Source organism: Vidua chalybeata, chromosome 18 (genome assembly GCF_026979565.1).
Source record: "Vidua chalybeata isolate OUT-0048 chromosome 18, bVidCha1 merged haplotype, whole genome shotgun sequence".
Taxonomy (NCBI): domain Eukaryota; kingdom Metazoa; phylum Chordata; class Aves; order Passeriformes; family Viduidae; genus Vidua; species Vidua chalybeata.
Window position 1 is genome coordinate 14,100,968 of NC_071547.1, and position 61,734 is coordinate 14,162,701.

The following is a 61,734-nucleotide window of genomic DNA, read 5'->3' on the forward strand; positions in this document are numbered from 1 at the left end:
TGACAGTGGATTGGAGGGTGAAATTGTCACCTCTCCAACCACACTGGTCAAACTAACAGTCCATCAATTCTCTCTTCCCACAAAGAAGAATGCAAAACAATTAATATTTACATGAACATGCGTAAGAACTCTAGAAGAAATATGTAACCATCAGAAAGCATAAAGATCTTTTAGAAAAACTTTAAAACTTTTAAAAGAACAAAACAACATTAGAGAATCAAGGCATTGCTTTATTCTGGCCAGAATGTGCAACAGAAATTTCACCCACATATTGCCCAGATATGCAGAGAAAATCATTCTATGACGCATAAATTTTACTAGATTTTTCCCTATATTTTATACAGTCAAACTCATAGAAATTCATTGGTTCAATGTGCATTGGTCCCAAGTTACGCAGTTCTTAGTAGTTGGTTTCCTGTTGTTTACGGATTTCTTCACCTCTGAGGCTAATTTGGTCCTCATTTTTCGGTTCTTATCAGTCTTTTTCGGACCAGGTATCTCCGACCATGCCGGGGGGCAATGTCTGGGGTTGAAGGTTGCCTATCTGCTGGTATCTGTGTCTGCTGGCTATTCCCAGTCTATGTAGGTGTTGAACTCATCAGTTTTCGCCCGGTGATACAGAGTCATTTGAAAAGAAACTTCAATTCCCTTTTTCCCTGGACTAAGACAAACTAACCTGACTAAAGTTACATTAAAAAATGCTAAACCTTGTATAATTTCAAACATTCTGTCTCCTTCATGTACACTGGCTTTTCATAGCATGATTTTCTGTACAAAGGGGGCACACTAATCTATGGCCTATCCAGAAACCAATTGGGGTTGGCCCTTCCAAAAGGAACAGCCTGGGCTTTGCCACTGCTGAACATGTGAACTGGGGGGACACCAGGCACAGGGAGGGGTCTGGGAATGGGGGCCGGGGTGTGATGAGGGTCCTGTGCAAGGTGCTGATGACAGCAGCACCTTGTAGGTGGCCATCTGTGTGTCTGGTGCCTGTGAGTCCTGGGTGTCCTGTGTTTGCATCCCTGTGTGTGTCTCTGGGACCTCTGTGTCTCTTGAAGCCCAAAATTGGGCAACAAAATAAAACTCTATAGTCAGATGGCTACAGAGCAGGTATTTGTTTATTCAGCGCTGCGAGCGAGGGGGATCTCTCTGCCAAAAACTCAGTCTTCTGCAGCCTTCAGTTACATTTTAAAAGTCCTTCCCTGAAATGTCACAATTACAACATTTCATTAGCATACTCACGCGGGGGCGTGAGGGGGCGCGCGCCGGGGGCGGGACGAGGGGGGGAAACCTACGCCTGTCATTGGTGGGATGCGCCCACAGGGGAGGCGGGGCAGCGTTCTGATTGGTGCTCTCGCCGCGGGGCGCTCGCGAGAATCGGGCGCAGCGCGGGAAGTTTCTTCCGCGGCGCCGCTGAGGTGCGGCGCGGGCCGGCCGGGATGGGGCTGAGGGACGGCGCTGAGCCCGAGGCAGCGCGGCGTGGTCGGCGGCCAGGCGGGCCCTGGGAGCAGGCGGACGGCGCCGGGTCCGGCCGTGACGATGCCCCCGCGCTGTCCGCACTCAAGCGCCTGGAGCGGGCACAGCACACGGATCGGCTGGACGCGCTGTTCGGCTTCGAGCGACCCGCAGAGCCCGGTGAGCGGACGGGCTGGCTCATCAACATGCATCCGGTACGGGCCGGCGCGGCGGGAGGCGAGCAGGCAACAGACGGGGCACTGGGCGTCCCGTGGGGAGACCCCCGATAGGGCCTGGGGAAGGGTTTCCCACAGAGGCACACTAGCCGTACCAGAGATGGGAGTCCCACGGAGTTATGGCCGGTAGGGCTGGGGGCAGGAGTCCTATGGGGAGACCCCCGATACAGCCCGGGGTGTGGGGGGAGTGTCCCACGGAGATGTCCCACAAAGGGAGCTAGGGAGGAAGTCCCCTGGGAGAGCCATGGTAGGGCCGAGCGAGGCGGTTCCGACAGATAGGCTCCGGCCCTAGTCGGGGGAGGAGACCCAATGTCCCTGCTGGGTCTCCCATGTTTCCCTGGCACTACCGAGGGGGGGGGGGGGGAAGTCCTACACGGAGACTTCCGGTAAGCCCCGGTGGGAAGGGGTCCCGTGGTGGGGTCCCGGGGTAGTCTCATGAAGGGACCTTGTTGAGTCTTGGTGCCCATGGGCAGACGGAGGTGCTGGATGAGGACCGGCAGTCAGTGAGCGCAGTGGACTACTACTTCATCCAGGAGGATGGGAGCCGCTTCAAGGTGGGTGCTAGGGGGGACCAGGTGGGTGCAGTGTCCCGGGAGAGAACCTGTCACCACTGTCTGTCTGCTCCTTCCTAGGTGGCCCTACCCTACAAGCCCTACTTCTACATTGCCACCCAGAAGGTGAGGAGGGGCAGGGCTGAGCTCCCCAGCTCAGGAGACATCATCTTGGGGAGCTCAAGACCTCCTGGGCAGCCTGCTTTGGGATGATCTCCTCCCAAGAACAGAGATGCACTCTTCAACCCCAGGGTCTCTTGACAGGGCTGCGAGCGGGAAGTGTCCTCCTTCCTCTCCAAGAAGTTCCAAGGGAAGATTGCAAAGCTGGAAACTGTCCCCAAAGAGGACTTGGATCTGGTCTGTATCCTTCTGTGGCTTTTTTTTTTTTTCTGACCTTGCACAGGTCTAGGGATGGGCAGAGAGAGAAAGCAGCATTCTTGACTTAAGTCTCCTGGTGCTGTGGCATCTCAGAAATGTGTTTACTGTGGCTAATTGCTTATCAGCAGTAAATTACGTTCCTCTCCTTGAACATATCAGTTGTTTCAGACAATGTGTTCAGGACATTAATTTCTAAAATTAAAGTGGTTGGAGGAAGAACGATACTGCAGGAGGGGGATGCTGCTTGTGCTCAACCTATTCTTCCTCTTTTTCCCTGAGTAAATCCCACTTGTGGGTGCCTGCACAAGCAGCAGGGCTGGCTGGGCTCTTGCTGCTCTTGACACACCCACCAGAATCTCTCCTCAGTGCTTTACTGTCCCACCCATCATCATCTCTTTTTTAGCCAATCCTTCCACCTGCATCGGTCTTGTTGGCCTTCCACCCCTCTCTCATGGTACCCATCCCTGAACTGCCATTCTCCTGCTGCTTTGCAGCCAAACCACTTGGTAGGCCTGAAGAGGAACTACATCAAGCTGTCCTTCAACACGGTGGAGGACTTGGTGAAGGTGCGGAAGGAGATCTCTCCTGCTGTGAGGAAAAACAGGGAGCAGGACCAGGCGAGTGAAGTCTACACAACCATGCTATCAAGGTGGGAGCTCACCACAAGGGACTCAGTCAGTTTCTCGTGTTAATAATTCATAGAACCATGGAGTAGTTTGGGTTGGAAGGGACCTCTAAAGGCCGTCTAGTCCAACCCACCTGCGATGAGCAGGGACATTTTCCTCTAGACCAGGTTACCAGTGCTGGGACAGCACTTCTACAGAATCACAGACTGGTTTGGGTTGGAAGGGATCTTAAAGATAATCTCTTCCACCCTCCTGTCAAGGGCAGGGACACCTTCCACTAGACCAGATTTCTCTAAGCCCTCTCCAACGTGGCCTTGAACACTTCCAGGGATGGGACAGCCACAGCTTCTCTGGGCAATCTGTGCTAGTGTCTCACCACCCACTTAATAATTAGACCCTCTTGATTATTTCCCAGCTCTCCCCAGAGTTATCTTGCCTGGGTCTGACTCCTGCTATGCCTTTCTGCCACGCATCTTCAGGGTGGTTCTTCCAGCTCTGTGCAGCACATTAAGAGGCCCCAGAGCTGATGGGACGGGATGTGGTGGTATCTGGTTGCCTGTCAAATAGTTTGCCCATTCCCTGTGAAAGGGTCCAGAGAGGCAATGGGCAACCTTCCTTCTAGTTGTGATCAAGACAGAAATAATCCAACATTTTCTATTTCCCTCCTGTCCCTGACTCCTGCTGTCAGTGTTACCAGTGCCAGTGGGTGTCCCTGGTAGACTGACACCAGGGAAAGAACTATGCTAGATCTGTTGTTCACAAGAAGAGATGGGCTGGTGGGAGATGTGGTGGTTGGGAGGCTGTTTGGGGCATAGTGATCGTGAAATTATAGTTCTCAATATTTGGTGAAATAAGGAGGAGCATCAGTAAAAATTTCACAATGGACTTCCAGAGGCCAGACTTTGGCCTATTTAGGAGACTTATTCGGGGAGTTCCTTGGGAAGCAGGAGGAGTCCAAGAGGGGTGGGTGTGCTTCAAAACAGAGATCTTGAGGGCACAGCACAGACTGTCCCTGTGCGCTGAAAGATGAGTTAACGAGGCAAACATTCAGCCTGGATGGGCAAGGAGGTTTTGAAGGAACTTAGGAATGAAAGGAGCATGTATCATCTTTGGAATGAGGATCTGGTATCTCAGGAAATATATAAGGGGATTGCTACGGCATGTAGGAAAAAAATTAGAGAGGCCATAGCTCAATTAGAACTTAATTTGGCAACTTTTGTGAAGGATAAAAAATGTTTTTACAAATATGTTATTGGCAAAAGGAAGGGAAGAGCATCCTTGGTTCTCTACTAGATGCAGGAGGGAATTTAGTGACTGCAGATGGGGAGAAGGCGAAGGTCTTTAACACCTTCTTTGCCTCCGTCTTTAGTGAGAAGATGGCTCGTCCTCAGGACAACTGTCCTCCTGGGCTGGTAGATGGTGTCAGGGAGCAGAAAGGGCTCCTGTTGTCCAGGAGGAGGCAGTCAGAGAACTGCTGAGCCACTTGGATGTTCATAAGTCTATGGAACCAGATGGGATCCACCCCAGGGTGATGAGAAGCTGGCAGATGAGCTGGTGAAGCTGCTCTCCATCATTTACCAACAGCCCTGGCTCACTGGTGAGGTTCCAGATGACTGGAAGCTGGCCAATATGATGCCCATTTTCCCAAGGGTGGGAAGGGGGATCCTGGTAATTACAGGCCAGTTAGTCTAACCTTAGTACCTGGTAAGGTAAAGGAGCAGTTTATACTGAGTGTCATCATACAGCTCTTACAGGATGGCCAGGGTATCAGACCCAGCCAGCAGGGATTTAGGAGGGGTAGGTCATGTTTGACCAACCTGATCTCCTTTTATGACCAGGTGACCCTCCTGGTGGATGTGGGACAGGCTGTGGATGTGTCTATTTGGACTCCAGCAAGGCCTTTGGCACTGTCTCCCACAGCACACTCCTGGAAAAGCTGCAGCCCACGGCTGGGCCAGGAGCACTCTGTGCTGGGCTCAGAACTGGCTGGGTGGCCAGCCCAGAGAGTGGTGGTGAGTGGTGCTGCATCCAGCTGGGGACAGTCACCAGTGGTGTCCCACAGGGCTCTGTGCTGGGACCAGGTCTGTTCAATGTTTTTATTGACGACACGGATGAGGGGATTGAGTCTTTTGTTAGTATATATGCAGATGACACTAAGCTGGGGGTGTGTGTCCATCTGTTGGAAGGTAGGATGGCTCTGCAGGGAGACCTGGAACGGTTGAAGGGATGGGCAGAGTCCAATAAGATGAAGTTTAATAAATCCAAGTTCCGAGTCCTGAATTTTGGTCACAATAACCCCCTGCAACATTATAGGCTGGACAGTGCCCAGGCAGAAAGGGACCTGGGGGTACTGGTTGACAGCCAGCTGAACATGAGCCAGCAGTATGCCCTGGTGGCCAAGAAGGCCAATGGCTCCTGGCCTGGATCAGCAATAGTGTGGCCAGCAGAACTAGGGAGGTCATTCTTCCCCTGTACTCGGCACTGGTGAGGCCACACCTCGAGTGCTGTGCCCAGCTCTGGCCCCTCATTTTGGGAAGGATGTTGAGACGCTTGAGCGCATCCAGAGGAGGCAACGAGGCTGGAGAGGGGCTTGGAACACAAGCCCTATGGGGAACAACTGAGGGAGCTGGGATTGTTTAGCCTGGAGAAAGGAGACTCAGATGTGACCATATCACTCTCTACAACTTCCTGAAAGGTGGCTGTGCTCAGGTGGGGGTTGGTCTCTTTCTCTAGGCAACAACTGACAGAATGAGAGGACACAGTCTTAAGCTGTGCTAAGGGAAATTTAGGTTGGATGTTCGGAAAAAGTTTTTTACTGAAAGAGTGATAAAGTACTGTAATCATCTGCCCAGGGAGGTGGTGGAGTCGTCATCCCTGGATGTGTTTAATAAAAGATTGGATGTGGCACTCGGTGCCATGGTTTAGTTGAGGTGTTAGGGCTGGGTTGGACTCGATGATCTTAAAGGTCTCTTCCAGCCTAGTGATTCTGTGTGACACATGGCTAAGGCAGCTGCTTCCCTCTGCTCTTGCAGTGCTCTGAGTGGAGGCACTCTAAGCACAGATGAGGAAGGAGCCTCAAAGAAAATTGCCAACCAGATGGACAACATCGTGGATATGCGGGAGTATGATGTGCCTTACCACGTTCGCCTTTCCATCGACCTGAAGATCCACGTGGTGAGCTTTGCTTTCCCAGTCACACTCCTGAAGTGCAGAAAAGTTTTTTCTCTCCAACATCTTTACAAAAGTATTGGTGACAATGAGGTCATGTCTAGAGCTCAATTCTGTTCTGCTGGTCTTCTTATTTAATGGCACACAGAAAAGCTACCTGATTAATGCATGGCCATAGTTTGAATTTTTCTTCTGGGCTGCCTGTTATTGCCACAGTTTCTCTCCAGCAGCTGGACAGAGTGACATGGGGATGTGGCCCTGCCATAAGGCACTGCCCACCCTCATCTCTCCACAGGCTCACTGGTACAATGTGCGATACCGGGGTAACACCTACCCCCCTGAAATCACCCGCCGAGATGACCTTGTGGAGAGGCCGGTGAGCATTGGGCGGGCGTCATTTGTGCAGATGTTCCGCCCCAACAGACTGGCGTCTGATGTGCTGCCAGTGTAAAACCGTGGTGGCAGGGGAAACACTGGGCTTGGGTAGTGATTTTTTGGGTTGATAAAGCTCTAAAACAATTAATGGGGATGTTCTGGTTCACTTACTGGACCAACACTGGGTTTTATGGGAACCACCCTTTCAGTCAGCTCTGGAATCTTTTCTAATGGATTTGGTCCTGCCCAGGATCCTGTTGTTCTTGCCTTTGATATTGAAACAACCAAACTCCCTTTGAAGTTTCCTGATGCCGACACAGACCAGATCATGATGATCTCCTACATGATTGATGGGCAGGTAAGGATACCAGGATGGTTTCCTTCAGGCTTGGGCAGCAAAGCCAGGAAGCAGCGCAGCATTCCCCTCTAATCCTGCTGTCTCCAGGCTTGCCATGCTGCCAGCTGCATGATGTGTGCTTGTGGGAATGGCATTGACGTCTGGGTGGTATTTCATGGAACCCAGGGCAGGTTGTTGGTGCTTCTGCAGGAGACAACACTGGTGTCCTATATTGTCTCTCCGTGGCCTCCTTTTCCGATGGTCAATGATGCTTCAATGGATGATTCCCAAAATGTTCTTCCCCCTTGACAGAAGCTCTGACTTTCAAGAGAAAAGCATCCAATTGTTTGGGCAGCATTTTTGAGTTGTCTGCAACTTCAGTCCTTCTCACTGCCTCCTTGTCTCCTCCTCAGGGCTACCTGATCACAAACAGGGAGATTGTCTCAGAGAACATTGAAGACTTTGAGTTTACTCCCAAGCCAGAGTATGAGGGTCCATTTTGTGTCTTTAATGAACCAGATGAGGTAAGTCAGTTCTGCTCTGCAGAGTTTCACCTGCCTGGATCTTTTCCTGGCCAGAGAGCTCATTCCCTGGCAGATTGCCTCCCTGGGGATCCCAGTAAGTCCAGCAGGGTTGCTTGTGCTTTTGTTTCTTGGGAACAAGGGTGAGAGAGATCAGGTTTGGGGTAGGTGCAGAGGAAAGATGAAAGGTAGAACAAACTGTGTGGTATCCACCACCTGCCTGTTGAGGAGGTGAAGTTCCTTAAATTACACATCTTTTCTGTTTCATCCCAGGCTCATTTAATCCAGAGATGGTTTGAACATGTCCGGGAGACCAAACCCACCATCATTGTCACATACAATGGAGACTTCTTTGACTGGTAAGATCAGGGATGATGACTAAACTGGCAAGGTGTCACCTTAGCTAGAGGGCAAGGTCAGGTTCCATCCTCAACATCCTTCCATAGCTCAGACAGTGTGGGGAGGCCATGTGGCCACATGTGGAGCAGCTGTGTCCTGCACCTCACCAAATCCTGTGGTCGTTGGCTTGGCAGTAGGACTTTCTGAAGAGTCCCATCCACTTGCCTGAGCTGCTTTTAAACCCTTGGCAATGTGAAAATGTCAGCATATGGATGAGCTCAATCATGGGAGAGCAGGGAGAGAGTCAAAAGAGACCTGGAGGATATTGGAAGAAGTGTGCAGATGAGCCTGGGGAAACAGGAGGAGAGGGACTACACACCTCTGCCTTCAGATGCAGGATACAAGCAAGCAGGTTTGTCTCTTGAACCACAGAATGGTTTGGGTTGGAACAGACTTTTAAAACCAGCTTGTTCCAACCCCGCTGCCATGACCAGACACACCTTCCACTAGACCAAGTTGTTTCAAGTCCTACCTGGAAGTCTATACACAGATAAATCACAAGAAAAAAATCATTAGGTATCTTTTAACAAAGCGATCATGGAACCATTGTTAGAGATGCAGGAAAATGGCTGTTTTGCTCCTTCTCTTCATGCTTCCTCTTTCCTCAGGCCCTTTGTGGAAGCAAGAGCAGCAGCTCATGGAATTAATATGTATCAGGAAATTGGGTTTCAGAAGGACAGCCAGGGAGAATACAAAGCATCCCAGTGCATCCACATGGACTGTCTGAGGTACCGAATGCTGCCCCTCTACCACATAGCTGTATCTTTATCTCTTCTGATAAAATACCTACAGTTGTATTTGAATACTGTTCTCTTGTTCTGTCGGAAGCTTTGTGTGTCACCTTCTTCAGCTGTGTGATAATCCATTCCTGTGTTGTCTTCTTCCCCTTGGTGTGCTGCATTCCACAGGAGCTGCCAAGCCTTCCCCTGAAGGGTTCCCAGACTGCTCTTGCGTTGCAGCCTTGGGTGTTTGCTGATTTGGGAGGACAGAGAAAGGGAGAGGGAGCGGGTTAAGATTTGGCCATTGGAGCAGGGAAAGGGACTATAGTCTCACCTACCAGCCTCCTAACATAGAGGGAAGATGAAAGGACACATGAGAGAGACAGAACTTTAGGGTTTTATGTTGGTTTTCCTCCCTGGAGCAGTCTGGGCTCTGGAGCACAGCTGGATGTCCTTGCAGTTCTTGCAGGTGGGGTCTTCTTCAGCAGTGAAATATTTACCTTAAAGCCACTGAGGGAGCTGGAAGGTAGAAATTATGAGCAGTGGCGGGGAGATGGACAGTGGGGGTTCTTCTGGTTGGGTTAGCTAAAGTTGGACAACCTTGTCCAACTGCATCCACTCTTTTTGGATGCTGGCCTGTCCTTGGTGAGAGATCCCCATGGTAGTCGAGGTCCCCTTCACAATCTTGACCCTATTTCGAAAGTCAGGCCTGGTTTGTCTGCACAAACTGATATTTTTCTGATTCTATCCAGGTGGGTGAAGAGAGACAGTTACCTTCCAGTGGGAAGTCACAACCTGAAAGCAGCAGCTAAAGCAAAACTGGGTTACGATCCAGTGGAGCTGGACCCCGAGGAGATGTGCAGGATGGCCACGGAGGAGCCTCAGGTATTCTCTCCCTGTGCTCTATGGGAAAACCAGCCTTGAGCAGCTGCACTATGACTGAGTCTCTAAGTTAGAGTGGATTTTGAGAAATTAACTGAATCTGTCTCCCCAGACTTCCCATGCCTTGGAGCTCACAGGGAGAAGAAACAGGATTCCCCTGAATTGGTTCTGGCCCTGGCATTGCACTGTGCATTCTCTGTATTTATTTCCATCAGTGTGGGGTGAAAAGCACCACTGAAATCAGAAATACCATGAGAACTGAGACCTGCTGGGGGAATAGAAGAGGGTTAGTGCTCCAGGTGTCATAGGCAGGAGGTTCTGCTGAGCCCTGTAGCAGCTTTCTGAGACCCAGACTGAATGGATTCTGCGCCTTTAGTTCATCTTCCCTGTTCCTTCTCTGTTAGAGCTGACATGTTGCTGTTTGACTAGAGCTAAAGCAGAATGGCCTCAGAAGCAAACCCATTATTCTTTACAACCTAGACTATGGAGAAATATGCCTTTTCCTTCTTCTTGTTTATAGGAGAATGTTCAGCAGGAAGCAATGAAATATTGTCATTGAACCACTCTCACATGGGATTTGGATTCATATACTTCTCTCGTTCCTTGACAGACCCTGGCCACCTACTCGGTGTCTGATGCCGTTGCTACTTACTACATGTATATGAAGTATGTGCATCCCTTCATTTTCGCCTTGTGTACCATCATTCCCATGGAGCCTGATGAGGTGAGTGCTTTTCCAAAATGATGATCTCTTTTCTGGGTGAAGTACCATGATTCCCACACTGCAGGGATGCTCTGGCCACAGATCTGATTCCCATTGCCTAGATACTCTGCATGTGTGGCAGGGAGGAAGGGAGGGTGGATTTAGAGGCTACTCCTTTCTCCTACAGCCGTGGAGTGTTTGGAGACAGGTTTCTATAAGAAGGAGACACCTGACATTTGGCAATGTGGGGCTGGGGCTAGAAAGCTAGAAAGTATGGCTGATGCTTCATGCTCAGCCAAGTTCACTTGTCAGTGAACTTGTTCAACTTGGCTGTTGTCAGCTGTAGGGAGGATGATGAGGAAGCTGTTAAGCATGTAGATGTCAGTCTGTTCCCACTTGGTTGAGCTGACAAAGGCAGTTGATGGAGTGGTGTTGCAGATGTGTCACCAGCTGAAGCTGTCCAGCTCATTGTGTGACAGTCCAGTCTTGCCAGTGCTGGGACAGCACTTCTACAGAATCACAGACTGGTTTGGGTTGGAAGGGATCTTGAAGATAATCTCATCCACCCTCCTGTCAAGGGCAGGGACACCTTCCACTAGACTAGGTTGCTCCAAGCTCTGTCCAGCCTGGCCTTGGACACTTCCAGGCATGGGGCAGCCACAGCTTCTCTGGGACACCTGTGCCAGTCCAGTGCCTTACCACCCTCATAGGGAACAAGTTCCTCCTGATATTTGAGTCTACTATTTTTGAATTTGAATCCAGATTTGGTTTCTCATGTGCAGGTGTTAAGAAAAGGCTCTGGGACACTGTGTGAGGCACTGCTGATGGTTCAGGCCTACCATGCCAACATCATCTTCCCCAACAAGCAGGAGCAGGAATTCAACAAACTCACAGAAGATGGACATGTGCTGGACTCGGAGACCTATGTGGGAGGCCATGTGGAAGCACTGGAATCTGGGGTCTTCCGCAGTGACATTCCCTGCCGCTTCAAAATGGTAATGGGCCAGCAGCCAACCCCAGTCCTCATGGAGCAGCGTGATGGGGAGAGGATAGCATTTCCACTGTTGTTCGCATCTCCAGTGTATCCCTGCTGGGCTTCTAGAATGCTGCCAAGTCCAACGGTTAACCCAACATTGCCAAGGCCACCACTGTCCCAAGTGCCACATCTGTATGTTTTCTGATCACTTTTAGGGTGATCAGATTAGTGATTTCACCACTGACCTCAACAGCCTGTTCCAATGCTTTGCAACCTCCAGGCGACCCTTGCTACCTGAAGCTGGGCTGGGACGGGATGGGGGGAGATCTCTAAGTGGCCATCTGTGCTTCAGTGGGAGAGCAAGCAATCCAGAGCTTGTTGACAGCAGGGGATGGTGGTGAAGCAGGGTTTTGGGTTTGTTTTTCAGCCAGTGTTTCTTGGAAGTTATGCCTCTGTCACCTGGGGTCTTGTCTTCTCTCAAACTGAGCTGCTTTTGAACCCTTCCTGAGGTTTTTTTACCTGTTTCTGCTACCTCCATCACCTCCCCCAGTGCCTCAACATGCCCCTTACAGCTTAGAGGTCCCCAGGCGAAGCAGGGACAGGGGTGTGGGGCAGAAGCTGCTGGCCTGCAGCCAGGGACAGCTGCCTATGGCCTCACTGCTATCTCCATGTTCCTGTAGAATCCTGCTGCCTTCGACTTCCTGGTGCAGCATGTGGAGAAGACCCTGCAGCACGCCATCGAGGAAGAGGAGAGTCTTCCCTTGGATCAGGTCACCAACTTCCAGGAGGTACAGCACCCACAGCATAGCTGAGCTGGGCAAGAAACTGGGACTGCAGCTCTAAAATGCTTGTTTGGGTTTGGTTTATGCTCTACAAAGAGAAACTAAGAAGCCCATCTACAGGCTGAGTCCTGCAGCTCAGCCTGGGGATCAGGGTCTCTGCCCCATCTGAGGAATGCAGCTCCTGCTTTTCTCTTAGTGAGTTCAACCAGGAGCAAAGCTCTGAGAAAGCCAGGAAGGAATTTAGGGAGAAGGCAGACCCCTCAGATATCCCGAATGCTCTTGTTCTTTGTGTTTCCCACTTCTTATCAGCTACAAAAGTGCAGGTTGCCCCTCTCCAAATCCAAGACTGGAGTTTCTTGGAGGGCAGCACTAGACTGGCGACCTCTGGTCTTTGCTGTTGTCTCCATTAACCCATTTATGTGGATGCCAGCCTGGTCAGGGAGAGAGAAACGGCTTGTGAGAATTTTTAGTGAGTTGTAGGGATGTGATAACTTGTTAGTCTAAACAATCTGCAGGTGGTGTTTTTCTGTTTTTCCACCTTACTTTTCTGTTCCTCTCAAGGATGGTGTGTGAAAAAGATGTCTTTATTAATTAACCAATCAAATAGAATGTGTCGTGTCGGTCTATTTAAGACAAAGTTTCCTTTCCATAAAAGCCTTATTTTCTTCCTTTTCACACTGTCTCCTCATCTGTTCTTGTCATTCTTGGTGCAAGGGTGACACATTTGCACTGAAAAAGTCCTCAATCAAGTCATATTTAGGAAGCAGCTGCTTTTACTTCCCAGGTATCCATACAGAAAAGCTTATCCTGGATGTTGAAATCAAAACCTAAAGCACCAGTGGTCAAGGAGACCCTGATCTGGTCTTTTAGATTCATCCTCAGAGCCTGTGGCATGTCCCTCTGAAGAAGAACCAAATTCAAAAAGTATTTGATTAATTAACTCCTTCCTGCCCTAGTTTCACTTCTCTTTATCTCACCACAGGTTTGTGATGAAATCAAGGCCAAACTGAATTCTTTGAAGGATGTTCCCAACAGAATTGAGTGTCCTCTTATCTATCATCTGGATGTGGGGGCCATGTACCCCAACATCATTCTGACGAACAGATTGCAGGTGGGTAACATCAGTCTTGTCTCTCCTTATCTGATTTCCAGATGACCTTGATGGTCCCTCTGGATCCCCTTAAAAGCAAGAGCTGAACTTTCTGCATGGGGTAGGGGAAGCAGATGCGGCTGAGTGTGAAATTTGGTCAAGCTGCCATGGAATTGTAGAATTACGGAATTATTTTGGTTGGAAAAGCCCTCTAAGACCATTGGGTCCAACCACTCTGCCAGCATTGCCAAAGCCACCACTAACCCATGTCCCCAAGTGGCACATCCACATGGCTTTTAAATACTTTCAGGAGAATGCCACTCTGGGCAGCCTGTGCCACTGTCTGATCACCCTTTCAGTGAAGGATTTTTCCCTAATATCCAACCTAAACATCTTCTGGCACAACTTGAGGCTGTTTCCTCACTTGTTCCCTGAGAGCAGAGCATGACCCCCACCTGGGTCCACCCTCCTGTCGGGGAGTTGTAGGAGTAAGAATGTCTTCCCTGTGCCTACTTTTCTCCAGGCTGAGCCCCCAGCTTCCTCAGCTGCTCCTCATCAGACTTGTGCTCCAGCCCCTTCCCTAGCTCTGTTGTCCTTCTCTGGATTGCTAGGTCTTCAGAGACTCAGCTGCAGCTTTAGCTAGAACTCTTCCCAAAAACCCAGCTGTTGTTTTGAGGAGCTTGTGAAAGGAGGAGCCTCTGAAAGGCTCTGGAAAGGGGAACTCACTGAGTACCATCTCTGATGTTCACACTTGTGCTCTTCTGCCACTCAACACCTGTTCTAGCATGAGTTGTCATTTGGGGACTTGTCCCCTCTAACACCTGTGTGTCTGTTACCTCATCCAGCCCTCTGCCATGGTGGATGAGGCCACGTGTGCTGCCTGCGACTTTAACAAGCCAGGTGCCAACTGTCAGCGCCGGATGACGTGGCAGTGGAGAGGAGAGTTCAGTAAGTACAGCCCACAGAGATGGAGCCAAATTCCTGCTTCTCCTCTGAGACTGATCACTGCCCTCCTCTGCAGTGCCTGCCAGCCGCAGTGAGTACCACCGCATCCAGCAGCAGCTGGAGTCAGAGAAGTTCCCTCCCTTGTTCCCTGATGGACCACCTCGTGCCTTCCATGAGCTCTCCCAGGAAGAACAAGCCAAGTATGAGAAAAAGCGCCTAGCAGGTAAAAAAATGAATCAAGGTCATGATCCTGGCAATGTTTTGCAACCTGGACCATGAGCGGTATTCAGCAGTAGTCACCCCTCCTAGGGCTGTGGGGTGAAGTCAGGCTGGTCTCAAAACTTCTCCAAGATCCCAACAGACTCATGCATGCCTCCTACGAGAAGCCAGGCACTGGTACCTCTGTCAGTGTTTCCCTTTGTCATGGAGAGCCATGGATTTGAGCTGAAATATGAATGGCTCCATTTTTTTGTCAGGCTGCTAAATAAAGCCAGTTAATGTAAGAGAAACATCACATTATCCTATCACCTGGACGGAAGCTGTCCAGCAGAACCACCCAACTGGCTGGGGGTAGACCCTGGGTTTGTAGGTGGGCCATATGATTAGTTTTTTTTCTCCCTTGCCCTCCACCTCCATAAAGATGTCTTGCATCTTTCCATACTGGGATCTTCCGCTCCCTTTGCAGTAGGGCTGTCCGCCACTCACCCATGACTTATGCTTAGCTGCCTCCCTATCCCTACTCACCCCTCTGTAGCAGGGCAGCCATCCCTGAGAACCTCTGCCTCCTCCCTTGACCAGATTACTGCCGCAAGGCGTACAAGAAGATCCACGTCACCAAGGTGGAGGAGCGAGTCACCACCATCTGCCAACGAGAAAACTCTTTCTATGTGGACACCGTGCGAGCATTCCGGGACCGCCGATATGAGTTCAAGGGGCTGCACAAGGTACCAAGCCTGGGTGCTGATCAAACTATCTTACCAAGCCTGGGGATCTCTTGTGCCTTGCTGAAAACATCAGAGGATTACTCTTTTGGCTTCCCACTGATAGAGGGCAGGGTTGTATTAGTTATTGGGAAGAAATTCTTCCTTGTGAGGGAGGTAAGGCACTGGCAGAGGTTGACCAGAGAAGCTGTGGCTGCCCCATCCCTCCAAGTGTCCAAAGCCAGTTGGGTTAGATGAGACTTAAAGCAACCTGGTCTATTAAAAAGGTGTTCCTTCCCAAGGCAGAGGGTGGGATGAGATGAGCTTTAAGGTCCCTTCCAACCCAAACTATTCTAGGAGGCCCAGGGGCTCTATGTCTGGCAGAGTTAATTAAAGAGTCCATTGCTTTGCAGTTCCTCCCAGCTGCCTCTTTTGCCATTATTCCTAGGACTGACAGGCTTTTCCTACACTGGTGGTTCTGCTGTTAGCTAGGCATGATGGATTGCATCAGGCAGTATATTGAGTTCTTCCATGCACGCGTATGGTGCAGCACAGCTGGTGCTGCTTGAATTCCAATCAACGATGGGAGCTGCAAGTCTCATCTGACAACTGACAAAGTGCTTCTGACCAACCCCTCCTGTGCTGGGAAAGAAAATGGGATGTTTGACTCATGGTGCTGATCTTTGGCAAAGATATTTCTGTAGAGCTGCAATGCTATACTGGGACTGAGTGGAAACCAGTTGGGTGCCTGCCACTAGCAGTGATATGTGGAATTGTCCTGATTCTGCCCTTGGCATGCAGGTGTGGAAGAAGAAGCTGTCTGCAGCAGTGGAGACAGGAGATGCCTCTGAAGTGAAACGCTGCAAGAACATGGAGATCCTCTATGACTCCCTTCAGCTGGCCCACAAGTGCATCCTCAACTCCTTCTATGGCTATGTCATGCGGAAAGGGTAAGTCTCCCCTGAGCCATCCAGGATCCTCTAGAGAAGACCCTTGGAAACCAGGATTATCCTGGTGAGGTAGTTGCTTCCTGAAGCACCAAGATGAGAGTAGGTCCTGCCTGTAACACTCTTCTCTTGCTTCTACCCACTACTCCTCATCCTGGAGACTCTTACCAGACATTAAATCATGTAAATCTTGTCAATTAGTGGGTTTTCAGCTTTTCTGGAGCATCATAAGTAGAGAATTTCATAGGAGAACAATGCCCAGTATTGTGTTTCTTGCCCTTCTTCCCCAAGCGATCCTCCTACCCTTCCACATCTAGGTTTGGGATGGAGCATGTCATGGTTTTAACTGTGACTCTTCTGCTCACAGAGCTCGCTGGTACTCCATGGAAATGGCTGGCATTGTCTGCTTCACGGGGGCAAATATCATCACCCAGGCCAGAGAGCTGATCGAGCAGATTGGGTGAGTGTGTGCTGAGCTGAAGAAGGTCCATCTGTATCTAGGACAGATGTGGGAGCATGTTAAACACCTGAGTTTTCAGAGAAACAGAACACATTTCCTATGAGGAAGAAGGGCTGAGAAAGCTGGGGGTTTTCATCCTGGAGAAGAGAAGGCTCCAGGGAGACCTTAGAGTCCCTTTAGGTGCTTAAAGAGACTCCAAGAAAGGTGCAGACAGATTTTGGGCAACGACTAGGAGTGGTGGGACAAGAGGGAATGGCTTCCCACTGCCAGAGGGCAGGGTTAGCTGGAATATTGGGAAGAAATCCTTCTCTGCACAAGTTGCCCAGAGAAGCTGTGGCTGCCCCTGGATCCCTGGAAGTGTTTCAAGGCCAGATTGGACAGGGCTTGGAGTAACATGGTCTAGGGAAGTTGTCATTGCCCATGACAAGGAGTTGTTGGAATGTGATGAGCTTTAAGGTCCCTTCCAACCTCAAGAGATCTGTGATTCTCTGATTCTATGAGCATTCAGATTCCTGACACTGCTGTTGTATTTGAGGGTTTGCTTTGCAGAAGGGAACAGAGTGGATGGAACAGGCTGCTGCTTTCTTAATGGGGGGCACAGAACTGATCCTCACCTCTCATCCACTCTGCTCCTGAAGTGGCCTTCCTTTCTTCCTTAGGAGACCTCTAGAACTGGATACCGATGGGATTTGGTGTGTCCTTCCCAACAGCTTTCCAGAGAACTTTGTCATCAAGTCAACCAATATCAAGAAGCCAAAAGTAACCATCTCTTACCCAGGTGCCATGCTGAACATCCTGGTGAAGGTGAGTCTGGCACCTGTCCAGGCCAGCTCTGCAGCCTGGGAAAATGGAGATGGAGAGCTGATGAGTCAGCCTCTTCCATCTCCACTCCCTACGTAGTGGGTGAGATGTTGGGGGTGATGGCCCTGGAGAGCATCTGAGTGGAAAAAGAGGCTCAATATCCTCCATTAGAGAAGGGGGTCTGTAAGAGGCCAGTTTGGGTGCATGCTTACTTGTGCTCGTAGGGAGTCCAGCACAAGGTCTAAACCTATCCTCTGCTCACTCCAGGCTCTTATAAGAGAAGAAAATATCATTTTAAGGTCCAAAGCCTTTTTCTTTTCAACAGGCAGGAGAGGTGCTTTGACTTTTGAGTCCTAAATTGTGCTGTAGCTCCAGAGGAGTGCTCAGGTGTCCCTTTGGGCAGGGTGTGTCCCAGGGGCATCCCCTGGTGTGACCCAACAGCTGTAGATTGAAACTGTTCTCCTGGGACTGTGCCACAGGAAGGCTTCACAAATGACCAGTACCAGGAACTGCAGGATCCAGCCTCACTCACCTATGTCACGCGCTCAGAGAACAGCATCTTTTTTGAAGTGGATGGTCCATACCTGGCCATGATCCTTCCAGCCTCCAAAGAGGAGGGCAAGAAGCTGAAGAAAAGGTGAGATTTCAAAGCTTGAAATATTGTCTCTTTCCCCAAGTTGAAAGACTAAGGATCTCATTGCCTTTGTGCATGTGGGGCATGTTGGTCCTTGCCTCCAGAGCCAGCACTATTTGACTCACTGGCTTTAAATGACAAGTTCCTTACATCAGATCATTAAGTCCAGCTACTATGGCAGTAAATTTTAGCAGATAACAGCATAATTACATTTCTCCAGCCTAGTGGTCAGCCATCTGCCTGTTTGGCCCTGAGGGGTGCAGGAGAACATTGACTTTCCTTCTGAGGATTTCTAATACTGCTTGTATTCAGTCTAATCTGTTTAAACTCAGCAGTTCCTGCCTTCCTATCTTTCAAGAGTTCACAGACTTCCAGTAACACTTCTCCTATGTGTTTCCCCTTCCCTCTCCATATGTAAGTAGGACTGGTTCTGCCATTACTGTCACATTATAGGATAGTTGTACCCAAACTTCACTGATTTCTCAACGACCACCTCCTAACCAAGAATGTGAGCTAGACCAGTAGCATCCATTATTTTGGGTGGCAGCCCATAGACCTGGGTCTGACTCCAAATAATGCTGTTGCTGTCCCCAGCACCCTCTGTCCTCACAATTCTGAACATTTATGTGATTAATCCCTGACAGGACAAGGTTCAGCACACACCATTCCCTGCCAGTGTCCCTCTCCAGGTGTTCAGACCCTTCTGCAGGAGTCAAAGTGTTGTTCAGCTCTGAGTGGGCTGTGCCTGTACGACTCCCCTCAGGGCCTCTGGATTCCTATAGTTTAGGGATCTAAGAAAGGGCATTTATTTCCTGCTCACTCTCCAAGCATAACAGCCTGGAGGTGGCTGCAAGCACCCATGGTTGTGGAGGAAGAAAAGGCTGTGCTTGGTGGGAATGGGGGTATGTGGGAGAAGAGCTAGCCAAGCAGGTTTGAGTATCCCCTCTCCTCACTGATCATTCCCACAATGGTGGTTTGGGGTTTTTTTGAGACATACAGATAATTTTCAGGTCTGTAAAAGGCAAAGCAAGAGAAAAGGCAAGAGGGGGTAATAATGTTCCCTTAGGTGTGTCATGGCTGCATCCAGTTTCCTCTCAACCACTCTGCTAGCATTGGAGTTGTCAGTTTCCTTCTTTCTAAATCTCTTCCTAATATCTTCATTTCCCCACTTGGGCTCTCATCTCCCACCCTTACTTACACACAGTTAAGGTCATCCTCCACCAATTAAGGTCATTCCTCACTCTCAGGGCTGCATCAAGGTTTGGCGTGCTCAGCACAAGAAAACATGGAACTGCTGGGTTGAGTCCAGAGGAGGCCATGGAGATGCTCCAAGGGTTGGAGCCCCCTCTGCTCTGGAGCCTGGCTGGGAGAGCTGGGGGTGTTTACATGGAGAGAGAAGGCTCCAGGGAGACCTTAGAACCCCTTCCAGGGCCTAAAGGGGCTCCAAAAGAGCTGCAGGGGGACTCTGGACAAGGGCTGGGAAGGACAGAGGGCAGGGTTAGATGAGATATTGGGAAGGAAATCTTGTCTGTGAAGGTGGTGCAACCCTGGCATAGGGTGCCCAGAAAAGCTTTGGCAGTTCCACAGTGTTCCAGGCCACGCTGGACAGGGCTTGGAATAACCTGGCCTAGGGGAAGGTGTCCCTGACCATTGCAGGGACATGGGATTGGATAATCTTAAAGGTCCCTTCCCCTGTGGTTCGATGAGTCAGTGTGGATGAGCTGGGGCAAGAGCTGATGTCCTTTTCCACATGAAGGTAAAATGGTTGCTAGAGAAGCTGTAAATACTTGATATTTTCCAGGTGCTGCTGTGGCTCCTTTGAACATGCTGGATGGTGGCACAAGGGCATGGGGAGCAGCACCCTGGCAGGAGGGGCACCAATGGCACCCTGGGGGATGCGTCCCTTGGTGTAGGCTAGGTTTATTCACAGTCTTTCCTAGGTACGCCGTGTTCAACGAGGATGGGTCCCTGGCTGAGTTGAAGGGGTTTGAAGTGAAACGCCGGGGAGAACTGCAGCTGGTGAAGATATTCCAGTCATCTGTGTTCGAGGCCTTTCTGAAAGGCAGCACCCTAGAGGAGGTCTACGCTTCCGTGGCCAAGGTGGCCGATTACTGGCTGGATGTGCTCTACAGCAAGGTAGGCACAGCTCAGCAAATCTGCCTCCAAGGTGGAGCCTGGGGAGGAGCATCTGAGCTGGTCAGGCACTGTGGGAGGGTGGGCTTTGCTTGCACAGAGTCAGTGGTCTCCTGTACCACTTTAACCCTCAGTCACTTCACAGATGACACTGAGCTGGGTGGGAGTGTTGATCTACTGGAAGGCTGGAAGCCCTGCAGAGGGATCTGGACAGGCTGGATCCATGTGCCAAGCCCAGTGGTGTGAGGTTCAACAAGGCCAAGTGCCAGGTCACAACAACCCCATGGAATGCTCCATGCGGGGGGCAGAGGGTCTGGAAAGGCATCTGAAGGGAAAGGATTTGAAAGGGGGTGGTGATCAACAGTTACTAAACACATGCCCAGGTAGACAAGAAGGGCAGTGGCACCTGGCCTGTACCAGCCATAGTGTGGCAAACAGGACCAGGGCAGTGACCATCCCCCTGTGCTGGACACTGGTGAGGCACCTTGAACCCTGGGGTCAGTTTGTGTCCCTTAATGACAAGAAAGACATTGAGGGGCTGGAGCATGTCCAGAGAAGGGAGAAATGCTGGGGAAGTGGCTGGAGTGCAAGTCTAATGAGGAGCAGTTGTGGGGGCTCAGCCTGGAGAAGAGGAGGTTCAGGGGGGACATTCTTACTCTATAACTCTCTGACAAATAGGGCAGAACCAGGTGGGAGTTGGGCAGTTCTGCCAGGGAACAAGTGACAGGATCAGAGGAAACAGCCTCAAATTGCAGCAGGGGAGGTTTAGGTTGAGTAATAGAGAAAATTTCATCTCCAAAAGGATTGTCCAGCTCTGCCACAGGCTGCCCACGGCAGTGGTGGAGTCCCTGTCCCTGGAGGAATGTATAAGCTGTGTGGATGTGACGCTTGGGTACATGGGTTAGTGGTGGCTTTGATACTGCTGGGGGAATGGTGTGACTTGGTGATATTAAAGGGCTTTTCAACCCGAATGATTCTGTGATTCTATGAGTCAAGGGGGTGGGAGGAAGCAAGAGTCTAACTGGGTCCTTGTCATGACCTGCTGGTCCAGGGGCATGATGTTCATCATAAATTCTCATCAGGTTGAGCAAAGACACTGGTCACATGTCAGGAACTCTTATGTTCTATTGTACAGTTGCTGTAACTCCAGGAATCAGCCCACTGCATAAACTCAAAAGGTGTTAGTCAACAAGCCAATTCTTACAATAGACTTCCACAAGACTGTAAGCAAACAAGCCCTTAATTTTGTACAGAACACTTCAATAAGTTCTCAACTCCCACCACAAGCTCCTCAAAAGGCACTGGCTCACAAGCTGCAGTAGACCACCAATACTCAAGGGTGCTGGCTAGCAAGCTGCAACACACCATCACACAAAGGTGCTGGCACATGAGCCACACCACCACTACTCAAAGGTCCTGACAGACAAGCCACAACACACCTTTACACAAGCTCCCCACTCCCACAAGAGGGTTCAATACCAAGTATGAAGTAGAGTATGATGGCCCTGCTTTGCTCAGCAAAGGGAAGAAAACAAAGAATATCACCAGTCCTTAGATCTGTGTTGGTCTTGCTTTGGTCATGCCACATGGATGATCCAGAGCTGGGGCAAACAATGAGACAAAGAAAGTGGACAAGAAAGAGAGGAGAAAAATAAGAGAGGGGACCTATTTGCTCCCTTTCATGCACAGCAAGCACTTCTCCTGGATGTGTGTTGGAGAGGGGACTAAGCCTGAGTCTTAAGGCGTAGCAGGGAATTGGCTCAAAACAGCACTGCCACGCCTCTGTGGGACCCTCTCTTCCAATCACACCTTTCCTGTAGCATTCTGAGCAATACTCAGAATGTTTGAGACAAAACATGTTTAGTTCTGGTCCTCTACAGTCCTTCGTTTTGTGATGCTGTTTTACAAATTCTTGGTGAGCCTAACTTTGCGTGCACAACACAAAGCTGTGCTGCCACAGCTCAGCTGTGGCACAAACTGATGCCAGCCTGAAACCCACACACCCTCTTTTCTATAGATCCCCACTGGCAGCTGTACCAGGAAGCAATTCCCAGGCTCCCTGTAAAGAGACACATCAGCTGTGTGTGGTGTTCCCTCTTCCTAACAGCAGCAAAGGTTGATCATTAGTTCTTGCTAACTTTGGGCTTTTCCCTGGCCTTCAGGCTGCCAACATGCCTGATTCAGAGCTGTTTGAGCTCATCTCAGAGAACCGGTCTATGTCACGCAAACTGGAGGACTACGGGGAGCAGAAGTCCACCTCCATCAGCACTGCCAAGCGCCTGGCAGAGTTTTTGGGGGACCAGATGGTGAAGGATGCAGGGCTGAGCTGCCGCTTCATCATTTCCAAGAAACCAGAAGGGTCTCCCATCACTGAGAGGTAACCCCACCTGGAGGGGCCAGGGCTTCTGACAGTGTGGGAGAAACCAAGAGGGGATGGGCAGGTAGCAGGAAGGGAGGGAGATGGAATACATGGCCAGGTGATCACCTGAATCTGGCATAGGCCATGAGCAGGGCAGTGGGTAACACTGTACAGCCCAGTGGCCTTGCAGGAGTTAAGGAGAAGCACAGGCTGGGAGAGTAGATTGTGGGGTGCTGGGACATTGATTCCATACCTTCCCTAGGGCCATCCCCCTTGCCATCTTCCAAGCCGAGCCCAGTGTGTGCAAACACTACCTCCGAAAATGGCTGAAGAGCCCCTCGCTGCAGGACTTCAACATCCGTGCGGTGAGTGAGGCATCCCTGCAGATGACACCGCATCTGGGACAGGGCATCATGCTTTTGGAGACACAACCTGGGTAGTGGCTTCCTGTGCTCACAAAGCAGGGGGGCTGGGGTGAGGGTGCTACTGGGATGTTTGATCCTGTGTCTGGGGTCCCTTCTGCTTGGATTTCTTTGCTGCCCAAACTCTGCCCTCTTCCCAGATCCTGGACTGGGACTACTACATCGAGAGACTGGGCAGCACCATCCAGAAAATCATCACCATTCCTGCAGCCCTGCAGCAGGTACGGGCCGGGGGTGGGGGTGTGGACAGGAGGAAGGATTTGTGTGGGGGACTCGGTGTGATTTGGAGCTACTCTGCAGGTAAAGAACCCAGTGCCACGGGTCCGACACCCAGACTGGCTTCACAAGAAACTCCTAGAGAAGAATGATGTGTACAAACAGAAAAAAATCAATGAGCTTTTTGTTTCAGAAGGCAAAAAACAGGTAAAGAGGGGGAGGGGAAGGTGCTGCCAGTGCCTGTGAGGCTTTTCTCTTGCAGCCCCCATCCTCCTGCTCTCCTTGCTCTTTCAGATTCTTGCCAGCCGGCCTGTGGAGGGGACACCCAGCTCACAGGTCAGTGACATAGAGGACTTTGGGGCTGTCAAGACCCCTCTGCCACTGGTTCCCATTGCAAATAAGCGGAAGCGCATCCCTGCAGTAGAGGAAAGCCAAGAGCTGTCACAAGACCTGGAGCTATCCCAGTCCTGGCGGGAGATCCTGGGCCCACCTCCACCCCTTGGCACCACCAAGGTAGGTGAAGTAGATTGTGCAGGGGATGCCCCAGGTCTGTCTGTACTCATCTCTCCAAGCAGCTTGAGTGCTTCCAGGAGCAAGCTGTGGGTTTCACAGTTGCACTCTGGAACCCACACTCTGCACACACATGGCTCTGGGATACAAGGAGAAATATAACCAGGAGACAGAAAAGCAATCAGAAAAGATAAAAGGGGATGGTGGCTTCACAGCTGGGGCAGGAGCATGATGTGGGATTGGGGGCTGGAAGGCTAGGCTCTATGGTGTGATGTTTTGGGGCTGGGGTGCTTTTGCTGATTTCATCCTTACTGTCACCCCATTCAGGAAGAGCGTCTGGTCTGGCTGCGCTTCCACCAGAAGAAGTGGGAGCTGCAGGCTCGGCAGCGGCAGGAGCGGAGGAAGAGGCGGCGGCTGGAGGATGGTGGTGTGGTGGCAGGTGGAGGAGTGGTCCGCGATGCCCTCTCCAAAGGGCTGAGCAGTTACCTGCGCCGGACAGCGCGCAGCATCCTGGACTTGCCCTGGCAGGTCGTGCAGGTACCGGGGAGACGACCTGCCACAGAGCAGTCTGGGGTACAAGCCTCACATTTACACTCTGTGGTCAAACGGTGAAGTTCAGGAACCCTGACCCTACCCCATGTAAATGTTAGCCCTGGGGAGCCCAGAAGGGGCTGCAGAGCCTCAGACTCACACACATCTGGATGTAAACAGGTGCCTACAGAGTCATTTTTGGTGACTCTCAGATGTGTGGGTAGATCTGCTGGTGAAGCAGATCTAGTTCAGCCTACAGGCAGCACTGCACAGTCACAGAATGGCAAAAACATCAGCTGAGGCTAGGGCAGCTTTCGTGTCCCTCTGGTCTCATATCCTGCTCAGTCAGGGCCACCCAGAGCTGGGGTCCCAGAACCACATCCTGGAATATCTCCAAGGATGGAGAGCACCACTTCCATCCATAGGCAACCTGGGCCAGGTTCACCTTTGTAGGGAAGAAGCTTCTGACATGCAGAGGAACCCTCCTGCATTCTGCTTTGTGCCCATGATGTCTGGTCCTGCCACTGGGCACCACTGGGAAGAGGGGAAGAGTCAGGTTCTGTCCTCTCTGCACTTCCCTTTGGGTATATATATGTGGATGAGATCCCTCTGAGCTTTTTCTGCTCTGAGATGGACAGTCCCAGTTCTGCCAGTCTTCCCTGATATGAAAGATGCTCCAATCCCTTCTTCCTCCTTGTGGCCCTTCACTCTATTCCATATGTCCATGTCCTCTGTTGAGGAGCCCAGCATTGGAAATGGGATTCCAGTGGTGCCTAGAAGCAGACAATGTAGAAATGAAGAGGTGGAGTGGTGTCATGCAGGTGTTTTTACAAACCTTTGTTATGTGTGGCCACCTAAGCCCAGCCCCTGTCACCCACATCATCCTCCAGAAAGGTGTCAGAGCTGCAGGTCCAGGACTTCAGAGTGACTTGGATGACCTTCCCTGAAGCTGGTTGGCCAGCCTGAGGCAGAGTTTTCTTCATGGTTCCCTGGGACAATAGCAGGACACAGGGACTCCAGAGCTGAAAGTGATGACTCTCTAAGCCCCCTGCTTTGTTTTTAGCCACCAACTGACCATATAGATCCCCAGAGCACTCTGCAGTGTAGTTGTAAGCACTGATGGCACATTGGATCTCCTGCTAATACTGACCTCATGCCCCACGTCCTGCAGATCGCTGAGACCAGCCAGCCTGGGCTGTTCCGGCTGTGGGCAGTGATAGGGAGCGACCTGCACTGCATAAAGCTGAGCATCCCCCGTGTCTTCTATGTCAACCAGCGTGTCCCGAAGCCTGAGGAGGGAACAGCCTACAGGAAGGTGAGGACCTGCCCCTTCTGCAAGGGGAAACAGCTGCTTGCACTGAGGTAAGGCACTTCAACTCCCCTGTAAGCAGGAGTTACAAGCATCTGCCACACAACACCTCACTCTCCTATCCATATCCTATGGATATCCCTCATCCAGGCCCTAGTCCCTCTGCTAATCCCAGCCTGCCTGCAAATCAAGTTCTCTGTTACAGGAATTTGTAACATGCATGAGCATAACCCACTGATTTCCTTAGAAGAGGGCACCAGGAGCTGGCCTGGCTCAGAGTCTGGCTCCTGGCAATGGTGCCATGTGATGGGATGTGTCCCAATTATCCTGTCCCTTACCTTGGCAGGTAAACAGGATCCTGCCCCGCTCAAACTTAGTTTACAACTTGTACGAATACTCTGTTCCTGAAGACATGTACCAAGAGCACATCAACGAAATCAATGCAGACCTCTCTGCTCCAGACATCGAGGGAGTGTATGAGACACAGGTAACTCCTTCAAGTGCTTGTCTTTAAGGGTTGCTGAGCAGTAGCTTGTTAGTCTGAGTTCCAGTGATGAGACACCAAAAATCCAAGACCTTGGACATTGTCCAAGAAACTGGGAGTTACGCTCATATGGACAGAAGTGCTGAGTATCAGCACATGGGTTACAATATGTTGAGAAAGGGACTTGAGTTTATTTGGAGTTAGGAAACTTTGGGGAAAGAAATTGAGAGCTTCCTCTAAACTAATCCTGGACCAGCCTGCTGGTATTGGAACCAGGAAAAAGAAGGGGCTTTTGGAGTAAAGCTGGGGAAAACCCCAGCGTATGTGGAATGATACATAGGTGTGGTAAGCCAACATCTACAACACATAGGTCTGAGTGCCATGTCCTCTAAAACAAGGTTGTAAAAGCTTTAGATAGAAGAACAGCATATAACTTGAAAGTTTGGAAAGAGCAAGAACAACCTAAATGAAATTCTTTAGAAAGCAATGAGGTTAAAATTCAATTTGCCAGTGCTGGTAATGAAGGTGGGAACCTGGGATGCTTGCTTCCAGTGAGGATACTGTTTGCCCAGCAGATCAAAAGCTGGTGACAGGAATTTAACGAAGAAGATACTGTAGTGAAAAGACCTGGCCTGTATGGAAGTGGCAGAATAGACCACACCACTCTAAGAGTGGAGTTAAAAAAAGCATAAAGGCAGGTGAATTTGATACTGAAATGCACTGTAGGATTATTATGAATGAAAAGTCCTGAGTGGGATAAGCTTTGCTGTGAGCAAAGGTGCCACTGCCTATGTAATGCTTTCTGAGGTGCAGGAGGCTGCAAGGGCAAAAAGATCATCACAGAGTTGGGAGACTTGCTACTCAAGTTACTGGTATAACCTGTGAAGCATTCTAGTGGGACATAGTTAAAGAAAAATTTTTTATTCTCAAGTTTCTGCTTTTGAAAAATTTGAAGAAAGGTCTCTCAAGGCAAGGCACAACTCTTAAGGATTACGTGGAGGCTGTGAAATCCTGTGGTGATGTAAAAGATTGAACTATATATGCCATCAGCAATTGAAAATACCCAAATTATTTATATCTGTAGACCTTCCTCTAGAAAAACCTGAGTCTCCTCCATTCTAGTAGTGTTTAATAAGTGGGAAGAGGAAATACCAAGAAATTAAGGGGAAATTAAAATGAGCAGCTGAAGTAAAACAAAGGGCATGGAGAAATTTTAAAGATATGAAGGTATTTAGATAGTCATGGGGTAGCAGCATCTGTCATCTGAGGGGAGGTTGAGTGAGTTGGACTGTGCAGCCCGCAAGAGGCTCAGGGGACCTGCTCAATTGGAAGAGTGAAGAGGAGGCAGGCTCTGCTCTGGTGCCCAGGAAAGAATGGGCAATAGTGGGACACAACCTAAAACATGAAAATGATGTGTAAATTTCAGAAAAAACTTCTGAAAATATTGTTGAGCAGGTTGCCCAAGGGGGTTGTGGAGTTTCCATCCTCAGAGACATAGTTAACCCAGCTGGACACTGACCTTGGCAAGGAAAGATCTGTCTTGGGCTTTAAACATCTGCAGTGCATTTCTGATCATTATCCCAAAAAATGCAGCAGGAGTAACAGAGGGATGCAGGAAAGGGAACAGTTTGCCTTCGGGAATGGAACTTAGATGGGAACGCTTCATCTTCCTGCAGTGATGTGAGGGGCCTCTACAACTAAAACTAGCACAAGGGAAGAGCAATCAGGCAAGAAATGTTATTGCTTCTCATTAGTTGGGGACTAGGTTCCTCAGCAAGCCATTCAAGAGTCTCCTGCAGCAGTGGATTTGACAGCTACAGGGTTACTAAAACAGGATGGATCTGTGGTGAATCTCCCACCATGCAGTTTATCTGGAGGTTCAAATAGAGCCCCTACCTCAGAGTGACAAACCACAAGTTACAGAGCAGCAAGACTGCCCAAATATTGCCCCACATGTCCTCCAAAGTACCTTGATGGTAGGATCTGGGCCTAGATAGGAAGATGTGGATTTTGAGATACCTGTTCTATACCTTTAGCAAGGCTGATAATACCGAACTCATGCCAAGGCACCTCAGATATGTGCTACCTGTGGGTTTTAATATGGGTTATTCTAGGTCTGCAACCCCCAAGAAGAGCTTAGTAGCAGTTATTCCATCACATCTCTCCCCATCATTCCAGGTGCCGCTGCTCTTCCGTGCCCTGATCCACCTGGGCTGTGTGTGCATGGTCAGCAGGCAGCTCGTCCGGCACCTGTCAGGGCGAGAGGCTGAAACCTTCAACATTGAGCACCTGGAGATGTGCTCGCTGGCTCAGTTCACTTACCTGGAGCCAGGTGAGGCATCCTGGGAGAGGAGCTCCTGGGGCACCTGGTGCCCATGGGCACCACTGATGCTCTGTGCTCTGTGTCCCCAGGAAGCATTCGCCACATCTACCTGTACCACAGCTCTCAGGGCAGCAAGGCACTCCTGGGCCTCTTCATCCCCTCACAGCGCAAGGCGGCCGTCTTTGTGCTGGACAAGGTAAGGAGGGCTATGGAGAGTGGAAAATTGGGGCTGCTGATGGCTGGACATGCCCTGGCCGTGTGCCCTGACAGCCCAGAAATCCCCCATGTCCTGGACTGATCCCCACAGCGTGGGCAGCAGGGAAGGGAGAGATTCTGCCCCTCTGCCTTGCTCAGGTGAGACCCCACATGCAAAGCTGCCTCCAGCCTGGTGTTTGCAACGTAGGAAGGACACGGAGCTGCTGAAGCAAGTTCAGAGGAGGCCACAGAGATGCTCTGATGAAGGCTGGAGTGCTTCTGCTTTGTAGATAGGCTGGGAGAGCTGGAGGTGTTCAACTAGGAGAAGAGAAGGCTCCAGGGGGACCTTAGAGCCCCTTCCAGTGCCTAAAGAGAGCTGGAAAGGGACTTTGGACAAGGGATGGAGTGACAGAACAACGGGGAATGGCTTCCCACTACCAGAGGGCAAGGTTAGGTGGGATATTGGGAGGAAATTGTTCCCTGTGAGGGTGGTGAGGCCCTGGCACAGGTTTGCCGGTAAAGCTGTGGGTGCCCTGTCCCCAGAAGTGTTCTAGGCCAGGTTGGATGGGGCCTGGAGCAACCTGGTCTAGTTGACCTCAGGTTGCACCAGGGGAGGCTTGGGAGGCTTAGGATGAATATTAGGAAAAACTTCACCAAAAGGGTTGTCAGGCCCTGGCACAGCTGCCCAGGACAGTGGTGGAGTCACCATCCCAGGAGGGATTTAAAAGATGTGAGGATGTGGCACTTGAAGACATGGTTTAGTGGTGGCCTTGTGTTGGGTAAACAGCTGGACTTGATCATAAAGGTATTTTCCAACCTAAACCATTCTGAAATTATGTATTGTCCCTGTCCATGGCAGGGGGTTGGACTAGACAACCTTTAAAGGTCCCTTCCCCCCCAGACCTGGTAAGGCCAGGCAGCAGGAGGTTTCTCCGTACATCTCACATCCCTGCCATATGTCGGCAGGGCCCCTTGCACTGCATATCCCAGGGTCGCTCTTCCCCTGCTCTGACCTGGTCCCTCTTGCACCCAGGTACGCAGCAACCAGATGCCAAACCTCACCACCTTGTTCTCGGTGGAGCGTGCAGCTCTGCTGGAGAAGGTGGGCAAGGAGCTGTTGCCCCCAGACAAACACACCTTTGAGGTGCGTGCTGAGACTGACCCCAAGGCCATCTACAGAGGTGTCCAGCGGCTGCTCTTGGGCTACAAGGTGAGATGAAGGCGTGGGGAAGGTTTTAGTGGGACCGTTTGGACTAAGGGAAGGATGCTGTGGAAGGCACTGGCACACCAGTTCCAAGAACACCTTCATGTAACTCCTGGACCCAAGGTCATGAAGTGGGTGCTTGTTTTGCTTGCGGGGGGCTTATCCGGGGCAGTGCCAGCAGCAAGGCCACCTCAGGATCTCGCTTCATCCCTGCGCTGAGCTGGTGGTGTTGGAGGTGGGTGCATGCTTCAGGAATGCTGGGGTGTGCTGTCCCAGGACCGTGGGGACCTGCTGTGGGGATGGGGCACCTGACACCACCAGCTTCCTGTTGAGCATGTGAGAGGTGCACCAGGACATGTCTCTTTCTTCTTGGTGCAGGACGAGCGCCGCGGCCCCACATTGGTGGCTGTGCAGTCCAACTGGGACTTGAAACAGCTGGCGAGTGGGATCCCCATCATTGAGGAGTTCCCCTTGGTCCCCATCCGGCTGGTAGATGACATCAGCTACTCAGTCCTGGACTGGCAGCGCCATGCTGCCCGCCGCATGATTCGCCACTACCTCAACCTGGACACCTGCCTTTCCCAGGCTTTTGAGATGAGCAGGTACCTGGGTGGCCATGTTCCCCTGAGGCTGCCATGCCCTCAGTGGAACCACAGAAGCTGCCTCATCCCTTGAGGGGATGGTCAGGGTCCCTGTTTTCCCTGCAGCCATGCTCATGCCAATGACCACTGATGTTTCTGTGCCTCAGGTACTACCACATCCCCATTGGAAACCTCCCTGATGACATCTCCACCTTCGGCTCTGACCTGTTCTTCTCACGCCACCTTCGTCGTCACAACCACCTGTTGTGGCTGTCCCCCACGGCCCGCCCCGACCTGGGGGGGAAGGAGGCTGATGACAACCGCCTGGTCATGGAGTTTGATGAGAGAGCCTCAGTTGAGATCAACAACCCTGGCTGCTACTCCACAGGTGAAGAGGGAGGAAGGTGGTAGCACTGAATGGGGCAGAGCTGGATCCTGCTCTGTGAGTCCTGCAGAGGTGTGGATGCAATCCCCAGAGTCTCTATGGTGACAGTTGTAACCAGCATCTGTATGGGTAAGGAGGAGGGAAGGCTCATCTGACACCTCTGTAGGCATCAAAATGGGGATTCTTTACCAATGACCAACGTCAGCAGCGCTTGGCAGTCCACCTGCAATGTTGTCAGCCCAAGGACAGCTCACTTGGTCATCACTGGTCACACTGGGACAGGTCTCTCTTAGGCAGTTTGAGTGTAATGAGTTCTTCTGAGGTCCACTGTTGCAGCCTCCAGGAAAACTGTTGGTCCCCAGAGGGTCAGTAGGTCCAAGTCTTGTTGAAAGACAAGGCTCAATCAACACCTATGAAGGTTCAGTCATGCCTATGAAAGCATCTGCCCTCTAGGTGCAGTAGCATCTATAGATCACCTGTACCTGTGCAAAGCACTGCTGGCAGCAGCAGGGAGGGTGTTCCTAGTCCTTTCCCTGCCTCCCTGCTTACAATTTTGTCTGCTCTTAGTGTGTCTGGAGCTGGACATCCAGAGCCTGGCTGTGAACACCGTGTTGCAGTCCCACCACGTGAATGACATGGAAGGAGGCTCCAGCATGAGCATTAGCTTCGATGTGATTCAGCAGGCATCCCTGGAGGACATGGTGACAGGGAACCAAGCTGCCAACATCCCAGCCAGCTATGATGAGACTGCCCTCTGTTCCAACACTTTCAGGTGTGGCTTGAGAAACAGCAGGAGGTAGAGCAGGTGGTCTCCATTCTGGCAGGTCCCCTCAGGGTTTAGCCTTTCCCCAGCAGTAGGGCTTGTAGGGTGCTCTAAGTATAAATCCAGGCCTCAAGTGCATGGGAGGCATCTTCTCCAGCACATTGGAAGATCCTCAGAGCTGCCTGGTGCCTCAGCTAGCAGACATGTGGGGATGTTGCTTTCTCCCTTGTTCATGCTCCACTAGGATATAGAGGCACATATTATGTGCTGAGGGCTGAAGAAGAGAGTTCCTATTCTAAATCCTCTAGTGTGTCCGTAAACACGTCCTTGTCAGGAAGGGGGAAGGCGTTGCTGGTGGCTGGTAGGGTGATGCCGGTCTCTGCTCACTGGCAGGATTTTGAAGAGCATGGTGGTGAGCTGGGTGAAGGAGATTACCCAATACCACAACGTCTATGCAGACAACCAGGTCATTCACTTCTACCGCTGGCTCCGCTCTCCTTCCTCCCTGCTGTATGACCCAGCACTGCACCGCACCCTCCACAACATGATGAAGAAGCTTTTCCTGCAGTAAGTGAGGTCTGAAGTGTGCTAGTCTGGTGGATGGGGAATGGAGAGGTGTGATGTTAGTGACCAGGATGCTGGCACCCACAGTGATCCTCCAGAAAGGTGGGCAGTAGGATGGACCTCTCATCCTCTTTGGGTGACTTTCCTTGCCCGGTGTTGCTACATGTTGACTCTAGGCGGAGGGATTAACCTTTGGGTCACATCTGCCCCTCGGGCATTGCTTTCCTGCCCACTGACCCCACCCTGTGCCCTGCTGCAGGCTGGTGGCTGAGTTCAAGCGCCTGGGCTCCTCTGTGGTCTACGCCAACTTCAACCGCATCATCCTGTGCACCAAGAAGCGGCACATTGAGGATGCCATCAGCTACATGGAGTACATCATCAACAGGTGAGGTGCACCCAGAGATGAGGCTCCTGGGTGATGGGGCTGGGGCAGGGCTCAAGGCCAGGGAGGAGCATGCTGACTTTTTGCCTTCTAATGCACCTCAAAACTGAATTTATTACTTTTTTTGGCAAAGCTACTGAAGGGACAAAGCTTCCCAGTTCTCTTGCTGTCATGCCTGGAGTAGTGATCTGTCCGTAGCTGCCCTCTATAGGCAGTATTCCAAGTATACTCATAGGATTCAGTCCTGAAGAGACCTCCAAGACAGCCTGAGATGCCCAGCAACTTGTCCCCTGGCTGGCTGTCTGCATCTCAGCTGTGGTATAGGTACCTTGACACAAGAACAGAGAGCCATTACTTCCCCTAGGATCCCTAGCAGGGGTCCAGTGGGGAAGGGGACACCCCTCTCTCCTGGCCAGCACCACCTCCCCACAGTGTCCCATGGAGAAGAGATGATGCTGGCACAGGAACTGACTGCAGTTTCCTCCCTCCAGCATCCACTCCAAGGAGATCTTCCACTCTCTGACCATCTCATTCTCCCGCTGCTGGGAGTTCCTGCTCTGGATGGACCCAGCAAATTATGGAGGTATCAAGGGAAAAGTGGATTCTCGCATCCACTATGGGGAGGTAAGAGATGGGAAGCACCCTGTCCATTGGGAGCAGAGTGGGGAGGTGTTGGCTGGGCATGAGGGACTGCTATGCCTGGGACCCCCAGAAGGACACCAGCAAGACATTGGAGGAGGAGGAGGAGAGTGAAGAGGAGGAGGACGAGGTGGTGAGGGAAGAAGAAGAGGAGAAAGGGGAGCCAGATGTGGAGGAGCTGCTGGAGAACAACTGGAACATTGCACAGTTCCTGCCCCAGGCTGGCTCCTGCCAGAGCTACTTCTTGATGATCATATCAGGTGAGCAGTATGGGGAGGTGCTGAAGTCATTGTGCCCCTCCAGTGCCAACTCTGGGTAGGAGCTGGAGCCTCGCCTATGTCTTCCCAGCCTACATCGTGGCTGTGTACCACAGCATGAAGGAGGAACTGCGACGTAACACCCCTGGAAGCACCCCCATCAAGAGGAGAAGCACCAGCCAGCTGTCCCAGGAGGCTCTGGGGGAGCTGAGGGCCATGCCTGGTGAGTGCCAAGCCCCTCTGCTGCAGGCAGAGGGCCACCCACCTTGCTTGCTGATGTGCCACCAATCAGTTCAAACAGTCTGCTTTACCCCTCTAGGCATGATCACCTTCTCACAAGATTATGTGGCCAATGAGCTCACCCAAAGCTTCTTCACCGTTACCCAGAAGATCCAGAAGAAGATGGCTGGTTCCCAGAATGCCACAGAGCCCTCCGACATGTTCCCAGTCCTGCCTGGCTCCTACCTGCCACTCAACAACCCAGCTCTGGAGTTCATCAAATATGTCTGCAAGGTCAGTCGGGGTGGGCCAGGCCCCTTAGCTGAAGGATTGGGGTCCGAACTGAAATTCTGGTCCTTGTCCATTGCTGCAGCTTTTCCCAGGATGGATCTTCAGTTTACTGGGCCCTGAATCCATATGAGGGTCACAAGGATTTGAGCTGTCCTGAGAACAGTTTCTGCTGTTAGGGTCACCTGGCTTTAATCCTTGCAGGTCCTCTCCCTGGATACCAACATAACCAACCAGGTGAACAAACTACGCCGGGACCTGCTGCGCCTCATCGAGGTGGGCGAGTTCTCAGAAGCAGCCCAGTTTCGGGACCCTTGCCGCTCCTATGTGCTTCCTGAAGTCATCTGCAGGAACTGCAACTTCTGCAGGGACTTGGACCTGTGCAAGGACCCTGCCCTTTCCCAGGTGCATCCTCTCTCCTAGGGACAACGGAGGCCCCAGTACAGCAATGCTGGAGGCCAGCCAATCATCTTACCCACTTGATCTCCCCTTTGTTTTGCAGCTCTGCCTGCTGCCCATAATCATCCTCACCTAAAGCCAATTTTCTGTTCATCTTTTCTAGCTGCATGTGATGGATCTGAGTATGCTTGGGCTTTGGCTTATGTTCTGTCCTCTCCAGAAACAAGTTCTATCATCCCAGTGCATGGGACTTGGGGTGCTTACGTCCCTCTCTTTGCCCCTAGGACAGGTTGGTGCCGCCCGGCTGGCTCTGCCCCAGCTGCCATGTGCAGTATGATACTGATGCCATCGAGATGGCGCTGGTGGAAGCCCTGCAGAAGAAGCTGATGGCCTTTGTGCTGCAGGACCTGGTAAGCAAAGGGATCTCCCACTCTGCCCATTCCCGTGGTTATCTGTGCCTGGACACATTCACTTTGCCACTGGCAGAGGGGCTTGGCCTCACCTCTTGACCCACCTGAACCTCCTTGGCCTCCAGGTGTGCAAAAAGTGTCATGGCGTGAAGGAGACACACATGCCTGTGTATTGCAGCTGTGCTGGAGACTTCACCCTCACTATCTCCTCCCAGGTACTTCAACACTTAACCAGCCCAGCCCCAGCCCAGCAGCTCAGTGGGGGGCCCTAAGGTGTGCTGTGCCTCTGCCTCTGCTCTAACTGAACATTCCCTGGCACCTGCTGAGCTGCTCTCTGGCCAGCCCTGCCCAGCCATTCCATCAGAGCCCCCAGCTGCCCAGGATACTGTTCTTCTCTCTGTTCGTCTCTCCCCAGGTCTTCATGAACCATGTCAGCGTCTTCCAGAACATTGCCCGGCACTATGGCATGGCCTACCTGCTGGAAACCATTGAGTGGCTGCTGCACACCAACCTCCAGCTCCAGCAGTGAGGGCTGGGCTCCTCTTCCTGCCTACTCCATGCTCTCACATCCATGGAGAGTGGTACTGGACCCCCTTGGCCATGGGCCAGACCACAGAGACACTGCACACCCCTCCTGCAGTGAGGGAAGGGGGGCAAGAGCCATGCTTGGGTCTGGGTTGTCTTTGCCCCCAGCTGCCTGGTGGGGGACTAGGGAGTTTCCAGTGGCTGGAACTGGGTTCCACAGGTCTGTGCTGGCCCCAGGTGTGGTTTTAATTTTCAGTTTCTGTAAATAAATGTGTGGTAGAAGGCAGGTGTAGTTTATAGGGAGGGAGGAATCAGGGGCTGTGGGTGCCAGGGGCTGTGGCACCACCCATAGCCTGAGGCATACTGGTGGCTGTGGTGCCACTGGTTTCACCCCATCCTCAGCCCAGCCCTTGCTGGCATGAGGCAAGCAGTGCCTACAGGTGCTGCCCACACCTGCCAGCAGGTCCTGCCTGTGAGCAGCTGGCTGTGGTGGGGTGACTCCCCTGTGCTAAGGTGCTTCGACATGCTTGGCCTGAGCACTTGTCAGCTCTCATTAAAGTATTAGTGGGTCTGTCTGGTGAGATGGGGGGCCTGAGACCCTATACACATCCCTGCAGCAGGACCAGCAGCCATGGCTGGAGGATGGGGATACAGCTCTGACGCCCATGTCCCTCCATTTCACTGCAGTGAGTAGCCCTAGGCAAGGTTTATTGACAGCCAGGGGCTGGCAGTGGTGGCAGGTGGGTTGTAGGACATAGCCCACTCTTCCATGTGTGCTGCTCTTCATGGAGGCAGCAGGTCCCTCAGAAATGGGGGTACTGATAGTTTCGGGTAGAGCATGCATTATCCACCCTGTCACCGTGACCTTTCCTGACCTGGTGGTACCTGCAGTGGCATGGCATAAGGCTGGAGCAACCCCAGAGTCATGTCCCCCCACTGAGTAACCATCTAAGGAGGAGACCAGTAGGCATGGTGATGGTGGGACAGGGCCATCACCTGTAGTTGTAGTCAGGGAAGCCAAAGTCCTTTCAGGGTGGAGACAATGAGAGGAAGAGCATGGGCTGCATTGGGTGGTCAGACAGTCCAGTTTGCACTTAGGGCTGATGATCACACTGACCCCACACAGCAGCAGGGACCATTAACCCTCATTAGCTCATACCCTTTGGGATGCTGTGCATCCCAAAAGGTATGAGCTCACCACAGCTATGGCATCTCAATGGTCACAGGACCACTGCAACCATGGGATCCTTGTGGGCATGGCACCAGGAACTTTTGGGCACCTCAGTACAAAAATATTATAAATCTCTTAGAGAGCATCCAGTGAGGGCTGTGAGGATAGTGGAGGCTCTAGATGTTATGGGGCAGCTGAGGGCACTTGATTTATTCAGACCTCACCAGGGGGCTCCAGCTCCTTTTGAGGGGCAGGCACTAATCTCTGCTCTGTGAGCAGGGATAGAGTTCCAGAAGTGTCTGAACAACAAACACTGCCCTGACGTCCTGGGCACTCCAAGGAAGCAACTGGAGATGTTTTATCTCTTCTGGAGGGAATTATCCTGGATTACTCAGGGATGCACCGAGTGGGATTGTTGGGCTGTCTGGGCAGGGCCAGAAGTAGGACTTGATGAATCTTGTGAGTTCTTCCAACTCAGGATATTCCATGATTCTATGAAAAGTGCTGACTGGGTGCCAAGGAATAGCTCTGGAGTCCTTGAAGGATCCCAAAAAGAGGAAAGAACTCTGGGATGGGTAGACATGGAGCAGCACTGTGGTTGTACTGGGATGGGTTCTCTCACTCCTGGTGCGAGCTAGGCAGGGGATGCTCTGCAGGAGGCTCTGCTCCTCTGTCCCCTCCTGTCATCTGGCTCACATTGGAGGCCGTCCAGGGGTGACACCAACGTGCTCCTGCTGCACCTGATGCCTGTTTCCCCCACAGTCACTCCTCTCTGGTTCCCAGGGAGCTCGGCGGGGGCAGGAGGGGCCTGAGCGTAGGGCCGGGGCCTCAGCACCAGCGGCTGCAGGAACCGCCCCGTTCGCAGGGGAGGCTGCACAACCAGCTCGAGCAGAGTGGCTCAGCCGGATTTGGCTGTGTTCAGCTGGTTTTAGCTGGACTGATTTTGGGTGCATTCAGCTAGGCTGGGCTGGCCAGAGTTTGAATAGATTTTTACTTCTACTTATTAAAGTCCTGATGTCCTGGGCACTCCAAGGAAGCAACTGGAGATGTTTTATCTCTTCTGGAGGGAATTATCCTGGATGAGCCCAAGACTCCTCCCAGTCACCTCCTGGGGCTTTTGGATCTGTGATTTCAAGACCTTATACCCCAGGTAGCAGACCCAGACTACTCCAGGGATGTTGCCTGTGATGTTTTTGCTCTTTGGTAGAAGCTCTCTGTTCGAGGATCCAGCTGAGACTCCTCCCAAGCATCTCAGAATCTGTTTACTAATACAGATAAATCCTGACATCCTGAGTAGTAGTCCAAGACTCCTACAAGTAAGCTACCTGAGATTTTTCTCTTTTTGAACAAAAGTGTATCTGTTGGAATCTCCCTGCAACTTCTCCTAAATATCTCCCAGTCTTTTCATCTCTAATTTAGGTATTTGATATCCCAGGCAGCAGCCCCAGACTCCTCCAGGGAAGCTGCCTTGTCACCCTTGCACCAAGAATGACACCAGAACAGATGAGAGATGCAGCATAAAAAGGAAGAAAACAAGGCCTTAATGGAAAGGAAACTTCAGCTTAAATAGACTGACATGACACATTCTATTTGACTGATTAGTTAATAAAAACATCTTTCTCACACACCATCCTTGAGAGGAACAGAAAAGCAAGGTGGAAAAACACCACCTGCAAATTGTTTAGACTAACAAGTTATCATATCCCTACAACTCGCTAAAAATTCTCACAAGCCACTGTGAGAAAAGATTGCCGTTTCTCTCTCCCTGACCAGGCTGGCATCTACAGCTGCCCAAGATGATTTTTCTCTCGTGGAAATTGCATCTTCTAGGTTCCACATTAGGCACCTGCTATGCATCTTCTGGAGTCTTTCTGTCTTTTATTTCAGCACCTGAAATCCCAAATAGCAGCCCCATATTTCTCCAGGGAAGGTATCCAAGATTATTCTTTTCTGTTCATGGGACGTACATCCTCAAGGACCCACCCCAGTCTCCTCCCAGGCATCCCTTGAAGGCTTTACACAGCTGCTTTAGTCTCCTGAGAACCCAGTAGCAAGGGTTCTCAAGGCTCAAGGCTCCTCCAAGAAAAGCAGCCTGGGGTGACCGTTTCTCATTTGGCATTAACTCTATCTTCTGGGATCCACCTGAGATTCCTCCCACTTCTTACAGTGCTCTGTGGTCATGGATAGCAGCCCCAGACTCCTCCCAGGAAGACCTCCAAGATGATCTTTCTCTTTTGGAGGACTCTGCATCAGACAGATGCAAGATATAACACTGTGGATCATGCACCGTCCTCTGGTTGAACGCCCCAGAAATTAGTCTGGGAGCGCTTCAAGGGTCTTGGATAGTTTATGGCACCTTCTAAGACATAAATGCCTCCTCCTCACATCAGTGTGGTTGAGCCAGTTATGCCCCATCAAAAGGGAGGAAAACACTCAGGCTATGGTGTGAATGTCCTGCTATTTTTCCAGGGCTGGGGGAGTTATACTGGCCTGAGCCACTTGTGTAAGGGGTTTTTATCATTGGCATGATAAAAAGCAGTATCCCACTTCCCTTTCCTGGTTCAAATCCCAGCCTGCACCTCTCTCCCCCTGGACTGTTCCCTTGTCAGCAGAGCGCTCAGGAGGATCTATCTGCTCCGCTGCTGCAGTGTCCACCAGGAGTCTTCTTGGCACTTCCCCACTAGCTCTGACACCGCGGCTGCAGGAGCCACCCTTCCGTGCTCAGGAGTGCAGAAGGGCAGATAAGGGTTATGAGCCCTTTCCTCGCGAGGCACTGTCAGCAATGGTGAGGGAAGCGGGGAGAGACAATCCAGGTTGTATAAATCCAGGGTTTATTGGTGGCTCTGGGGAGCTCCTCAGGGGTACAACGCTGGAAAGCCCCTGAGGAGACCGGAGCAGCCCCTTTTCTTAGGGGGTGGAAACAGGGGAGGGGTTTGGCTATCCACCAACGTGAAGACAGAGGGGAGTGGGACATGAAGTAATTGACAAGCAAGACGACATATCAGGGCGCTGAGGAGGGGGGGACCCCTGGCCCTTGGCCAATCACTTGACGCCCTCCGTGGAAGCTTCTAGAGAGAGGGGCTGGAGAGTCGAGTGACAGACAAGGTGCCAGGGAGGGGATATGGGGATTGACAAGGAAATTTCTAGGGATTTGGGAGGAGCAGGGATGGGATTGATATTTAGGGAAGGGGAGACAATTTGGGATGAAACCATAAATGAAGGAAAAACAGGGACAAACCAAATAACACAATACAACACTCCACGGCCTTTCCAGACACCAAGGGAAGGAGTTCACTAGATCCTCCATCCTTTTTGTAGAAATGAAAAAAAAAAACTTTAAGGGATTTAGAGATTTTAGAGAAGCTAAGATGTTAGTTAGAGATAAGCCTTACTAGAGTTAATTAAAATAAATGAGTAGGCCTTGCTGAGGTTAAGAGTTAGTAGTTAACTAAGAATTGATTGCTTGTCAATATAATGTTTAGTTAGCTGGGTTTATTATGAAGAATATAGAAACTGACAAATAGCTTTTAGGAACATAAGACAATTGTGGGCCTCCTCTGTTCTGAAACCAATTTAAGACAGGGAATGGGAGTTCTACCAAGGTTCATTTGTCATATTTGCATTGAAAAGGTAGAAAGGTCAGAATGAGGAAGACTTCATTTACTTTCTCATTTTGGGACCCCTCCCCATGAAAGGGACCACCAACCCATTTCAAGGAACAAATTATGCATGCTTAATAGCTTTTGAAATGATTAGCATACGAAGCGAGGAATGGGATGTACCAAAATTATGAATATGTATTTGTATTTTGGGTATTCAATACTTGTATAGATAAAAGGAGTCTGTAATCATTGGAAAGGTGCAGTGTGTATTTGGGAGTTATCCTGCACGCTGCCCGGCGTCACAATAAACATACACTTTCTAACTTTAAACTGTTAGAGAGTTTTTGTCCGTCACAGTTGGATATCGGTACTAGATCAATATCCATATTTCTTTAATAAATCAGAAGGATGAAAATGTGGTTCAGACATCACATTTGCCAACCCCCTGGTGAGTCAGGACTGCTGATAGATGATAAAAAAGACCACTTACTTAAAGGACAAGATACTTTCTTAAAAGGATGCCTGTGCCAGTTAAAATAAAAAATATTTTCCTTTTGATTTAATTAAATTATTTACTTTATCGCCTAAAATTATTTTCCACAATGGATGCACAACTTGCAAGTGTTGCCCATATTCTATAAAGGCATTTTCCAGACAGAAATCCAAGTATCTGATGTGCATGCTGTAACTTCAGCCAGCAGAGTCCTCCTCCTCTGCTGCCCTCACAATGACACCATCACACAGCCACTACCTGGGGGTCTCTCTTAATGATTCATCAGTCCCTTTTCTTCTTTTCCTACCTGTCTAATTCCTGGCCAGATTTCCTCTACTGATTCTTATCTGCAATTCAACTCATCTGCCTGTCTATTCTCCCATGTTCACATATCCCTGTTTTGTTTGTGTCTCTTGATTGCATGTCCACCTGTGTCAGGCTGATTTACAGGTACTTTAGGGTTGGATGAAAACACTGAATTTTGGTGGCTTTTATAAATATGGCATGGCTTTTGGTACATTGTGATTTCTGCTGATGCTGTGTAATGGTTTAGAAATGGTGTTCTCCAAAGCAGTACTCCCACTAAAACTATGTGCCCCTTCCCTCTCCAACTGGAGGTGAAAAAGGTAAAGATACCATGTTGAGATAAGAACAATCCACTGGAAACTGCAAGGAGATAAGAAAATGAACAGTAGCAGCAACAATACTAATAACAAAAGGTATAAGAAATTAAATTATTCATGTGGGAAAACTCCCCATTAATAGATACAACAGATGTTTTCTCAACTGGAAGCAAGCCCTTCTTAGAAGACAGTTGCCCTTTCCCCTGCACCCAGCAACAAAGTGAGGTGGTATAGTGTGGTATTCACATTCTCTGAACAGAGACAGACATGATTCTCTCTCCCAGTATTTTTCCTGGGAAGCTGTGAAACACAGTGAGAAAGCTCACAGAAAGAAGAAAACAATTCTTATCTCTATTTGCTGCTCCTGTTGTTTGGCATATGTGGAATGTGTTATGGAGATAGTTTGCCGAAGAGTGATTTGTTAATTGGACATGGGTGATGGTTGTTTGGATTGGCCAGCTGGGTCAAAGCTGTGTCGTGACTGTCTGGAGACAGTCACAGGTTTTTCTTTAGTATCTTTTTAGTACGATATAGTATAGTGTAGTATTAATGTAATATAATTTGGCTTAATAAAAGCAATTTATTCAGCCTTCTGCAACATGGAGTCAAAGCATGTTATTCCCCCTTCAAGGGTCACTGCTTTGATAGTATAAAATAGCATCAGGGTCCTGGACATGCCTGCTCCTGGCTACTGCAAAAATGGCCCCTGCAAAAATGGCCAGAACCAGGACACCCTGCATGCATGCAGGTGAGCTTACAGGAAAGGCACTGGACAGACCTAAAGCCCTCACGGGACCTTCCCAGGCTATATTCTGTTGTGCTCTGGCAGTGGCTGGTGACAGAGGAGATCTCACCAGATACAGCTTAGTCCTTCTTGCCTGAGCAGGAAAACAACCATCTCCAGGCTGCCCAGAAACTACTATGCCTCAGGGACTGTTGTGCTACCTCACGTGGGACAGTGTCAGATTCCCTGCAGATGCAGAGATGGATCACACTAATTTGACACAGAACAATTTAACTTCTCCGGCTTAAACTGACAAAGAAATTAAACAGTTTCCTTTTGGGCTCACTAAAGCCATGATTCCTGGAGCCCTTCCCAGAGAACAGCCTCACCTACCAGCTGGGCTCTGGCTTTGTGGAGAATTTCAGGCAAGAATGAGCTCACCACAGTTCCTGCACTCTGGAACTCTTGGAGGTGAATCACACCCCATGTAGAGGGTGAGGTGTTTTAGGAATGTTTTAACAAGGTCTGCTGAGAGCTGATGGTGATAAAGCTGTTCCAGAATACCAAGGTGTCTCTGCAGGCAGATTGGAATAGAAAATCAGAGACACAAACTTCTCGATGATAGAATGGAGGCAGACAGGGACAGGTACCAGTCCCAGCCCAAAGGGTGACCCTTTCTGCCACCCCTCAGCCGGAGGGTCCCTCTGGTTTGCAGAAGGTGCTGAGCACATGGAGGGCACTGACCCAGCACTGAAGGAGAGCAGTAATAAGGCTGTGACACATGGAAGCGGCCCTCGCTCTGGAGGTGCCAGCAGCAGAAGCTCTTAGGGTTGTGAACAGGTCAGACCTCCTCATGTGTTGCAGCACTCCCAGGAACTGCTGCTCTACCTATGCTACATGCAGAGTTTTAGGGATGCAGTAGGACCCATAGACCATGACAACTCTCAGAGGGTCCCTTCACATGACTCGCAGGATAAAACAGTATCTCTCAGTCCTAGGAGTATCACCTTGCAGGTCAGAAGTCTGGCCCAAAGAGAAGGTTCCTGCCTACTTTGTGTGAAAGCTCGTCCATACCCAGAGCAATTCCCCACTCAGCAGACCCCACAACTGGAGTGGTGCTGCTTAGCTGAAAATCCCTGACACTGGACACTCTGATCCCTGAACCTTTCCTCACCAAAGGCTTTCCTGGGCAGCAAACACCTTTTCTCCAGCTTCTGATAGGGGAGCTTCTGTCTCCCCTATAAGGTTTCCAGAAATTGAACAGTGTTTTCAAGCCATGGAAACCACCATGTTGCTGTAAGATCAGTCAGCATCAGGTTAAATCTTCAGCCTGTCTCATGCCTGAGGTCTGTTTGTTTAACAGCCTTTCACCAAGCTGTTTCCACAGTGAAATCTACCCAAAATCATGAAAAAAATTAACACTGAAAATCAACCCTGAAAATGGATTGTTTCAAGCTTCGGTGACTGCCTAGAAACAAACAGTTGAACAAGTGAGCCAAAATCTCTTTTCTTGACCACTAGGATGGTGCTTCTTTATTTGCATTGCTTGCTTCTCACACGGTTGAAGGAATGGTCATGTACAGCTGTGGAAACATCAGGAGAAACAAAAAGCAGAATACTGCCAAAAGCAGCACATGCTGATAGTAGCCAGATTAGCAGCCTAGCAAAAATTCCCTGCATGTCAAGTGCAGCTTCTCAGCATACCCAGGTAACAGAACAGGGAAGGATGGGGGTGGGGAGTGGAGGGGAGGGGGGAATAAACAGTCTGGTCTCAGACTGGAAGAAATCCTTAAGCAATTAAGTGTTGAGGTTGGGAAGGTAAAGGACTTGGCAGGAATTGTAACACACCCAGACAAGAAGGCAAAGAACAGCAAAGCCAGTCTGTCTCAGAGATGGGAAGCAAGAACCTCTGTGAGAAGTGCCTCTACTTGAGAGGTACCAGAACGGAGACTCAAAACCTGAACATGACTGCCAGCCTAGGAAGTGTGGGAGTGATGGAAAGCCTGGCACTCCTCACCTTGGGTATCATCACAGGGGATATGGAAGCCTCACAGACGGGGTGAATGCTGGCATCATGGGGTCTGGCTGTTGGATAATTTCTTGGAGAAGCCTTCCCGGAGACTAGGGAGCAAGACAGAAAGAATCTGCATGAGGGAATCTCTCTCCTTCAGTTCAGTTTTAGAGCAAATCTACCTTCTCTTCTAAAAGGCCTTCCATTAAACTCTGCAATCTTGTTGCAATTTTGCAACCTTATTCTCTACAATTTTGTCAAATCTAAGAGATTTGTAATGATTTCTGTTCCAAGTCCCTGGCAGAAATGGGAACTCCTGAAAGTGAACACAACCCCTTTCACCATTCTGGAGACCCCTTGGACAAACACAGATGGTATTCAAACAAAAAAAAAAAAAAAAAAAACAAAAAAAAAAAAAAAACCAAAAAACAAACAAAAAAAAAAAAAAAAACAAAAAAAAAAAACAAAAAAAAACAACACCAAAAAAAAAAAAAAACAAACAAAAAAAAAAAATTGAGGGAGTGAGGTGAAAAATTTCTTGATCCCCAAAAACACACCCCCTGATTTCAGAACACTGTAATTGCAGAAGAGCGTAATTCTCAGCAGACAGTGACTCCAGGGGTTTAGGCAAAGAAATTAAATAACACTGCCTCATCCACTTGTGCACTTGGCCTGGGTGAAGTTTACAGCACTGTCCTTCCAGTCAATAGATTAAAAATAGGCCAACAGATTACAGTTCAAAAAGAGGGGAGGGGAGGGGAGGGGAGGGGAGGGGAGGAGAGGAGAGGAGAGGAGAGGAGAGGAGAGGAGAGGAGACGAGACGAGACGAGACGAGACGAGACGAGACGAGACGAGACGAGACGAGACGAGACGAGACGAGACGAGACGTTCTATGTGCAGACATAAAGAATGGGCAAACTGATGGTTGATGGGAGAAATTTTGCAGCCATTAAAAGAACTGTCTTTTTTGGGGAAAGCTTTTACAACCTGCACTGAAAATTGAACTGATTAAATATATTAATTTTTTTCTGATTTCTGGGGTTTTTTTCCTGTCTTCTCCCTTGGAGCTTATCTTCAAAACCTTAAGTGAAATCCCTTTCAACTTTAGGCTATCTTAAGGAAAGGCTGTGGGAGAACAGTCATTGTTAAATACAGAGAATTTTTTCTCTCTTAATTTCTTTATCCTGGTATGTTAGAGAACAGATGATGAATTTGCTCAGGTTCTGCCCAGCTTATTACAGGCATCAAGAGCTGATTTATCTCCATCGCAAGTTCCTCCATCTGGGACAGTCCATGATGTCTCTTCACAGTTGGTGAGCAGAGATCCAGGCTGAGACATGGTTCATTAGCTAGCAGCAGGAAAGGGTTTGTTGGGAAACCAGATACAGCCTGGTAGTGCCCATTTCTCCCTTGACTATGACCAACTCCGATGAAGAGGGCATTACTGTCCCATCTCATATGAAAGTGCCAAAGCCATGATAGGCTGGAGCAGGTATCAGCCTCTGTGACATTTATGCTCTGCGTGTAAGCTGGCCTTGTTCCCCTCGACACCAAGGGAGAGTGAGTCAGGTTTCTCCACAGTTGCCTCTGCTTTCTGCATGCCCAGCCCCTGCAGTTTGCTGTTTCAGGCTGGATGTGCAACAGAAGTCAACACAAGTGAAGGAGTTTATCCTGGTTCGATTCCCTGGTTCTCAACACCTACAAGTATTCCTGTTTATCTTCTTCCTCTCTGTGTATGTCCTGAGTCATGGGCAATCTCTGCATTATTGTGCTCATGAGTACTTACCATCAACTCCACCACCCTATGCAGTATTGTCTTGGTTTGAAAAGACAGGTGTCTGCTTAAGGCAGGTAGGAACCTCCCCTGAAATGGAAAATGTAAACCCCCCTCCCTCTGAATTATTATAATTTTGAAATTAAAAGGCTCTCAGGCAAAGATATGGGAATAGGAACAACAGTTCTTTACAAGGAAAACTAAAAATACAAATGCAATAGTACAAACAAACAAAGACAAAACCTTTGACAGAGTCAGAAAAGGACCTGACAGCCTGTAGGTCAGGGTGGTGGCAACAGTCCCATTCCATGATGGCTGCAGCCCTCCTGCAATGCCAACTGTGGTTCTGTTGGAGCAGTTGTTGGATCCTGTAGAAGGGTATAGTCTTCCTCTGAAGATCCAGTGGTGGTGTAGATGGGCCTGGTCTTCCTCTGGGAATCCAGTGGAGAAGACAGTTGCTTCTTTGGGAATCCAGGGGGAAAAGGCTGCTATGGTGCTCCAAATCTCAGATTCTATCCAGGTAGGAATGCTTGGTTCCTCCCCCTGGGTGAAGTCTCTCACAATGGGATGATGGAATTTTATCAGGCATGCAGGGACACTCAATGGCCCATGAACAGAAGATATTTCCCAGAGGGAGGATGGGTCATGGAAGAGATAAAGAAAACTGCCCCACCTGGTTTTAACAGGTGGCCCAATTAACAGAAGAAAACTGCCCCATGTCTAACAAATGGCAATAGAACACACCCCTAGCCACATCTTGTATTTGCAACCTAAGACATTGTCATCCTCAGTTCCTGTGTTGTTACCCTGAACTCCTTTATTTCTATCATCTCCACTGTACATCATCCCCTCTGCTCAAGGCCAATGAAGATCCTCCTCCACTTGTTCTTCCCATCTCATTATTGTTATTATTTGGTACTGCTCCACCATCTTCCTCCATGTCAAGCCATCCATCAAAGTTTCATTGGAGCTGATCAAAACAGTCACCATCTCAAACACAACTGTAACACCACTGCTAACCCCCTTCATCTACATGTTCAGAAATGCAGAGGTGAAGAACATCTTGACTAAAGCTTTACCTAGGTAGACAAACAACTGTGTCCCAAGATCTTGTCCAGAACTGTCTTCCCCAGTCTAGCAGAAAAGAAAAGCTTCAGAGACATCTCAGATTCCAAAGAAAGACTTCTCTTAGAAAGAGATGGAACTATTCTCAGCTCTTAGCTAAGGTAATTAGTATTAATATAAATATTCATGACACAATCTTCACAAACTTCACTTGCATCAACAAAAAGAATTTCACAGATCAAAGTGGAAATAACCACTACAACTGTCTAGAGGTGGAAAATTTACACACCCCTGGCCTCTCTGCTGTTATAAATTGAGGCGAATAATTTGTTCAGCCTTTCGAGAGTTAATCAGAAATTTATTGGTTACAGCAAGCAATGGCAAGCAAACAGCGCTGGGTGCAGCCGGGGAGTCAGCGCTCCGCCTACGGCTCACACCGTTTCCCCCTTCCCACAGTCTTTTTATACTCTTTTTCTTCTGTGTCCGCGGTATCTCTGGGTGTACTCTGCGCTTGCGCCTTCTGTTGCTAGGGGGTCTTCTTCTACTCTCTGGTGGTCGTTTGAGGAAGGCTCCTCTCTTCTTCCTCGGTGAAAGTCCACGGCCCTGTAATGATCTTTTCCATATTAGGTTGTATGTTATATGCGCCTAAGTTCTAGTTACACAATCAGCTTAAGTAATTAGCTAGTTTCTGTCTTGTGGGTTTTGTGTTATCTACACAAGGCTTCTCCTTTCTGTGTTGATGAACAAAGAGTCCTTTCTAACTTATCACAATCCCTCCTTTTCTTTTTCTTTATTTTGTTCATCAAACCTTTTTAGTTCTTGTAAGCCAAGGGCTAAGGTTTCATTAGTCTCAGGATCCTCCAGTATGGGTTCATATTTGGCCCTTATCAACATGAGGTGTGCGGCCTCCAATCTCCCCCTTAGTATGTCTGTGATCTTATTAAAAATACACAGGCCAAAGGTTAGTCCCAAAATCAGCAAAATTAGGGGCCGTGCAATTGTGGACAATAGGGTAGTCAGCCATGGGGAACTGTTGAACCAGGTTTCATACCAACTTTGTTGGGTTTCTCTTTCCCTTTTTCGTTTTTCTAATCCTTCCCTTAGTTTTGTCATTGTATCCCTGACTACCCCCGTGTGATCTGCATAGATACAACACTCCTCTCTGAGCACTGCACATAGCCCTCCTTGCTGTAGGAACAGGAGGTCCAATCCTCTCCTATTTTGCAAAACTACTTCAGATAGGGATCTTACTGATTTCTCTAAGGCTGATATTGATTGCTCTATTCGCTCTAAGTCCTCGTCCACTGCTATCCTTAGAGAGTGAAATTCTTTCGTTTGTTTTACTAAGGAGGCCACTCCCTTGCTTACACCCGCTCTCCCCATGAGCATTAAAGCAGCCACTGTAAGTGTAGTAAAAGGTTCTCGTTCTTGTAGATGGTGTGCTGGGGTAGATGCAGGTTATATACATAGTCTTGAGGGTGATACATAATTTTTGGGATTATGACTACATGTATGTAGTAATCTGAGGTTTCATTGAAAATTTCTAGGGAGATGCAGGGTGTGAGTCCTCCTTTTGCACAGATCCACTTTATGTTTTTAGCAGGGAGTAACCACTTGGCTGGCTTATCCTCTCGTTTTGCTGTAGTCATTGTTTCACACAGGAACTCCATGTGCTGGGGCACTCGGCTAATGCATCTCCCCTTCCCTGTTACTGAGGCTAATGTGATTCTTGCTCCCGCGAATCTTTTTAATTACATGAAGGGGGGTTACTGCCATTTGCACGTCTTGCCTTTTCTGATATTCTAACACCTTCATAAAATGGGGGTTTAACATCAAAGCAGAGCCAACAATGCTCTGTAAGCGGGGGTTAGTTACATTCAAGACCCGGTACGCTCCCTCTACCAGCTTTCAAAGGGTGTTAAATCGAGAATCCTCGCTAGGGGTTACTATTGTCTGGTTATCAACAGTTGAATTTTCTATTCCTGAGTTACTTTGATTACTGATTATTTCAACATAACTTGGCTCTCCATCTTTGCCTATTACTGGGTTAGGGCCTACTGGTCGGGTATCTGGTGGGATAGGCTCCTTCTTTATGGTAAACATGTTACCTCTGTCCTTACCGGGTTCCACATACCGAAAACCCCATGTTCGTCCCACTGTCCATCCTGGATCTGATGGTTTAGTTACATTCAGATACACAAATTGACAATTCCCTTGATTGCCATCAGACCAGTCCTTCTGCGGAGCTTTACAGCCGTGGGGTCCCCAAGAAACAGTAAGCCATTGATCTCCTTCTACTGACCAATCTGATGCTATTGTTTCACAGCCCCAATACCCACAGAAGTATTCCCCGGGGTAATTGCAATATCCCTTTCCGGGATTTGATGCTGGACACATATAGAAACCGATTTTATTTAGACATGGTTCGATGGGGGCCAATGTACATAATGACGATGTAAAACTAGGAGATCCAGACGATATCCGAGTTTGAATTTCCTTCCCATCTACTCGGGTTAATATCCATTTAAAGGGTTGATGTGAAAATTGAGAATATCCTTCTGGCAACAATATAATCAGAATTACAATAACGATAACTTGCCAAGGAGGATGGAGTCGTGGTTTTGCACTTAACTCATAATTCCCTACCATTCCCTTTTTAGCTTGTTGCCCTTTTTGTCTACCCGGGGTGGTTGAGTCGGTACCTTTGGGGAGATTATCAATACCCATTTGGTAATAGTTGGAGTATTCCGGCATTATTCCACTTGGGATTGGGAAGAGCCTGGTTCTTTCCCCTCTGCTTCGCCCGCCGACTCGGGTGCTTCGAGCCGCGGGGATTACCATCTTCTCGGCAGCAGCGGTACTCTCCAGCGCATCCATTCCCTTTTCCCCTTCTAGCCTCATACTGCTCCCAGTTCTTATCTTTGACCGGGGATGAGTCACACAGGATTTCTTTCAGTTCTTTCCGACAACACCGGTTTACAATATGGGCAACAAAGGGGGCAGGTTCATTCAGGTGGAAACAAAAATTCTCAGGGTTAACCCCTTTCCTGTAAACCTCCCACCACTCTTCTGATTTGAACCTTACCCACTTATTCTCAAATTCCCCTAACTCTAGTATGATTCTTGTTAATCCTCACTCTAGCTTGTAGCAGCTGGAGCAAATCCCAGTAGGTGGCTTTCCTTTGCGGCAATGGACCCACCACCGTTCTTGGCAAGTTTTACAAACAAAGCACACAAAAGGATAACAATCACAACGTATTTCTTTACACACTACTCTATAATCATCAGCCAAGGGGTAAGTGTATCCTTTCTGTTCCCCTTCTTGGTCTATCTAGATTACCCACACTGAGTCCATTAGTCCTTCTTCAAGGTGACCTTCACGTTTCCGGGTTGGCTCGTTACTCTCCAATGGTCAGCTGTAGTAATCGGCCTTTAACTCGACTCGCGTGGGTCTATCCCTTCTCGGTGGTCCGAATTGCTGTCTCTGTGGTGAGTAAAACAACAAAGGGGCCTTCCCAACGAGGTGTTAAAGAATTTTCTTTCCACGATTTAATGAGTACTTTATCTCCAGGCTTAATCTTATGTATTGTTAAGTCTAATGGAGGTCTTTGAGTCAACAGCCCCTTTTTCCTCAATTCTCTCCTTCTGTTCATAATTTGCACTATGTAGGTATTGATCTGAGAATCTTTCAAACAAGGGTGATCTACAGGGGCCTCCATGTCATAGGGCATTCTGAATAGCATCTCAAAAAGGGATATCCCCACATCAGTTCGGGGTTGAGTGCGGATATTTAATAGAGCCAAGGGCAAACACTTGACCCAAGACATCTTTGTTTCTAGCATTAATTTAGTTAACTGTTTCTTGATTTCCCCATTCATCTGCTCCACTCTCCCAGAACTTTGCAGGTGCCATGGAGTATGATACTTCCACTGGGTCCCCAGGGCGGTGAGAACATCTTTTGCTATTTTTGAAGTAAAGTGAGAGCCCCTATCAGAATCTAGGATCTCTATCATCCCGTATCTAGGTATGATTTGTTCTTAACCACTGCATGAGATCTTGTTCTGGCGGTGGGGAATGCTTCTACATAGTGTGTCAAGTGATTTATTAATACCAACAAGTACTTGTATCTCTCTATTTTGGGTAGTTCAGTAAAGTCCACTTGTATATGAGAGAAAGGTCTTTGTGCTAACTTTCTCCCACCCATTGGTCTCTCTCTTTGTTGTTGCTTGTTTACCTTTTGACAGGTCAGGCAGTATTGGGTTACCTGTTTAGCCAGATTATAGATCCCTATACACATGTATTTGATGGCAAACTGATCGACTAAGGCCTGGGTGCCCCAATGGATTTTATCATGTATAGCCCCCAGGATTCTCATGGCTACTCCTTTCGGGAGTACTTCATCAATGGAAGCAATATTTGATTGAACTTTTTCAGTTCTGAGTGTTCCAATATAAGCCACAGATAAAAGGAAAAACTTTTTTTTTTTTTCCCCTTAGGGGTTAATTACTGAGGTTTTTAGGGAATCCCTTTTCTTTGTTTTATTGTCTCCTTTTGTCCATCAGATTGTAATCTGCGTCTGTCGGTCTCACCAGGGGAGCACAGTGAGGCTGCCTAACAGGGCAGGATGCCTATATATACTTTCATTTGTCCACATTCACTTAACTTTATTTTTCACTTACTGTCACACACAACAAAACAACTACAACAACTAGGTACCTTTTATTTTTCAACACACTTATTACACTTTTAGGTGTTCCTGGCCAGTCCCAGTGTTCTTGGATACCCCTCAATCCAGCTGTGTTGTTCCCAACCCCAGATCCTCTCAGGCTTATCCTCAAACCGGCAAAATTTTTACTCAATCCTGGGTGCTCTCGAATACTAATATCTCAACCCAGCAAACTTAATTCTGGGTGCTCTCGAATATTAATATCTCAACCCAGCAAACTTAATCCTGGGTGCTCTTGGAATGTTAATCCCTCAACCCAGCAGGTTTGAATCAACCCTGGATGCTCTTGGAATATTAATCCATCAACCCAGCAGGTTTAATCCTGAATGTTCTTGGGCATTCTTATCCCTCAATCCAGCAGAATTTTTAGGAGCCCCTCCTACACATTTTACCTTTTATTTTTCCCCAATAGATTATGCCAAGAAAACCCTCTTTTTACTTTTTTTTTTTCCTAATTAATTACCTTTTATTTCCCCCCCCCACCAAGGGGTCCCACTCTTTCTCTGAGACCCAGTCCCAGTTTCCCCGGGGGGGTTCTCGCACTCTTTTTATCACTCGCTTTGTCTCTTTGCTGGCCGCTTTTCTCACGAAAAAGCCGGAAACGCAGCATGGGAGACTACCGCTCTCACTTAGCAGGTCTGGGGTAACCAGCCCGCCTGTCATTCACACACATTCATCCTCCCTTTATCCGCCCCATCCCACATAAATTTACGAACTCCTAAGGGTTCAATCCAAACTACTGGGGAGGAAAGAAAAGGAGAAAAAAAATTGCCTTAGTTCTTCCTTTTAATGCTAAGGCTGTGCCACTCATTTATCCTTTCTCAATCTTCTTCAAACACGACTCAGGTTTCGGGGACTAGGTGGCTTTTCCCACAGATTAAATTCACTATTTCACACCTTGCTTGTTCAACCCCTGGGTTATAGTATCTCGGCAATTCAGGGGTACATGCACGACACATGTATCTCCATCTATATGAAATACAATACCACCTCCTCTGACACTTCAAGCATCGGAGGAGAACTCAAGCTGTGTGCCAGTCTGGTTTCCAGCAAAAGGTTGTCAATCCACACACGAAGCAGGGGATTACCCCTTCCATACCCCACCTCAAGGGGTTCCTAAGCGCCTGTTCAACTGGCGGTTGTTCCCAGTCAAAGGCTAGATAGCAACTTGTTGAACTTTGGTATATCCCTCCCAAGAACACGCTGTCTCTCCCTCCGTCCTCCCATTCTATGACTACTCAGTCCCCTGATGGATGAAGAGACTGACTTGGTTCAAGCTGAAACCACCTGTGGAGAGCCTGTCTGGGAGGCCGGGCTCCCTCGGCCCGGGCTTGGAGTTCTGCAGCCTCTGTGGGCAGATCGTCTCTCACTTGTAACAAGAACTAAACAGCAAATCCCGTAATGCAAAGGATCTCCCAGTGACAGCTTTTCACACTGAAGGGCAGTGCTATTGTATAACAAACACTTAACTCTTAGCCCAGCCGGGCTCGCTGGCTACTTTTGCAAGCTTTTTACCAACTAGCGATGCTTGTAAGCGGTGCTTGTAACTCCCACCTTGTACCACGCTCCCACTAGCTGCGCTATCAGAGAGCGGCGTTCAAAGCAGCTCCTCAAACCGCGGCTTGTGCCCGCGCGCCCGCTGCGCTATCAGCTGGGCTGCGCCTAAAGCACCTTTGCAAGCCCCGACTTAAGCCCCGCGCCACGCTGCCCCCGCTCGCCAGGGACAGCCCATGCCGCGCATGCGCACCACCCGCTCTATCACGCAGTGTGGGCTGAGAGCTGCCCCGCGCATGCGCTCCCCAGCACCGCCGCGCCGCGTCTCTGTATCTTAGTAACGCCGCACCGCGCTTCACACACACACACACACACACACAAGCACACACGTCTGGATGTAACAAACACACCACACCGAAACTGGGACACACCACACCACAATCGGGACACAACACACAACACACTGAAATCACGATTTCTCCCTCGCCGAGCCGCGCTATCAGCTGGGGAGGTCCTCCCGCCTTTTCTTAGTCTGGCTTCTAGTTACCCGCTGGTTATTCCCCTGGAGCTCAGCATTCAACTCATCCCCCCCCGAGTCATCTTGGATCGGGGCAGAGGGTTCAGGATGTTGTGGTGAATGTGGAGGTAGGGGTGAGTAAAGGTTCCGGGGAGGAGAACGGGGCGGGGGGGGGGGGGGGGGGGAGTGGTGGAGGGGGAGGAGGTATGTAGGGTGGAGGGGTGGAATCGGGTAGGTCTGTATCCTCTTTCAATCTTTTCTTCTTCTCCCTAGTACTAAGTGCAAACAACTTAGTGCGAGTTTCCCCCACTATCCAGAGGGAGGCATACTCGCTCTCCTCTAAGTTCAAGGGCTCTTTAGAATTCACATAAATATTTAAAGCCTGACATATCCAATCCTCAAATGAGCCAAACACTGGCCAGTACAAATGGTCCCCTCTTATTTGTTTCCCTCCCCAAACCTCTATGCAGTAGTGCACCATTTTCACCTTGTCCTTTCCTTTCCTGGAGGGGAAGGCATCCCAATTTTTAATCATTAGTCCTAATGGGCTATCTGGAGGAATTTGGGGAAGCTTTACAGGGGTTCCCCCACCCATGGGACCAGAGGGGCTTGCTTTTCCTCTCTCCCATCTTCCAGAGTGCCTTCTTACACACACCTCCACGCTTCCCTCAATTCGTGGCCCAGCCCGTCGCCGGGCGTGGGAAACGCACTACTATGAGGTCCACACTCACGTCGTCTCACAGAGACATCTCACTCATCACACTCCGGGATCCCAACCCCGACCGAGCGGCCCCCGGTTTCCTTTAAACGGGGCAACCTCAGTAGCCCCGAAGGACCACTGAAAGGTACTTACACAGTCCTGTGTCTTCGCCCGGGACTTCGTGCACAAAGATTAAGGGGTTGCCGGCTATTCTTTGCTTGCCACCGGATTTGGGTTCGTCGGTAAGGGTCCCAGAGGGAAAACTCCTGAGCGGGGCTCGCTGCCAAGGCAGCGAGGGCGCCTCCCCGTGAGGAGCTTCCAGCGGATAGCCCTTATCCGAGTCACGGCACCAGATTGTTATAAATTGAGGCAAATAATTTGTTCAGCCTTTCGAGAGTTAATCAGAAATTTATTGGTTACAGCAAGCAATGGCAAGCAAACAGCGCTGGGTGCAGCCGGGGAGTCAGCGCTCCGCCTACGGCTCACACCGTTTCCCCCTTCCCACAGTCTTTTTATACTCTTTTTCTTCTGTGTCTGCGGTATCTCTGGGTGTACTCTGTGCTTGCGCCCTCTGTTGCTAGGGGGTCTTCTTCTACTCTCTGGTGGTCGTTTGGGGAAGGCTCCTCTCTTCTTCCTCGGTGAAAGTCCACGGCCCTGTAATGATTTTTTTCATATTAGGTTGTATGTTATATGCGCCTAAGTTCTAGTTACACAATCAGCTTAAGTAATCAACATACTAGCTAGTTTCTGTCTTGCGGTTTTCTGTTATCTACACAAGGCTTCTCCTTTGATTTTCTGTTATCTACACAAGGCTTCTCCTTTGGTTTCCTGTTATCTACAGAAGGCTTCCCCTTTCTGTCTTGATGAACAAAGAGTCCTTTCTAACTTATCACATCTGCCACAGTCATAACACAGCAATTGGCCATGTCCAGCCCTCTGGTGTTCAGCACATGCCTTTGTTACACTTCCAGAACACGATAAATGTGTGCAAGCAGCATAGCCTCAAGGGTATCTTAGAAAATAAACAAAGCTGTCTTTCCAGAAGCCATTTGTACTGCCAGATTGGCAGTGAGCTGCAATGACCACAACACGGACCCAGACTGGCAGGGAATCTGAATCATTTATTCAAAGAAATGAGCTGGTTTTATACACTTTTTCAAGGTACAGTGTTTCCTTACATGGTAATTTTCACTACACGACCTATCCCATTTTGCCACATGTTCTGGTTTGGAAGCAAAACCAGTGAGAGACTCCAAGTCAGAAATACAATTTAGTAAGAAAAGGAAAAAAAAAACCCAAACCAAAATACACGCAATAATACAAAAGAAAAACCATTGACAGAGTCAGAACAGAACTTGACACCCTGCTAGTTAGGGTGGTAGTAGCAGTCCAGATGAAATGGTCTTGTTGAAGTGGTGAGCCCATAGAAAAAATCTGGTAGCTCTTGTCTTCTGGAAACCAGTGGGTAAGGGCTGCTTGTTCTGTCCCAAACTCTAGATTATATCCAGGTGGGGATGCTTAGCTCCTCCCCCCTGGGCAGAGCATCTCACAATGGGCTGATGTCATTCTGTGAGTCATTCCTAGATCCTTGATTGCCCATTAAACAGAAATGGTTCCCAAAGGGAGTTATCTCTGAGTCATGTGGCAAGACATTGATGGGTGCATTAAGAGGAGATAAGGAAAAAACAATACCCCTCTTGGTTTCAACAGCTCATGAAGATGGGAATAAAATACATTTTTAATATTGTAACTGTTATGAACAGTTTCCAGGTGTTCCCCAGAGACGCGGGCAGGGCTTTCCTAGTTCCCATGGCAACACTAAAAGAAAACTACTAACTCTAGCTAAGTACCGATATTGAAATGCTAATTAGCTAATTGCTCTGTTTGTTTTCTCTAAACTACCTGGCCTCCCACCCCTCCACGCTGCCATTCTGGGACTAACATGCAAATAAAAACCCCTTAGGATCATGGGAGTATTTTTAGGAGATAAAAATGAATATAAATCAAAAACTGAACACAATAGAGGAGTCTAGATAAATGCCCTAGCTGAGGAAGAGGGAAACACATCCCCTGACTGGCTTTTAACCGTCGCCATCACCTAAGAAGGAACATACTATATTAGGCTCTGAGAAGCAGGGCGATAGAGAGACAGAGAGCCCTGGTGCTGCCACCACGGAAGGAGCGGGGACAGCTGTTGTTCTGGACTTCAGCAACAGACTCTGCACACCACGCCTCCTCATCCTCGGGCCACCGGTGTGCCACAAGGAAGGAGAAAGGACAGCTGCTGCTCGGGACTCCAGTGACCGGCTCTGCACGCTGCCTTCCTTCCGGCTGCCTGGGAAAGCTACAACTGCGGGGGCGAGCTCTGCGTCGAGCCGCCTGCCCAGCTGATCTTTTTAATAAAGAGCTGAACATTAATAAAGGCATTAGCCCTGTTCATTTCAGTAACCTAGGACACCACCACAGCAACACACTTTCTAAATGTCCTTCTGTGGGGTGATCACGTGCTGTTCACCTGTCTTTCAGCTTCCAGCAGGCTTCTCTCTGCAGGACTCTGCCATGTGGCACCTCCTCCTCCTAAGGTGAGGCAGAGAAAAGCCCATCTCTGCTGCCATGTGCTTCTTTATGCTGCCGTGTCCTTCTGCAGGCACGTTCCCATAGTCTGCAGCTTAACTCCATCCCATCTCTTCCCACTGTGAGCCCCTGTTACCACTGGAAGTTCAGGAAAGCTCTTTCTCCCTTTCCAAGTGGATCAACTATGCTGTTTCTTTTGCTTTTGCCTCAGGCTGCAAATACAATGGTCTCTTCAGGCTATGAACCAAAACGATGGAAGCAGGTATCACACTGTAGCCTTGCACATCCTCCTCTTGGAAATCACAGACTGCAGTTAGTGAAAGGGAAAAAAAAGTGGAGAAATAAAATAATAATAATGATAATAATTTTAAAAGCAGCAATTGTAAATGTCCGTCCTTTGATCATTCTCACCCACAGAAGCTTCCAATTTTTTTAACACTAATCTCATGTCCCTCTTCTTTTTTTTCCCCCATCTTTTTTTTTTTTTCCTGCTTACTTGTAATTTTACTGCTTGGCCCCACTAGTAAGGTGCTAGGAGGAAAATGACTGAGAGGTTTCTTCTCCATGATAGATTGATTTATTTATGCAGCAAGAGCTGTCTTTGGACCAGGGCTGTTACAACCTACCCCCAAAGGCAGTGGTAACCCAGGTTCTCTTTATTAAATTCTTTGGATTAGATTTGAGTGAAATGACACTGAAAGACTGGTGTTTGTGTAAATATACACAAATAGGGTTTATTGTAGAAAAATGTGATTGCAATTGGCATTCACATTCTCTGGACAGAGAGACATAATTCTGTCTCTCAGGAGAAGCACAGAGAGAAGAGAAAACAATCTTTATCTCTGCTCTTTTGTTTTCCCCATGTGGAATGTGGTATGGAGATTGTTTACCTGAAATGATTGCTTGGTTGGATTCTGGTGAAGGTTGTTTGGGTTCAATGACCAATTGGATCCAGCTGTGGCTCAGACTCTCAGCAGAGAAGTCACAAGTTTTGGTAGTTAGGTAAGAAGTAAGTATGTAGAATAGTATAGTATCTCTTTAGATAGTATATTAATGTAATATAATATAGTTTTAATAAAGCTATCCTTCAGCCTTGTGATCTGGAGCCAGACATCATCATTTCTTCCCCATCGGGGTTCCCTTTTTTACTACAGTTGCACAGTGTTATGGATGAGTAATGAGATAGTTGGCTCTCACAATTAAGGGGTGAACATTATAGGTATGTTAAGAGAAGTTTTATAAATTTATAGTTATATTACTGTAATGTGTTCCCCCCAGCATTGTTATCATGGGACGGCCTGGGTAGTCTGGGCATTTGGGAAGGTCAGCTTGTTACTACGGTAACACCTGACCTCCAATCAGAATGTAAGACAGTGATTTCCACCACTGGACAGCAAGGAAGGAGTTGATTGACAAGGCTCTGAGAAGTGCTGGAGATATAAAAGGCAGAGCATCCATTTTGAAGATGAGCCACGTGGCTGGTAGTCATGGCAGGACTCCTGACACTGTAATTTTTCCTTATTTGGTCCTTTAGTTGTATTTTTTTGCTAAGGTTTAATAAACTTTTAAAATTTCAAAAAGTGAGCTGTCGTTTCTCACACACAGGCAAGTAGGTATGTAGTAGGGTTTTTTGTTATCTACAAAATCTGACAACAGTAGGAATATCTCATTACCCAAAGGCCTCAAGACAGACTTGGTCTTATCAGATCAGAGATTGGCCATTACACATCCAAAACCTCTCCTCCTCCATTTTAACAAAGCACCCTGGCATCTCCACAAATGGGAGAATGTTTTGAGTCACCATCCCTTCGCAGTTCAGTCTCTCACAAGGGGCCTCCTGGTGTTATGAACAAGTTCATAGGTTAATATGGTCAGAACTGTTAATGCACTTAAAGTTGTAATAAGCTAATTATATTGATTAAATAGTTGTCAAATGTTAAACCCTTGTTGTACCCCCACTGTTAACTCCCTTACATACTCCCTGGGTGTACCCCTTCCCCCTCACCTTACCTGTACTCTTGTTGCATCCACCGGGTATTCCCTCCGCTGCTCCTCAAAATGGCCACCGGAAACATCCCCGGGAAATATGCAAATTAAGAGAAGCTCAAGAAAATCCAACAAAAGACCCTAGAAACGATAAGCCAACCTAAAATTTGAAGAAGTGACTGGACCTACTGGCGGGAAGTCCCTCTACTCCAACAACAAGGTTTTAAATGTCACTGTCACTGAGTAGAACTGAACTATAATGAGGACCCTAGCTGATGAGCCAGAAGAAGTCTTCCTAGGCACACCCATGAGGATGGAAGCCCCAGTTCTGCTGTGAAGCAAAATGACCACCTTCTCCTCTGCATCGCCAAAGGGAGCAGCGGCGGTGTGCGTGACCCCTCTGGCCCCCACCCAGAGCTGATCACTTTTTAAAAGAGCTGGTCTCCTTGCCCATTCTTCTCACTGGTATCTGGGATGCAGGATGGCAAAGGAATGTTCTCCTCAATCCTGGACTTGTCTGTACTCCCAAAGCCCTTTCAAACCACAGGGCTTTTGATTAGTCCCCAGACCACCTGATGTTGCCTCCCTCCCCACCAATCCTTACCCTGGGGCTCTGGGCATTATCTGCAGAGGAGAAACCCCACCAGCAGTACAGAAGGAGCCCGGTACCTCTGGCCATCCCAGCACCCATCTGGGACACAATAGGAAGCTGGGGCTGTTTTTAAGGTAAATTTTCCACCTCTGACAGCAATGCTAATTAGTTTCTTGAATGCCCCTTGTTCTTTGTACCTGAACTAGCCACCTTTGGAGTCCTGCTTGTGTCGAAAAGGCAGGGCAAGACAGAAGAGCAAGAGAGAAGATGTGAATTGTTAAAACCGAAAATCACGGACAAAGGCTCTCTAACTAGTCAAAGTTAGAAAGTGGTATGTTTATTATGCCGGCAGGCAGCACTGTGGGGGTCACCCCTGAAATACATGACCACATTGTACAAGGATTTTTGCCTTCTATTTGAATCTTCCAAAACCAAGAAACTGAACAGGGGTATGTCCCAGTGGACTCTCTCCCTTTACTCGAATAAAGTTGCAGGACTCCTCTGTCTCCTTTATGGACATTGGCTTTTCATAGAGTGGCTTTTCTGCACAATCCTCAGCTGCCAGAGCACCTCCTTCTTTTCCCTTTCTGCCCCACAGAGCTCCCTGCTCCACCTCTGTTCTGGGACAGCTAGGGTTGCCTCCCTCTGTGCCAGCTCCCCACAGACATGTGCACTGGCTGCTGCTGCTGCTGCTGCTACTCCTCCCTTTTGGGTTTGTGAAAAAATGCATATGTTGTGATTGGCTTTTCACAAATATTAAAATGAATATTATATGTGTTATGTTAGAAAGTTATGCTGTATTAATTCTCTTAAGTAGTGTGTTAAATATAGTTTTAGGTTATAACATAATGTTAAAATAGAAACTATGTTATGTAAGATACTTTTTAACTAGCTCAAGAAAGAGATGAGATAATCAAGAAAATCTTCACACAGAGGTAACAGCAACAAGACACCAAATTCCCTAAGAGGCCTCCTTATCGGAAAAGAAAAACTTTATTCCACCTCCTTCTCGTCTTTGAGGTGCCAACAGGATTAAGGAGGAAAGTTGATAATAACCAGAGAAATCCCTCATTTGAAAGGAATGTATGCATCATGTATGAGATATATGAATATGCAAAAGGCCATTGCTTTTAAGGGTTAATCCTTTGTTAGCGAGCATGCTTTTTTTTGAGGAAAGCATCCCAATGTTCATAATTCTTTGCTTTATTGTCCTTTATTGTCCTAACTCTGATTGGCCAAATTATTTTTGCTCTAATTTGTATTACTATTTTTATAACATTTTATTACTATTAAACTTTTAAAATTTTAAAACAAGTGATTGGCATATTTCACAGGTTCTAGAACACTTTGAGTTCCAGAGGGAGCCCAGAGCTTCAGAGAAGCTGGCCTTTAACTTGTGACAAGTCTTGCCACATTATACAAAGTGTCTCAAGTCGACACTAACTTTGGTGCCTAATGACAGTCCCTTGACAGTGGCCCCGGTAGCTCATCCCTTTCTCTCCCAAATTGCAATGATGTCAGGTTTGCTTGTCCTTGGTTTAGTTACCCTTCATTCAAAGATTCCCAGAGATTTTTTTCATTCGTCCACTGTTGCTGTTGAGGCAGGACGGGAACAGAAGAATTCCAAGATCAGAAGGTGAGAAGAAAACTCTACTTTATTTCAAATGCATCGCTCTTTTATAGAGAGCATTGTGAAGACTAATTTCATTGGTCTTAAAGTAAAAACATCAGACACAATTGGTGCACTCTGAATGATGCACGGTGGCAGAACATATTTATAAACAATGTGAACAACAAGAGAGATAGAGATTTATTTACATTCCTTTCCAATTCTCTCCCAGGCCCAGCCTGGTTAGAAACCTCTCTCTTTCTCTCTGACTGAACTGAGAATATCCATAGTCCACTATGCACACAGTGATTCCTGGAGAGCTGCAGAAATACAACAGCAGCAGCATAGTCTCCTCTGGGGTTTTTAGAGGGAACGCCCTCTCAGAGAACTGTTCTGAGCCTTCCTGCAGCCATGTTTTACTCCTAAAAATGACACAACTGAAAAGCTCCAATGATCAGTGACCTAGCTGAGCAGTGGTCTTAAAAAGCAACACTTTTTATCCCACTGAAGCCTAATAGTGATATTTGTTGGAAAAATGGCATCCCAATATGTTCTCTTGTGTCAAACACAAAAGTTTTGGTACAAAAGAAGAAGCTTCTGATTAACCAAATAAAAATGTAAACAAGCAACAAGAGCAGACACTGCTCTGCCTTCTTGGAGCAGGAAGCCAGAATGTCCCTCTGCTCTGTAAAGGACATCCATCTCACCAAAATGACGAGCTCTGGAATGCACCGCAAGGCAGTCAGTGCTCACCAGCTCTGACAGCAGTTCAGCCTGGGCGGCTCAGCTCAGATGAGTGCTTGTACTACTTCAGTGCTTCCAAGAAGCATCTGGACCCCACTTGCCTCTCAGGAAATGTCTGTAGATCCCAAATAGCATCCTCAATTGGAAAGAAAAAAAAAAAAGTTTTTTTTTATCTTGAGCTACAGTCAATGGGAAGTTCTTAAGCTTCTGGAACAACAACTTGCACTTTATTATCCAAAACCACTGTAGAGTGCAAGCAGAGACAGGAGGCAAAGTGAATGTGGAGCCCCACAAACCCTGCTCCATCTTGAGGAAACTTCTGTGGT

The 61,734-nt window shown here is 48.9% G+C and overlaps 1 protein-coding gene across 1 annotated transcript; it reads left to right on the forward strand.

Moving 5' to 3' along the window:
• The first annotated feature begins 1,439 nt into the window (after positions 1–1,439).
• POLE (DNA polymerase epsilon, catalytic subunit) lies at positions 1,440–38,034 on the forward strand. The gene is made up of 48 exons (XM_053959210.1): positions 1,440–1,670; positions 2,165–2,245; positions 2,324–2,368; positions 2,507–2,599; positions 3,115–3,269; positions 6,279–6,420; positions 6,710–6,790; positions 7,040–7,147; positions 7,540–7,650; positions 7,921–8,006; positions 8,655–8,774; positions 9,518–9,650; positions 10,258–10,371; positions 11,133–11,345; positions 12,007–12,114; positions 13,091–13,219; positions 14,044–14,146; positions 14,220–14,366; positions 14,942–15,087; positions 15,865–16,013; positions 16,378–16,470; positions 17,130–17,274; positions 17,751–17,908; positions 19,846–20,041; positions 22,201–22,415; positions 22,660–22,762; positions 22,960–23,040; positions 23,120–23,242; positions 23,330–23,548; positions 23,873–24,082; positions 25,248–25,391; positions 25,732–25,872; positions 28,048–28,201; positions 28,282–28,388; positions 29,421–29,597; positions 29,970–30,193; positions 30,340–30,560; positions 31,125–31,329; positions 31,714–31,887; positions 32,144–32,269; positions 32,758–32,890; positions 32,979–33,165; positions 33,254–33,385; positions 33,482–33,675; positions 33,874–34,074; positions 34,353–34,478; positions 34,604–34,693; positions 34,894–38,034. The coding sequence occupies exons 1-48, from the start codon at positions 1,440–1,442 to the stop codon at positions 35,005–35,007; spliced, it is 6,888 nt and encodes a 2,295-aa protein (XP_053815185.1). The 3' UTR covers positions 35,008–38,034.
• Positions 38,035–61,734: the final 23,700 nt, after the last annotated feature.

Excerpts from the sequence above, each read along its gene's own strand:
- POLE (XM_053959210.1), top strand. The coding sequence starts at position 1,440 with ATGGGGCTGAGGGACGGCGCTGAGCCCGAGGCAGCGCGGCGTGGTCGG. Across the intron at positions 23,041-23,119 it reads TTCCTGCAGCCCTGCAGCAG|GTAAAGAACCCAGTGCCACG; the intron begins GTACGGGCCGGG and ends GCTACTCTGCAG. Across the intron at positions 31,330-31,713 it reads CTCTGTTCCAACACTTTCAG|GATTTTGAAGAGCATGGTGG; the intron begins GTGTGGCTTGAG and ends GCTCACTGGCAG.